This window comes from Myotis myotis, unplaced genomic scaffold (genome assembly GCF_014108235.1).
Source record: "Myotis myotis isolate mMyoMyo1 unplaced genomic scaffold, mMyoMyo1.p scaffold_m19_p_7, whole genome shotgun sequence".
In the NCBI taxonomy this organism is placed as follows: Eukaryota; Metazoa; Chordata; class Mammalia; order Chiroptera; family Vespertilionidae; genus Myotis; species Myotis myotis.
The window spans coordinates 44,454,438-44,526,526 of NW_023416379.1; the positions used below are offsets into that span (position 1 = coordinate 44,454,438).

At 39.0% G+C, this 72,089-nt stretch overlaps 1 long non-coding RNA gene across 1 annotated transcript; it reads right to left on the reverse strand.

Annotated features, from left to right (window-relative positions):
- Nucleotides 1–888: 888 nt before the first annotated feature.
- Nucleotides 889–47,806, reverse strand: LOC118659988. Its single transcript, XR_004968774.1, has 3 exons — nucleotides 47,703–47,806; nucleotides 33,863–33,945; nucleotides 889–1,002 (listed from the first exon to the last, which is right to left on the reverse strand). It is a non-coding gene; the product is annotated as an uncharacterized LOC118659988 (long non-coding RNA).
- Nucleotides 47,807–72,089: the final 24,283 nt, after the last annotated feature.

Genomic DNA, 72,089 nt, shown 5'->3' on the forward strand with positions numbered 1-72,089 from the left:
GGAATGCAAAAGGATGCAGCCACCATGAAAAAATATGGAAAGTCTTCAAAAAATTAAAAATAGAACTACCATATAATCCACCAATCCCACTTCTAATACTTATCCAAAAGATTTGAAAAGAAGCTTGAAGAGATACCTTCACACACTTGTTCACTGGAGTATTATTCACAATAGTTAAAAGGTGGAGTCAACCCCAGTGTGTATAGATGGATGAAGAAAATACAGTATAAAGTATGCAACAAAATATTATTCAGCCTTATAAAAGAAGGAAATCCTAAACCTGATACAAAAAGACAAATACTGAATGATTTCACTTACATGACTTATCTAAAGTAGTCAAACTCATAGAAACAAAAGGTAAAATGATGGTTGCCAGGGGCTGTGGGGAGGAGAAAATGGGGAGTTATTGTTTAATGGATATAGAGCAGCTGTGGGCAAACTACGGCCCGTTTGAAATGAATAAAACTAAAAAAAAAAAAACCGCACCCTTTTATGTAATGATGTTTACTTTGAATTTATATTAGTTCACACAAACACTCCATCCATGCTTTTGTTCCGGCCCTCCGGTCCAGTTTAAGAACCCATTGTGGCCCTCGAGTCAAAACGTTTGCCTACCCCTGGTATAGAGTTTCAGTTCTGTAAAATATAATATAAATTCTACAGATTTGTTGCACAACAATGTGCGTAGTTAACACTACTAGATTGTACACTTAAAATGGTTAAGGTAGTAAATTTTGTCATGTGTTTTTAATCACAATTTTAAAAATTAGACTTCAAGATTATAGTTCCATCTTTTAAGCAGGAATGGTGTACAATGCATAAATCGGAGAGTCCAGGCCTTCCTTTCCTTTGCCCCATGCTTAGTCTCTTCCCATCGCTTACCCACTGCAGCGGAGTCAGCCTCTGGATCTCGGGATTTTCTGTGAAGGATCAGAAGGTAGTGGGGTGGTAAGACAGCAAGGGGCCTAGGGAATTAAAAATGAAGTTGCTTCTCAAGAGTTTCTGAAAAGAGAAGAGAAGAGAGAGAATTGGTGTGGGAAGATCAAGTCTACCACTAGCCTATGTGGAAGCTTTGTGCGGATTGGGAAAAGAGGCCTCTCGGGGTGGATAAAGCCCACCTGCTCAGTGGCTGACATCTTTCTTTGAAGATATGGAAAACCTTCCTCCAACAAGTAGAGTCCCACTAGAGCCATCTACTGAGGTGAGAGTGCAGGCTAGATCCCGTTCCCCTGGCTGGTGTGGTTCACTTGGTTGAGTGTTGTCCTGTGCACTGACCTGTCAGGGCTCATACACAGGTTGCAGGTTCGATCTCCAGGTCAGAGCATGTGCGGGAGGCAGCTGATTGATTCTCTCCCTCCCCCTCTCCCTCTCCCTCTCCTCCCCCCTCCCTCCCTTTCCCCTCCCCTCCTCCTCCCCTCTTCCTTCCCTCCCCCCTCCCCCTCTCCCTCTCTCTCTCTCCTCTCCCTCTCCTCTCTCTCTCCTCCCCCCTCTCCCTCCCCTCCCCCTCCCCCTCCCCCTCTCCCTCTCTCTCTCCCTCTCCCTCTCTCTCTCCTCCCCCTCTCCCTCCCCTCCCCCTCCCCCTCCCCCTCTCCCTCTCCCTGTCCTATCCTCCCTTTCCCCCCTCCCTCTCCTCCCCTTCCCCACTCCCTGTCCCTGTCCCTGTCCCTGTCCCTCTCTCTCCCCTTCTCTCTGTACCTCTCTATTCTTCCCTAAAAAATAAAAATCAATAAAGATGACATAAGAGTCTCTGGTAAGGGCAGTGTATGGGAGAAAAGCGATATTAAAAATGTATAAGTAGAGCCAGAAATTATGTCCCCTTCATAAGTTTAAGTTTTTAAAAAGCATTTAAGATTTCAAATAAATTATGAAATAATGAGAAACATATAAATGTGTATAAATAATGGTATAGCAGACACCCATGCATAGAACCAAGGTTTAACATGGATCAACATATTGCTGCCACATTTTCTTCAGACACTGCAGTTGCGGATATGTTCTTACTAATGTTACAGACACAGATGAAATTCACTGTGGTCCCGTCTCATTCCTCTTCCTAGGTCTCCAGAAGTGAACCTCATTCTGAAGTTAATATTTATTCTCCTTGCATCTAAAGCTTTTCCACATATGTTTGTATACATAAATAATATATAGCATTTTTGACATATTTGAATGGTTATATAATATAATATACTTTTGAAACATATTGTGTGCATTTAAGATTATTTTTTGAGATATTTTCATTTTATTATATGTAGAATTTTAATTCCTCTATAGTACTCCATTGTATGACTACCAAAATGCTCATCCATTTCCCTACTGAAGAAGAGTGTGTTCCTGTTCTTATGAACCTATAAGGTAAGAGTGTGTCCACTCTGTTACTTCCTTCGTGCAAACAGAACTACTTATGGATTGCTCTGAAACCCCAACATTCTTGGGGTGAACATTTATCTTAGCTCCCTGTAGTCAAAGCTGATGCATTCAGAAAAAACAAAACCCATTCTTAGAAGCTTCCTGCCCTGCCTCTGGCCTTACCTTCCTAGCCCTCTCCCGCAAGCGCTCTCTCCGTCATCAGGGTCATGAAATGCTGTGGTTCTCCCAACCCACAGAAACGCTGTGCAGAGGACCATGTTCCTGAGTTTGAGTCCAGGCTGAAATTTAGCCCTAAGACTTTTGAAACTTTGATGACAAGGGTAGACGTAGAACAAAAATATTATTTAAAAGCTTTGGTTTTCTCTCTTCTCGGGAGTGGAACAGAGACTTGAATACAGGTTGGGGTCAACTGTTGCTTTGTCTAGGACAAACTTTTGAATGAGACATTGAGTTTCGCAAACTCAAAGTAGTGAGTGCAACCAAACAAGATGCTGAGATCAATGGCTCCAAGCAGCTCCTCATAAAAATACACAGCATTGTCTACGTGGTAAGAACACTCGCATCTCTGCAATACTGCCCCTTGGACTGATTTATTTTCTAAGCGGCATTGATAGTGTTTGAGTCTAAATAATGCTGTTATTACTTGTGGAAGTAGATAATTTATTTTTGTAAACAGTTATTGTAATTGGGGCTGAGACATGGGAGCTGAAGGAATTGTTTCCATGAAGTATTTTGTGCAACTCCGGTCACAAGCACGGCTACTCTGGGGCATGGTTGCCAAACAATTATTTGTTGAATTAAGTGACAGCAGGCTTGGAGTTGGGGTGCAGGTCATTCTTTCCACCTCCTCATGGACACTGGAGTCCTGTGAAGAGATCCAAGAACTGGAGCTACAGTAAGGAGTCATTGTGGCCTGTGAGCAGGAAGGCATACAACCAAAAAAAAAAAAGAAAAAAGAAAGAAGGAAGGAAAGAAAGAAAGAAAGAAAGAAAGAAAGAAAGAAAGAAAGAAAGAAAGAAAGAAAGAAAGGAAGGAAGGAAGGAAGGAAGGAAGGAAGGAAGGAAGGAAGGAAGGAAGGAAGAAAGGGCAGCAGCCGGCCTCTGGCTGCAGCAGAGGGGCCTTTGGTTAGCACATCTGATCACCTTTTTGGGGACTTCCAGAAATAATTAGGAGACATTTTATGGGGGCTCAGAAATCAGTCAGATAATACATTGGAACTTGAACGTTAAGCATTCATACAACCTTATTGATATTCACAGAGTATTGAAGAATTTGTGCTGGTAAAGAATGGAGACTGTACAGCTGTTTTCTTTTGCCTTCTGAGGAGCAGTATTGGAAATAATGGCTGTGTTTCTTCCTGTCCTAATGCACAGAAATCCTTTGGAAAGTGGTGAATTTTGCAGGGAGTATTTTAGGCTTGAAAAGGAGGCAATTATAGAATAGAAATGGGAAGATTTTTAGCTGGCAACCCCAGAGGGCATGATTTATAAATGTACTTCATATATATTTTGGATTTAATCCCTACTTTTTTTGTCTAATCTAAATGTTAAGAGTTAGAAAGGTCAAATTCAAACACCTTTCCACTATCCAAGATTGAGGTTTCACACTGATTTTTATAATATTTTAATCTAAGTATATACTTTAAAAATATCCTTGAGTAATTGTCTCCTTTAATACCTAATTATTAATTGGACGAAGATGATATATTTTACTTTGACTGTATTGGTTGGATTTCCAAATACACTTGGCATACATAGATAATGAATGGCAGCAAATCCATCCTTGAGAGCTGGGAGACACCTCACTACTTCTCTGGATCACTGTGGGACTTTAAAGCCCTAATTTTTAAAGGTATCGGTTTACTGTTGCTTTTAATTTCATTTTGAATGATAAAGCTCTCTGCGACCTTGCTGAAGAGGGCTGTATGAATTTATTATATTGTTCTTATTACTGGTCATACATTATCCATGCAGTATTAACGGGAAAACCAGGAGAGATAAGGTAAGATTTTAAAGTAAGAGACTCATTTACAAGAAGCGAAAACCTTATCGCCTTTTCCTTTTCCTCTTTCTTTTTTTTTTTCAGGTTCATCATTTTTCTGCCTCTGCCTTCTTCTGTTAGCTTGTTAACAGTATAGTTTCTATAGCAACACCTATTGGTTGTTGTAATAATGAAAGCCACAGCAAGATCTCCTGCAGAGAAATCCTTGATGCTGACAAGATCAACTCATACTGTCTTTGTCTGACGTTTCCTATTTCTTCTTGGAATAACCCTTTGAGCAGAATATAAAAATCTCTACTAATTACCTGTGAAATAAACAGCTGAAGTCAGGCAGCCCCAACAGCACATCGGATGTTAGCTTTATTCCAGCAACGGTGAGATGTGCCAAAAGGAAGCCAATTTCTTTAGCTATAAATTTCACTAGCCAGCAACGTTAACTTGAGATAAAATGAAGGTCAGTCCACTTCTTCCAATTTGAGGTAAAAGCTTTTATTAGAAAAAATTTCCCAATGTACTCAGGTTTTAGCACTTCATCAAAATAGCAAAAGTAAATGTCTCATTTTAATGTATGATTTAGAATAACAGGTCAGAAATAAAAGATTGAATGCTAATTCTGATAAGATAGGTTTGGTTAACCATTTTGACAGCCACTTACACTAAATCTTATCGTTTACTTCTATATTTTGGAGCTATTGGGGGCCATTTCTTCTATCTAATGTTCCTTTCCTGAATTATTCAGATAACTGCATTGCTTATCCATTTTGCTTTATGTGATGCATTTATCCTTATTAAATGGAAAGAATTAATAAGTTATAAGTTTTCTTTGTTGCAAATTTACCCACTGTGCATCATTAACCAAGAATAAAGTATTAATGCTGAAAATATACCTTAATATCTATTCCCAGGTCCTTGATGAGTTGATCTCTGGCCTTATTTCCTATCTCTTCTGACTTCTTTTTGAAGTCTTTCTGATTCCCATATAAACTTATCTATTTACTTTTTGTTTTAATGATCCCCTTCTTGTTTTCTCATGAACAACAACAAAAATTTAGTTGGACTCTGAAAATCTACATTAATTCTTCCCAGTCACTAGCCATCTATTCCATAAATTTAAATCGTTTTCTAAGGGTTTAAAATAGTTTACCCATCTTCTAATAATTTAAACATTTAATATCATTTGAAGTCTTAATGGCTAGGAATCAAAGCAACATTAAATGATATAAAATGTTTCAATTTCAATTATAGACATTGAGAATGTAGACAAAGTATTTAATTAAATTAAAACCCAGAAATTGACAAGGACCAAAAATCTTATTTCCTTTTCCAATGTTTTTAATATCCTTGTATTTACAAAAGGTTAAAACGTCTACCAATCAAACTGCTGCAATTTTCCAAAGCTGTTATCTTTTTAAAATACATAGATACACACATACATATAGAGCAGAGTTTTATTCATTTACTAGAGGCCTTCCCTCCCCTCGCTGCTGGCACCAGCTTCCCTCGCATCCTGGACCTCGTCTGGAAGGTCATCCAGTCTAATTAGCATATTATGCCTTTATTATTATAGATAATTAGAAAAAAAGTAAGAAAAAACTTCTTGGTAATGTTAACTATGGTAAATGCCTTCCTACTGGGTTTCATAAATTCTGGTCCTCCTCTGCTGCTATTTCATCCCAAAAATCTGTAAGTCTCATCTCCAGCACAAGTAGTAGTGATGCTAGAGATAATAAGGAAAAAGCACCAAGGACTTTGCCACCTGGATCTCAATGACAACTATCTTGACCCTTACATCCCCTTTATTTAATGTACAAAGTTCATAGATTCTGAATCCCATAGTCTAGCATGCATCTGAAAAGCACTTCACCACACCCTCTTTAGAAGAATGGTATCAGATACAACCTTAGGCTACGCCTGTTATTTTGCTTCATCAGGAAATCTCTAGAGAAATTGTTGCTTCACTTATCTGATCATAATCTTCAAATGCAGATGACGCTTAAGGCTTGCAATTACATCTGGCCTGATCATCAGCTCATGTTGGCTCCAACTTCAAAATCTTGAATTTAATACTTCTAGGACTGCAACCTTCATAGTTCCAACTCCCATAGCTATTAAACCTTTCTCCATCTACATGAAGCCTCCAGTTAGGTGATTCCTCAAACTTTACTCAACCTGTCACCAGTGTCTGCCGTGGAGCCCACTTTGTCTCTACAGTGACTTCAGTGCTTTGTTTCTTCCTCCCCTCACTTGCTCACGCACTGACCCGCTTGACGGGAATAGTACTGGGTTATTCCTAGTGTGTTTTCTGCACATCTCCTCCCCCTTCTTTCTAGTATGCACATGTCTTCATATATATCCTATATAATAAAAGGGTAATATGCAAATAGACTGAACGGCAGAACAACCAATCAAAGCATAATATGCTAATGATATGCTAAGGCTGCTCAACTGCTTGCTATGACATGCACTGACCAGCAGGGGACAGATAGTCAACTGGTCGACCAGTCGCTATGATGTGCACTGACCACGAGGAGGCAGATGCTCTGAGCAGTAGGTTAGCTTGCTGCTGGGGTCTGGCCCATTGGGACTGAGCAAGATGGGCCAGACTTGCTCTGGAGCTCTCCCTCAGTTCCTCCCCTGCTCAGTCGTGCACTGGTGGGGTCCCTCAGCCTGGCCTGCACCCTCTCACAATCCAGGACCCCTGGGGGATGTTGGAGGGCCGGTTTCAGCCTGATCCCACGGGCCACTCCGCTTGGGAGGGCGCCAGATGCAGGGCTCATGGCTGGCAAGCCTCTCCCAATCGGGACTGATTGGGCGTGAGCCCAGGCAGGCACAGTGTGGCCGGGATGAGCGGGCAGTGTTGGACTGTGGGTTTCAGCCCCATCCCTGCAGGCCACAGAGAAGGACCTCACCCATACACTGGAATATATATATATATCTCAAACCCAACAAACAAAAGAACTTTCCTGTGGACTGTCATGCTTAACCACTATCCAATTTATTTATTTCTCTTTTTTGGCGTCAAACTCTCTAAAGAATGATCCAAACCCTCTGCCTTCCACTTCGATACTATTTGATTCATTCCCTAATTCCATGTAGAAGCAAGTTTCTGTCTCCATTATTCTTTTAAAACTGGTTCCTCAAAACACACCAGCGCATTCTTTTTAACACCCATGAGCCCAGGACTCCAACACAGATTTCTACCTTAGGGCACTGTCTTTGTTTCATGTCGGCATTTCCTGTTGGATGTCACAGGCACCTTAAACTCAACTCGAAACATAATATCTACTTCCCTCACACTTGCTGCTCCTCTTGTTATCTCCACTTTGGTTAAGACACCAGAAATCTAAGAATCATTAAAAGGTTAAGCCCGAAAATCGTCCTGACCTAGACTTTCCTCATCACCCTCCCATTTCCAAATCCTGTCCTTTTTACCTCCTAAATACCTCGCCAATCTATGTCCTCCTCTTTATCCCCAGTCCCAGAATCTTAATTTGGGTCTTTCTAAGTTAAATTCCTAAAATTTGGCTCTTTAGAATGTAAAATAGTCTGTCATAGTCTGACACTTCTTTTCCTTCCCTGACGTATCTCCAGCATCTCCTCAAATGTACCCTTCTCTTCAACCTGCTGGACTAGTTTGAGTTCGCACGCCTGCCTGTGCCCTCTCATTTATGTCTCTTTCCTGCCAGAAGTTTTCCTCCCCTTCCCGACTCTTCTCTGCATTCTTGCTCTTCCTTGCTAACCTGTCTCTGTCTGTTCTCTGTTGGCTCCTTATAGATTTTCCTTGGACTTCTCTGGTGACTCTTTCTCAGCCTTCTCTAGTCTCTCTTCCTTCTCTAATTAACCCCTAAGTGTGCATGCACGTTAAAGCGTGAACCCAGACTCTTCTCTCTTAAAATTCTCTCTTTTGGAGAACTCATCCAGTTCTATGCTGATGACTCCTTCAGGGGAAGTCTTCTCTGCAGATCCCACTTGGGTGTCTCAGTCTTCTTAAATTTAACAAGTTCAAAGTGGAATGTCTGAAATTCCTCCCTTGTTCTCTCTCCTCCTCCTCTTCCTCCTCCTCCTCCTCCTCCTCCTCCTCCTCCTCCTCCTCCTCCTCCTCCTCCTCCTCCTCCTCCTCCTCCTCCTTTCTTTCCCATTTCAGTAACTGGCACCACTGACTATCCACGTTTTGAGCCAGAAATAAACCAGGTTTTGAACCATCTTTGTACTTCTAATCCATCAGTAGGTCCCTGCTATTTTATCTCCAAAGTAGCACTCAGGCCTCTAGAGTCTACAGCTCACTGCTGTCATCGTAGTTTGACCCCATCAGTTTTCATATGCTTTTTTGAAATAACCTCCTGACCTGCTTCCACTTCTGCCTCTTTACAAGTCAGTCTCCAAAGAGCAGCCAAAACAACATTTTAGAAAACTAAGTCACATCAAATTATTTTCCTGTTTTGTAACCCTAATGGCTTCTCTTTATACTTTTGATAAAGTCTGAAATTCTTGCAATGATCTTCAATGCGCCAAAGGACCTGACTCCTGCCTCCCTCCTGCAAACTCGCCTCACACCCTCTCCTACTGTGCAATACACTTCATTCACATTGCCCTTCTTTCATTTCCTAAAACGGGCCGAGTTGTTTTCAGCTACCTGCAGTTCCTTCCTGTAATCCTTTCCACTCTCTAGCACTTCATTTGAATAACCCCTCCATATCTTTCATATCATAACTCAAATATCATGTTTTTAGAGATGACTTCTCTAACCATAATTTCCAAGTAGCTCCACACCCTCCTAATATTATCTACCAGAACAGCTGATTTCCTTCTTGGCATTTATCACACAATTCATGTTTCATTTACTGACTATCACGCCTCCTAGCATATATGCTCCATGAAGAGAGGAACAATGTGTCTTGTTCAGTCCTGTGATTCCAGTGTGTAGTACAGTGCCTGCACTCAATACTTATTTGTGAAGCACATGATGAGCATGCCTTTTCGATGTCAGCTATTCTTGGAAACATTTTCTAGAAATCCCCCCCTGGTTTAAGGGTTCAGCTGAACCCTGCTGAATTAAGGGTTTTTCCTAGAGCTCCTTCCTTTTCTTCTCTATCAAAGCAGTTATTTTTCCATAGTATAATTCATGGTTTTCATATCATTTTTCCCCAGTAAACTGTGAGTCCGCGAGGTAGCCTTGTTCATCTCTGCATCTCTGACAGTCCCAGCACACTGTCTTGCCCATAGTGCAGGGGTGGGCAAACTTTTTGACTCGAGGGCCACAATGGGTTCTTAAACTGGACCGGAGGGCCGGAACAAAAGCATGGATGGAGTGTTTGTGTGAACTAATATAAATTCAAAGTAAACATCATTACATAAAAGGGTACGGTCTTTTTTTTTTTAGTTTTATTCATTTCAAACGGGCCGGATCCGGCCCGCGGGCCGTAGTTTGCCCATGGCTGCCATAGTGAATGCTCAACAGTCATTTGTTAATGGATGCGGTAGCAAATCTAAACTCCCCAGGATTCCACCAGGTGTTTCTCAGTTGGGTGGTGGGAGCAGTTGACATTTTGTATTAGACAATTATTTGATGGGTAGAACCATCTGAAGAATTGTATCTTGGATCCTGGGCTCTAAATGCCAATAGCAGTTCCAACATCAGACATTGTGTCAAACAAAATTGCCATCCCACCTTTCCAAGTGATATCTTCCTTTCTAAAGAAACTTTAAAGAGCTCAATCTTATACTGGAGGGAATGATTGTGTCTTAAACTTCCCCATTTCCCATTAAACAGCATTGTTCTTTTTGCAAACATGCTTAGAAGTTAATAAACACCCATTGAACTTTAATTCATATTGTTGGAATTCTACAAGGTCAAGATGAACCTTTTACATAAGTTTAGACATATCACCTTTCTGTAGTATATTTATTTTTAAATTATACCTTATTATCATTTCCTTAAAAAATGAGACAGTTATAAATGTATACTAACAGAAAGCAGAGAATATAAACTTTTAAGAAAAACTAAAAGGAAAGAAAGGACTTAGCTTGGTATAGTAGTTTCCAACTATAATTTGAATATGATCAGTCACTTAAAAATATTGTAGTCCAATACAAACATAATTGGGAAATATTTTCAATGGTCCTTTTAAAAATAAGGAACATCAGATAAGGCTCAAACATTTACTCAACATCATATTGAAACCCTCAGTGGCATACAATATCAGTGCCTCTATGTCCAGTGTGCAGCCTTGTTTTATTCTTTCCTAAAGCACTTTCCTACCTGTACTGCCTTATGGTACTCGCTAACCTGTTTCTAAGTGAAGCCTATTGTTTTCCTTTTGTTTTGGGATGGAAACTGCCAGAATTACATTTTTAATTTGAAATGATTTTTTTTCCCCCACCATGATTGGTCTGCCGGGCAAATTTCTTTCCTCAATGTGATTTTGTGCAATTTTCTATTTCATGGGAGTCAACATTATAAAGAATAAAAGCAAAAAGATTAGATTAACATTAGCTGCATTAGTAAAAATTGACATTCACATCTAGCTGTGGGATGTGTGAAATAATGTGTTTATCTTTTTTTTCTTTCATTCTAGTGAGTTTTATTCTAATGACTGGCTTTGAACTATAAGTTTAGTATCTGTGAAAATAGAATTGAATTCCTTTGCTGTTACTAGCTCCAAATTGAAAGCCATACCCTCTCTCCTACACACTCCCTCTACTCCCCAAAATATATCTTATATGATGTTTTAAAAATATTTAGCAACTCCTTTTTATCATTCCCACAACATGCTTTGCTAGGGCAATTGAGGACTCTATAATTATTCAAACATAAATTTTTGATAAGATTATCAGTACTGATTTTTCTTTAATACTCTTGGAAATTGAGTCAGCTTGGCAACTACTATAGATGAGGACACTTCAAACCTGTTCTCTCCCTCATTCTGTGTGACAAGGTGTGCTCTGCCTGCCCACACCTGCCTTCAGTAAACAGTCAAAAGGGAAGACAGAGGAAAAAACAATTTAAGGCTGTAATGAACTTTTAGATAATTTATAAATCATGCAATATTGTCACAAGCAGATTTTTTCAGTTTTAAATAAAACCCTTATAGTTTTTCTAAGAAAAAATATTCTTACTGTTTTCTATTTCTAGAAAAGAAGCAGTAGCATGAAGGGAGTGACAGAATAGAGAATAAAAAAGAAAAATAGATTTGAGACTTAGCTAATTAATGAAATGTTTAATCTCTATATTGAAATGATCCCATGCTGTGCATCCCACAAAATTCAAACTTGTATGCTATTTGGGCTCTATTACATATTCAAATTCATTCATATTTAACTGGGAAATCACTTACTGGTGCATGAAAACATGGACTACCCTTTTAACATTTTCAAGTGAGGTTGTCAACTCTGTTTTACCCTATGTGAAATGTATGAGCTCAAATGATTTGGATTGTAAATCATCTATATTCCTGTAATTGATTGGAGCCAAGTAAAATAGGACTTACTGTGAGCAGTCATCTGAGCTCAATAGAATTTGGTGACAGCTTTATGAAATGGAAAATGTTAAGATGGAGATATTAGCACAGATGTGAAGAAACAATAAACATAAAACAATAATTTGTTTTTCTTTAAAAGATCCAAAATTCATTTGAAGAAAATATTGGAGATATATTGTCACATCAGAAAAACAAACAAACAAACAAACAAACAAAAAAACCCCACAGAACTATGGTGCCTAAGAAAATTTTTCAAAGAAGGGACAGTATCCGCTTGAGATAGTCTTTGTAGTTTTATTTATAAGAATAACAAAATCTGGGATAAGTCTAACTGCTAAGTTTAGAGGGGACTTGAGTAGTATATCTTCATACATAAATTAGCAGAATGCTATTGAGCTGCCCAAAACGATGATACATAATAATTATTTAATATTTTGTCAAATGGGAAAGAATGAAATGCAAATTGAAGCTGTGCTCTCTGATTTCCATTGTGTTGAGTTGTATGTGATTGTAATTATGAGTAGTAAGATGATGGGAATATGGAATTTCCTGCTTTTGTTTCCATTATTGCAGTAAAACGTAATTTGTGCATTAAATAAAAATTAGGTGATAAAGATAACAGTGCCATTTCTAATACAAAAAAAAAATGTGGAACTGTTTTCTGGTTCTGCCTCTGTTGAACTTGACGCTTGTAAGAGACAGTGAATTTGACTTCAGTGATTCTGCTGTTCACCAGATAGTCCCAGGATAACTGCATTTTACTGCTGAAACACCATCTGGACTTTGTTCAAAATCCTCCTCAGCATGAATTGTGGTTGGCTAATGTCTCTCCTTGTACAAACATCATAAATTATTACTCTCACTTGGGACCTTTATCACTTTATAATTTAGGTTATTTCAACCATTCAGGACACAGCTACAGGAACTTTTCAGTACTTCACACTATTTTCTTGGTGACAATTAGTATGTTTTTAAAGAGACTTTATACTGAGTTTTTGTGTGTGTGTGTGTGTATGTGTTAACATGCTCAGATTCTGGTGTTATATACTTATATCCCAAGTTGTTCCCATCTTCAAAAGCTGGAAGTTTAAAAGGAAACAATCAAACAAAAACAAAATGTCAACAAGCTCTGTCATAACAAGAGTGGCAAGGAAGGATTTCAGCACTTTCTCCTTTAACTGATAGAGCTGTGCAAGTGATTATAATTTTCTCATCCACCAAGTCACATTCCTTTCCTGTGATGGTCTTGCTCCTTCTCATCCCTGGAGGTTCCTGCTCCTTAAGTAGCAAGCAGCTGTCTAGGTGATAAGAATGTGATAATAATCGCCTTGAGGTGATTCTTTGTATTTACTAAAGGCAAACACTCCAGCCCCAAGAGACCAGCAAGAGAGATTGACCTCCTGGCCCCCAATTGTAGAAACTAGAAAGGAGGCTTCACTTGGAATCTTCAGAAACACAAATGCTGACTCTATTTCTTTTGGGCTGATAGGCCAGCCTTTGCCTTTCTTCAGCTACCACATTTTTGGTCCCAGAAACACAACAAATCACCTCACAGGTGCTCAGTAAGTCCATTGTTCACTTGGCATCAGAAGAGCATCAAACCCATCCCTTCTGTCCTTTCTGTTAGTGCCAGTGACCCAGTAGCCCATTAGATTTGGGCATTACCACTTTGGGAGGAGAGCTGAGAGGCCAAAGTAGCCGACATACAACAGGCCAAACCTGAGCTGAAAATAGAGATATGTGATTTTTATGAAGTGACTAGAGGCCCAGTGCACAAAATCGTGCATGGGTAGCGTCCCTAGGCCTAGCCTGTGATCAGGGCCATCTTCTGCCCTCTCGCCAGTCCCCAGTCCCGCACCACTGACGCCACCCACCCTGGTTCCCCGTTTGCTACCTGGACAATCAGAGTCTGTGGTCCGGGGTGGGGGAGGAGGGACTGAGAGGTGGTCAATGCACCTCACAGCAACTGGTCGAGTGGTCATTCTGGTCATTACACTGTTATGGTCACTAAACCTTTATTATATAGGATTACTTACTTCTCAAATAATTACCCCAGAGTTAGAGCACATAAGGGGGCCTGATTGATATCTAGTCTTTGTAGCCAGCATCCCATGACACCAGTCACTAACCCATGGGGCAACATAGTGGACAGAGAGCAGTGCATTGATGAAAGGGGTCATTGAGACACTGAGATGCCCATTGAGGTGAACCATCCAGCTCTGTTTTCTTCAAAATAGAGTCTTCTAGAGTGAGTCCTTCAGGAAGAACCTAGTAACCCAATTGTTAAGATCAAGTAAAGGAAAGTGGAAATGGGGAAAAACAAATATTGAATACTTACTATGTACCATGCACTGGGCTAGGTGTTTTACATATGCTAATCCTCAGAGTAACCCTGTGAGTAACATATTATCATTCTTGTTTGCTAGATGAGGAAACCACTAGTCATAATTGTAAGTTGTAGAGATAATATTTGAACTCTGTCTGTGTCCATGGGTATCTTTCTACCACATGCTGTCACTCATAAAATGTCCAAGTCTAAAATAACTTTTTGAGCTTTGGGGCCTCTTACACGGAGACTTGATTGTAAAGAGGCAGAATGGGAGGAGATCAGATGGAGTGGCAGTCAGAAGATTTCAGGTTGGCAATGGGAAGGAGTGGCGATTGTGCTGTTTTTAGGTACTGGATTTTTACTAGAGAAATCCAGTGTACCTTTATGTTTAAAACCTTTCAAAGAGCTTTCCCTTCCATTTTATCTGCCAAACTTTACCATTTATAGTGAGGTCAGGGTTGACCAGAATAGACATTTATTGAACTGCAAGGAATACTTGCATTCAGTAGGGATGAACTTAGAGTAGGGATTTTACACCCAGGGTAGAATAAGCCCATGAGAGTAGGGAATATGAATAAAATCAAAGTCCATCAAAAGAAGACAAAGGTCACAAGCAGGGAGACCATGTATAAACATCAAGTCCACAGTGCCAAAGGTAAGGTTGAGGGCATGGTCAGAAGTCAAGGATTTGAGACCAGATGAGGATGAGATTAGAGCAAAGGCCAGCCAGATGCAAGAGGGTTAAGACCAAGAGCTGGAGGTCAGGCTTAGGACAGGTTCTTAGAACTGTAACAGAAGTCTATACTTGTCTTTCTGGATGTGGGTTTATAGTGAGTGGATAGGTAAGCCTGGCTTAAAGCTGAAAACAGTGTCAGCATTAACATTTGATTTTTAGGATGTTGGGGAAATAATGCTATTTATATTTTTCAAATAAGAAAATTTGGTGACTGACACCAAGAGAGATTGACTCTAGGTGTCAGTCACACCACATGTGAGTGACAGTGATAGGTTGAATTTACAGGAAGGACAAAGAAAGAGACGAACACATCAGCATTTTTCGTGAGAATGAGATAGAAGTACGTAGAACCCAGGAACATCAACTCCAGTTGTCCTGTTGACAAGTTATCAGTTTAAACAGATGTGTAAGGAAAAACCTCATTTCATAATCCCAAATGTATGTGAAAGGTAACTTTATTATTTTTTATAAATAATAGTTTTAAAAATTTTATGATGATCCCTTGCCCCATGGCAAAACATCTCAGTCAATTGGGGTAAATATCCCTTTCTCTTAAGTTGTTTTAAGTTCCAGGTAGTGTGACAGTACCTGGATCAAGGTAAGGAGAAGGGTGGAAGTAGGAATCTGATATGGCCCTGTTTTTTTTTTCACAGTGTCATCTGCTGAGTTATTCTCAGCTCAGTCTTTCTTCAGAGTAGGTTCCTTGATTTTGCTGAACTGCCTTTTGTTCCCAGGCACAAGTTTCCTACAGCTCCCACCAACACCCTTGGGGGCATGAGCTCATTTGCTGCCATACTGGATGCCATGAAACCTGGTGTTGGTGGGGATCTCTGTTTCAGTTACAATAGAATTGTTCTCTTATTGGAAAACTCACCCCTGCTCCTTTCATTATTTCCACAGTCTTGGTCCCCATCTACCCCTTCTCTGATTGGATAATTGATACTTCCTCAATCTAATGTGAAATGTAGGCAAATGATAATGCAGTAGATCAAGATCCCTCTTTCTCCTAACCCCTTCACCCCCCATGAATATTCTGAAGCTTCTCTGGTTGGTTCCCCTGATAAATCCAGAAAGACTCTATAGGCAATGTAGTGAATTTCTCTGAAGTATCCTGCCCAATGTTCATCTAGCTGCTTTGAGTTTCCTTATTGACTATCCAGGATCGCCAAGTATCTAAATGACTGGGTATGATTCTGGCTCCTTCATCAGGAATTACAGCTATGGCCAGGTCAGCTTGACATGAAGAGAAGTCAATTGCTGAAGGCTGGCCTCATCTCTGACTGATATTCTTTTGTATAATATGTATAAATTTACATGTTTTAGAAGCATTTGATGAATGCTAATAGAATAGTCACCTATTAAAGATAGTTTTCTTTTTATTAGAATACTTATGTGAATATTTTTACAATTGAATGATTAAGAATAATTTTTCTCTAATTTGCACTGTTTTTTGTTGATATCTTCATGTTGTATTACAATGTAATGATGTGAAAGATGAATGTTATAAAATTTCTTACATGAGACTGTGAGTCATTTTAGCTAATTATGTTGTTATAAAATTTAACTTATTCCAGGCAGAATTCTATCACATAATAAGTGTAGCTTATATGTCTTTCTCTTCATCCACAAATAGAGAGGCTCCAGGTACCATGAGATGGAATTGGATTAGACAGATTGGGTTCAAATCTGGCTCGCTAGTAAGTGTCACCTAAGTTAGTAACTTCAATTCTCTGAGTTTTCACTTCTTCCTCCGTAAAATGAATCAAAATGCTTTGTACCTTACACGAACACCTGTTACAATGTACCCTATCACACCCTCTACCGCTACTTAGCAGTGATTTACAGATATACTACGTTTACTAAAAACTGAGAACACAATAATAAGGTCAAGATTTTAAAGCAGAGGTACTCAGAGAGGTTATTTTTATTTCTTTAGCTGAGGCTAGAGTTGTCCTAAGAAGAGTGCAGGTATGAAAAGGTCTGCTCTCAAATCTTGTCTCTATTATGGATCTTAGCTACTGGAAAATAATTTTTCTGAGCCTCAGTTGTATAAAAAGGGAAAGAGTGGATTGTGCTGAGGGAAATTTTGAGACAGTTTGTTTTCAATGTTATCCTACCCCTTTCTCTTCCAGTCCCGTATGTAGTTCTCCTTTTTTTCCCACAATTAGGCTAATTAGCATAATTGTGCTAAAGGTTAAATTAAATATCCAGCGTTTAAACTTGATAAAACATATGTGGCAGATTCAATGTTCACCAAACATTCCATTTTCTCCCCTAAGTTTCTCAGCCTTCCTCAGCATTTAGGGCCAGATAATTTGAGTAGGACTGACCAATGGACTATGAATGGAGGTGACACATATGACTCCTGGGCCACAGCAGCTAAGAGCCAGTGTGCTTCCTTTAGGGCTTTCTTCCCTTGCTCCAGCGACCTGGGAAACCATGTGTTAAGAGGGTAGCATCCAAGATGGAGAGAGCCTGAACCTCTGAGTGGCAGGGTCAATGAGAGCCCTTGGCCCTGCATTAGACTTTGTGTGATGGAGAAATAAACTTATTATGCTAGTGCACTACAACTTCAGGGATCATCAGTTACAGCACCTATATTAATAACTCCAGCGGAGAACAAGATATCCCCTTGCACTTTTATAATTACGTATTTACCTTCCTTTTGCAATGTGAACCGTAGCTTAGTTTTGTCTTTTCTAAAATTTCATATACATGGAACCATATAGAACGAATCTCTTGTGTCTGGTTTCTTTTGCTCAGCATAATGTTAATGAGCCATTCAGGTTTTTGCATGTTTATTCTTTTTGATTGCTAAGTATAATCCCACTGTATGGATATATCACATTTTTTTATCCCCTTTACCAATTGTTGTACATTTGGGTTGTTTCTAGTTTGTTTGAAAAATTTGAGTGTCCTGTGTGTATAAATATATTTTTGTAAAGCCCTAAAGGAAGCACACTGGCTCTTGAGTAAATACCTAGGAGTGAAATAGCTAGCTAGCAAGGTAAGTGTATGTTTTACTTTATAAGAAATACCAAATTGTTTCCCAGAGTAGCCATATCATTTTCTATTCTCACCAGTAATTGAGTTCTAGTAGCTGTGCATCCTCAGTAGATCTTGTAGTTGTTTGTGTGTGTGTGTGTGTGTGTGTGTGTGTGTGTGTGTGTTTTAATTTTTCTTTTTCTTTTTAAAATTTAGTTACTCTAATAGGTATTTAGTAGTATCTTATTCTGGTTTAATTTGCATTTCCCTAATGACTAATGATGTTGGGCATCTTTTCCCATGTGTGTTTGCCATCCATATATCTTCTTTGGTGAAGTGTCTGTTCAAATAGTTTGCCCACTTAAAAAAAATCAGATTGTTTGCTTTTTTGTTGAGTTGAAAAGTGTTTCTATAAAATCTGAATAGAAATCCTTTATGAAACATGATTTGCAAATATTTTCTCCTGGTCTATGGCTTGTCTTTTTATTTTCTTCCCAGTGCCTTTTTGAAGGGCAGAACCATTTAGCATTAATAAAATCCAATTTATTACTTTTTTCCTTGTTTTGATTCATATTTTTTTGTTGTTCTAAAAACCCTTTGCCTAATCCAAAGTCACGAAGATTTTATTTTGTATTTTCTTCTACAACTCTTACAGTTTTGCTGACATTTTTTAAAGTAATTTTTATTTATGGTGTGAGTTATATTTATTTTTGCATGTAGATAGCCAATTGTTCCAGCACCAAGTTTTGAAAATTTAAACCTATTTATTGGTCTGGGTTTATTTTTGAATTTTCTAGTCCATTGATCTATATGTTTATATTTATGCCAGTGTCACATTAATTTGCTTACTGAAGTATTTCTTAAAATCAGATGATAGGAGTTCTTCAACTTTGTCCTCCCACCCCATCCCAAAGTTATTTAAGCTAGCCTAAGTCTTTTGGATTTCCACATAAATTGTAGAATTAGATTGTCACTTTTTACCAAAAAACTGATACAGATTTTGATTGGAAATGCATTAAATCTGTACACCAATATAGAAAGAAATGACATCTTAACAATATTGAGCTTCCAACACATGAACACAGTATGCCTCCCCATTTATTTAGTTGTTATCTAATGTCTAGTAGCAATGTTTGTAATTTTTGGTGTATATATCTTATACATATTTAAAAAAAATATTTCCTAAGTGATTCATGTTTTCCAATGTTATCACTAACAGTATGGTTACTTTGCTCCAATTTTTCTTTTTTAATATTTGGAAATATAATTGATTTTTAAAAAAATATATTTTATTGATTTTTTTACAGAGAGGAAGGGAGACGGATAGAGAGTTAGAAACATTGATGAGAGAGAAACATCGATCAGCTGCCTCCTGCACCCCCCCCACTGGGGACGTGCTCACAACCAAGGCACATGCCCCTGACCGGAATCGAACCCGGGACCCTTCAGTCCGCAGGCCAACACTCCATCCACTGAGCCAAACCGGTCAGGGCAATATAACTGATTTTTATATTGGCCCTGCATTGTATGAACTTGCTAAATTCCCTTATTAGTTTTAGTGGATTTTTGGTAGATTTTTAAGAATTTTCTACGTAGTCAACCAAGTCATCTGCAAAAACAGAGAAAACAAGTTTTAATGATGGAATTTCAGAGACAAAAGAAGTCCCAGGAGAGACCTCGGGAAGGTGCCCTACAGCCATGATTTGTTGCCGGGGTCCAACCCCAGCAGGTCCAGGGGTCCCCAAAGGTGTGGACGGAGTCGGCGAAGGAGGAATGACACGGAGACAGTGTTCAGTTGATCAGCAGCCTAGCCAGGATCTCCAGCCAGGATCTCCAGCCAAGTTCTGGTCTGGATCTCCAGCGAAGTTCTGGTTAGGATCTCCAGCCAGGTTCTGTGTCCATGTTCTCTTGCTAGGTTCTCCAGGTTCTCCAGCCAGGTTCTGTCCAGGTTCTCCAGCCAGGTTCAGTTACCAGGTTCTAGTCAGGTTCTCTTGCCAATTTCTGTAGTCAGGTTCAGTCCAGGATCTTTTGCCATGTTCTCTCGCTAGGTTCTGTCTCTAGGTTCTGAGGCCAGTTTCTGTCCAGGAACTTTTGCCATTTTCTCTCCAGTGAAGTTCTTCTGTCTCTAGAGAACGTTCTGTGTAGGTTCTGTGCCTAGGTTCTGTCTCTCTTGGTTCCGTATTCTAAGTTCTGTGTCTTGCTGTCTTATTATATCTGTATTTATACCAGTTGATTCAATCCTATCAATCTCTATTACAAAGGTTAGGGCGTTTCTTATCTCCATTCCAGGGAGTAAAGATTATGTAGCTTAAGCATGATTGTTCGTAGTTAAAGTGATTAATTACCCGCGTGGCACTTAGTTAAGAGGTTTTATTCCCGCCCTAACTTCAGGGGAAAATCCCTACCTGGGGAAACAACCTTTCTCAGAGACCTTGGTTAAAACACATAGTGCCAAGAAAGTGAGCAAACATATTAAGAACAGTATGCCATATATGCCAGGTCCCTTGAAACAGCAAGCATGGACCGGCTCCCGGCAAATTCCCCCTTTTTTATTTTTTAAAAGCGGGCATTAAAAAGAAAAAACCCCAAAATGCTCTCTTGTAATTTGCCGGGAGCCGGTCCATCCTTGCTGTTTCAAGGGACCTGGCATATATGGCATACTGTTCTTAATATGTTTGCTCACCTTCTTGGCACTATGTGTTTTAACCAAGGTCTCTGAGAAAGGGTGATTCCCCAGGTAGGGATTTTCCCCTGAAGTTAGGGAGGGAATAAAACCTCTTAACTAGTGCCAGGTGGGTAATTAATCACTTTAACTACGAACAATCATGCTTAAGCTACATAATCTTTACTCCCTGGAATGGAGATAAGAAACGCCCTAACCTTTGTAATAGAGATTGATAGGATTGAATCAACTGGTATAAATACAGATGTAATAAGACAGTAAGACACAGAACTTAGAATACAGAGCTTAGAACACAGAACCTACACAGACAGAAGAACTTCGCTGGAGAGAACATGGCAAAAGATCCTGGACTGAACCTGACTACAGAAATTGGCAAGAGAACCTGACTAGAACCTGGTGACTGAACCTGGCTGGAGAACCTGGACAGAACCTGGCTGAAGAACCTAGCGAGGGAACATGGCTACAGAACCTGGCTGGAGAACCTGGAGAACCTGGAGAACCTAGCAAGAGAACATGGACACAGAACCTGGCTGGAGATCCTAACCAGAACTTCGCTGGAGATCCAGACCAGAACTTCACTGGAGATCCAGACCAGAACTTGGCTGGAGATCCTGGCTGGAGATCCTGGCTAGGCTGCTGATCAACTGAACGCTGCCTCCATGTCATTCCTTCTTTGCCGACTCCGTCCACACCTTTGGGGACCCCTGGACCCGCTGGGGTTGGACCCCGGCATCTGGCGCCCGAACAGGGACCCCTAGGTAAGCCCCACTCTCGGGATGGATAGGACTCCACCATAGGAGAGGGTGGATAGTTTTTGCCGACTCCGTCCACACCTTTGGGAAGCCCTGGAACAGGATTCCCCTAGGTAAGCCCCCCCCTCATTGAGAACCCCCACACTCGGGATGGATAGGACTCCACCAGGGTACTGCAGACCCCCCTACAGAGGATAAGTAGGGTAAGAAGGTGGATAGTACAGAACTTAGATTGAGAAGATGTGCCATACTGAGTCAAAAGAAAGAAGACTCTGTATTGATTCTTAGATTGAGAAGATGTGCCATACTGAGTCCAAAGAAAAAAGACTCTGTATTGATCTTTTAACATATATGCTTGCTAGCAGAGGAATTAAGGTTACTCCCAGTCAGACAGAACGTTTTATACAAGAAATATGTCCATGCTTTTCTGAGGAAGGAAAGGTAAGTGTAATGGCATGGGAGAAGGTAGGCCCAAGGAGCCTTATCCTTAACCCCACTGCAGCCTTTCCACCCCGGGAAAGTGCAGGATTGGCAAGCTCTCCCTGGGGTGATAGATCAGGACTCAGGTAATAGTGGAAAGCGCCAATCCTACTCTTAAAATGGATACAAGAGAGCATTTGAGGTTTTTCTTTTTAATGCATGCTTTTAAAAAATAAAAAAGGGGGAATTTGCCGGGAGCCGGTCCATGCTTGCTGTTTCAAGGGACCTGGCATATATGGCATACGGTTCTTAATATGTTTGCTCACCTTCTTGGCACTGTGTTTTAACCAAGGTCTCCTCTCTGAGAAAGGTTGTGTCCCCAGGTAGGGATTTTCCCCTGAAGTTAGGGAGGGAATAAAACCTCTTAACTAGTGCCAGGTGGGTAATTAATCACTTTAACTACGAACAATCATGCTTAAGCTACATAATCTTTACTCCCTGGAATGAAGATAAGAAACGCCCTAACCTTTGTAATAGAGATTGATAGGATTGAATCAACTGGTATAAATACAGATGTAACAAGACAGCAAGACACAGAACTTAGAACTCAGAACTTAGAACACAGAACTAAGAAGACAGAACCTACACAGAACCTACAGACAGAAGAACTTCGCTGGAGAGAACATGGCAAAAGATCTTGGACTGAACCTGACTACAGAAATGGGCAAGAGAACCTGACTAGAACCTGGTGACTGAACCTGGCTGGAGAACCTGGACAGAACCTGGCTGGAGAACCTAGCGAGGGAACTTGGCTACAGAACCTGGCTGGAGAACCTGGAGAACCTGGCTGGAGAACCTAGCAAGACAACATGGACACCGAACCTGGCTGGAGATCCTGGCTGGAGATCCTGGCTAGGCTGCTGAACAACTGAACGCTGTCTCCGTGTCATTCCTTCCTCGCCGACTCCATCCACACCTTTGGGGACCCCTGGACCTGCTGGGGTTGGACCCCGCCTTCAGTGGAGATCTGAAGCAGAACTTCGCTGGAGATCCAGACCAGAACTTGGCTGGAGATCCTGGTTAGGCTGCTGATCAACTGAACGCTGTCTCTGTGTCCTTCCTTCTTCGCCAACTCCGTCTACACCTTTGGGGACCCCTGGACACGCTGGGGTTGGACCCCGGCATCTGGCGCCCGAACAGGGACCCCTAGGTAAGCGCCCCGCACTCGGGACGGATAGGACTCCACCGTAGGAAGAGGGTGGATAGTCTTTGCCCCACAATCGGGATGGATCAGACTCCACCATAGGAAGAGGGTGGATAGTCTTCGCCGACTCCGTCCACACCTTTGGGAACCCCTGGAACAGGATTCCCCTAGGTAAGCCCCCCCCATTGAGAACCCCCACACTCGGGACGGATAGGACTCCACCAGGGTGCTACAGACCCCCCTATAGAAGATAAGTAGGGTAAGAAGGTGGATAGTACAGAACTTAGATTGAGAAGATGTGCCATACTGAGTCCAAAGAAAGAAGACTCAGTATTGATCTTTAGATTAAGAAGATGTGCCATACTGAGTCTAAAGAAAAAAGACTCTGTATTGATCTTTTAACATATATGCTTGCTAGCAGAGGAATTAAGGTTACTCCCAGTCAGACAGAACGTTTTATACAAGAAATATGTCCATGCTTTTCTGAGGAAGGAAAGGTAAATGTAATGGCATGGGAGAAGGTAGGCCCAAGGAGCCTTATCCTTAACCCCACTGCAGCCTTTCCACCCTGGGAAAGTGCAGGATTGGCAAGCTCTCCCTGGGGTGATAGATCAGGACTCAGGTAATAGCGGAAAGCGTCAATCCTACTCTTAAAATGGAAACAAGAGAGCATTTGGTTTTTTTTTTTCTTTTTAATGCCTCCTTTTAAAAAATAAAAAAGGGGGAATTTGTCGGGAGCCGGTCCATCCTTGCTGTTTCAAGGGACCTGGCATATATGGCATACTGTTCTTAATATGTTTGCTCACCTTCTTGGCACTATGTGTTTTAACCAAGGTCTCTGAGAAAGGGTGATTCCCCAGGTAGGGATTTTCCCCTGAAGTTAGGGAGGGAATAAAACCTCTTAACTAGTGCCAGGTGGGTAATTAATCACTTTAACTACGAACAATCATGCTTAAGCTACATAATCTTTACTCCCTGGAATGGAGATAAGAAACGCCCTAACCTTTGTAATAGAGATTGATAGGATTGAATCAACTGGTATAAATACAGATGTAATAAGACAGTAAGACACAGAACTTAGAATACAGAGCTTAGAACACAGAACCTACACAGACAGAAGAACTTCGCTGGAGAGAACATGGCAAAAGATCCTGGACTGAACCTGACTACAGAAATTGGCAAGAGAACCTGACTAGAACCTGGTGACTGAACCTGGCTGGAGAACCTGGACAGAACCTGGCTGAAGAACCTAGTGAGGGAACATGGCTACAGAACCTGGCTGGAGAACCTGGAGAACCTGGAGAACCTAGCAAGAGAACATGGACACAGAACCTGGCTGGAGATCCTAACCAGAACTTCGCTGGAGATCCAGACCAGAACTTCACTGGAGATCCAGACCAGAACTTGGCTGGAGATCCTGGCTGGAGATCCTGGCTAGGCTGCTGATCAACTGAACACTGTCTCCGTGTCCTTCCTTCTTCGCCGACTCCATCCACACCTTTGGGGACCCCTAGACCTGCTGGGGTTGGACTCCGGCAATTTGTGAAAGTAGATACTAAATTAATCTGTGCATGAAGCTGACTTCAGACCTTGTGGGGGAAAAACCTCAAACATTCAAGTCATTTCCTCCCACAGATCTGTGTCCTAAATATTAATTGTAGTGCTTCTCTGGACTTATGTTTAAGGCTAATTAGCATAATTGTGCTAAAGGTTAAATTAAATACAGCTATTTAATGACTTCTCAAGGGGAATGAAAGAATTAGGTTTTGAATTAAACTTTTAAGCAAAGTGGCTACAGTCATTTTTTGAAGAGGTGCAAGAAACTCAGTGTTACATTCATTCTTCCAAGTCAATCAGAATAAGCCTAAATAATTCTGATTAACAAGGAGCAGATCTACAAATATTTTTATTGATCATACTTGCCTCTTTCAAGGTTACAATAAAAATAAATTTATGGTTAAATATTTGTTGATAAAGGGTCACCATATTTTATTCATTTAATTTCTAATATCATCCAGCTCTCTCCTATTTTTGCCAACTCTGGCCATTTCATTGTGTCTGTGGTTAATTTATTTCTACTGAAGGAATATCTTCCAGAAGAATATGCTTGTCTGGTTAAGAGCTATAGCATATGAAAGACCATAAGTCTTTCAAAATTTCAGAAGGCTTAGAACCAAGTTTTTAATCAAAGAATATACTCATAATGTTTTTATGAATAGTTCATTTTGAAATAATGCTCATCTTATATTGATGCTGGCTTCTCTGAAATGCATATAGAGCATTAAAATGTACATTACTTTTTAAAATGGTCAGTTTTATTCCCCCCAAATGTTGATTTACTCAAAATAGATTTTTTTTTCTCCCTCTGAGACTGCATTCCAGTCTATATGTAAATTGCAACACACTCAGATTAAATTAAAATAACCGTGAATTATGGGGCAGTTCCCTCACATAAAGTCTTTTCTTACTTAACCTTTCCACATGAAAGAGAGAATCTGTATTTGGTGTCTACTGAACCTGTTTGACATTCCAGAGATGTCAGAATCCTGAAGCATACATCTTAGCTGCTCTGGGTAATGCTTTTGTTGCATAAAAGAGCTAAGCTGAAGAGGGATTTGTGATATTTCAATTCTAGAAATAGTATGATGAAAAAACTAATGATTCCACACAGACTTTAGTGTTTGTGCAATGTTTATTCAGCCAAACAGAGAGCCGTTTCTCTCTGCTATTAATCCTCAGCTTTTCTTAGATGTTGGCATAAAGTATTGGTGGAAAGCAATGTTTAATGTAGCATATAACATTTCATGAAACAAATGCGGGCATATGAGTGACTCACACAACTCATTTTGAAGTCAAGTACATTTCCTAAACTAAAGATTTCAGCTCTTTGATTCATATTCATTTTCACACGATAGAAAATGATATTTTTCTCCCCTCTCCCTTTTATCTTGCAAATTAATCCTATATAATAAAGAGCTAATATGCTAATTAGGCCAAACAGCAGAACAACTGTCCCGATGACCTTCCAGACAAAGCCAGGGCTGCGAGGGCCGAGCCCCCTGTATGAATTTCGTGCACTGGGCCTCTAGTAAGCAATAACTTAATGTAAAATCCCAAGATCTTTTCATGGGATTGTTTTAATTATCTCAAAACAAAAAGATTTTTTGCAAGTGGCACATAGTAAGCATTACCCTAACTTGCTTAAATTTGTCTTTACTTTTTTCCAAGTCATTATGAACATATCATATGAAAACATTTGGAAGGCTTGATACACTAAGAATTCAAATTCTATTGCATGTTTTCCTCAAATCTCTTATCTATTAGTCTGTATTTTCCTGGAGAATAGGTCAGTTCTGATGAGATTGCCATTTTAGCTTCCAAGAATCACTTACACAACCTTTTTTGAAGAATTTTGGAATCAGTGTCGTTAAATCCTAAATATGGTGGCAAAAAGTAGAGCTGGAGTAGATAAGAGAGACAGAGAGGAAAGAGAGAGGGGTGGGAGAGAGAGGAATTTTTGGAATCTTAGTGGAGTTCTATCAAATTGCAAATAGTTTTTGTTTGTTTTTCTTTTTTTGTCTTCACCCGAGGATATGATTTTTAATGATTCTTTTAGAGGGAAAGAGGGAGAGAGACATCCCAAAACCTGGTATGTACACCACCTTTTGGTGTACAGGACGATGCTCCAACCAACTGAGCCACCTGACCAGGGCCCAAATGGCAAATCTTATAAAAAATTACAGCACAATATTTGGCATTTATTGAACACCTACTGCAGAAAGTGCCTTCTTTAATTTGTCTCACTTAGTTGTCCCTTTTCTATGAGGTAAGTAGTCTCATGTCCATTGTAAAGTGGGGAAACTAAGGAATACAGCTATCAAGTGGCTTCTCCATGTTATACAACTAAGAAGTAGCAGAAATGTGTCATGAACTCAGGTTTGTCTGGCTCCTGTGCATGCTGCAAATCCACCTTGCCAGTACCACAACCAGCGCCATTAAGAGCATACATTTCTGAAAGGGCTTGTTTTCTTCTGAAATTACTCTGAATGAGGCCAAGTCTTATGTTTTTTGGTTTTATATTCCTCTGACAACTTGTTGCCAAACCCTCATCCACCCCAAAAAAACGTTGAAATCTTATTCTGGGTCTTTTGTACAAGTCTTTTTGTAAATATAAAAAAAAAATTGCAATAGAAACAGAGAGGTATTAGCTTCAAGCCAGCATGAAATCTGCCCTATGTTAGTCAGCCAAACCATGCTGACAGCCCCAGAGGGGCTTGCTCGACCAGGGTAGCAGTGTGAGAAGGATTTCAGAACTGCACTGGGCTCTCCCGGCCAAGCCCCATTTCCATGCCTGCAAACACCCTGCTTTGACTGTGGCTGCATTTCATTAGTGAACAAGGATCAACTTTCCAACACTTTTTGTCTTTTACAGACTGCAATAGCTGTGGTTAAAGATGTAGAAATTTTACTTAAAATAATGAAAATCTATACTACTGTGATCCCATTCTTGTTTTCTCATTCCCCCCTCTTATTCCCATCCCTTGATTTATAAACACCCTTGTTCTTTTGTCTCAGAAAGGACAAACTGTGTTGTGCCCTGATTTCAATGAACTGCATCTGATTTCATAAATAATGACTTCTATGTAACAGAAGATATGATAAGGGGCTGTCTCAGTGGTCCCCTCTTTCTAAAGCTGGTGTAGAACCAATGGCTCTACACAGCGCTGAAGGATGCCAGCAGTACTTTCTTCCACCCGTAGTCATCAACACTTGTATTTGCAAAGCATTCTGTCCTATTTTATGCAGGGGAATGCTATGTGGCAGTTAAATTTTAGCTAAGGTAATTATACTTCATCTGCTGAAACTTTTCACTTACCACTTTGAACGTATTCCTTTTTCCCTATTGTTCTATTGATGTCCTAAGCAACAAAATCTTTTTTTTACATTTGTCACCTTTTTATTTTCCCCCTTGAACTTCCCCAGCCTCCCCTACCCTCCAGTGTCTTGTGTCCATTGGTTATGCTTATATGCATCCATACAAGTCCTTTGTTTGATCTCTTACCCCCCCTCCCCGGCCTTCCTGCTGTAGTTTGACAGTCTGTTTGATGCTGCTCTGCCTCTGTATCTATTTTTGTTCATCACTTTATAATGGTCTTTATTATCCATAAATGAGTGAGATCATGTGGTATTTTTCTTTCATTGACTGGCTTATTTCACTTAGCATAATGCTCTCCAGTTCCATCCATGCTGTTGCAAATGGTAAGAGTTCCTTCTTTTTTACAGCAGCATAGTATTCCATGCAACAAAATCTTTGAGGAAAGATTGAGGAAATGGTTGAGGAAAGGACCTTCTGATTAAGCCAATATTCTGATTAATTTAGAGTTAATGTGAAAGTCTTTTTGGTTAAGTCTTGAAACAGTCTTTTAAATAATGATTTGTAAACATAGCATATGGAATGTAACACAATTGTGGATGGCTAAGGTGCACTCAAGGGTCTGAATTCATTTTCTAAATGCAGTTCCCGGAGAGAACTGTGCAAAGTGGCAGCCGGTGGACCGCCACTCATCCTCTCCAATTCCTTTCTTACTTGGATTCAAATTCCAGCTTCTTTAGGTACTATTTTATCTTGGGAAAGTTCTTTCTTTTCTCTGAGCCTCAGTTTTATCATCTGTAAAAATAATAATAACTACCTCGAAGCGATGTTGTGAAGATGAAATAAGTCAATTCACTTTAATCCCTAGCGCAATGTCTGGCCGAGGACGAGTGCTGAGTAAGTCTAGGCTATCATTAATATGCCTTCTCTAACTTTCAGTGTTTGCTGACCTCAACACATACTTTGAAAATTGCTTTCTTTGGGTAAATACCACATAAATCAAATTGTTTTCTTGCCATTTGCCTTTCACTTTGGACAAGAGAGTTTGGTTGTAGTGCAGGAAAAATGACTGTAGCCAGCTGGCTCTGGATTTGGGGGTACATAAAATGTTTTGTGTAATTTAACAGATGCAATGGTTTATGGAGAGTAAAAATAACTTGGTTAGGTTTGATGAATACATGTGTAAACACAAGACAGATTCGTTGGCTGACTCAAGAATGTGAATTTCAAAGTCTTATTTTGGATTCACAAATATCTTTAATAATCTGCATTGTTACTTTAATGGTTTCTACAGTGAAGTGGCTCATGACTGAAGTTTGTACCTAATTCAACAATCTGCCAGTTCTTCGTTCTGTCTGTCTTTCCTCTCTTCCCCGCCCTAGATGGGCATGACAAAGGGAAGTCTGAAAAGGCTTATTTGTTCACTCGCTGGTCCCTTTCTTTGGCCATCCTCTCCATGGTGGAAGGTCGATGTACAAAGGTCAGCTTCCAGGGCCCCTACCATAAACACTCTGACCTCACAGCCAAATCACTTTTCCAGAGAGGGCCACCAGATCATGTGTCACTTTTATGAACTTTTGGTCTGGCAAACCTGATGTTGTGTGTCACCTCCCTCTTCCGTAAAATGTGTGCTCTTTAAGAGCGAACACTGTAGATGGACAGAAGTATGTTTCCAGCCTGATTTCAAAAACCTTCCTTAAAAATTGAGCAGATATTTAAAGTACCACACCACAGCAGGATCCCAGAATGTACTGGTTAGCTCCTTGTTAGCGTACTGTAGCATATGTTAGCTATTTTAAATAATGCACTAAAACAGGTTACAATTCATGAACCATTCACTGTAATGAACTCATTTAGGAAGTATATTTGAATTTCATTGAGTGGAATAAGTCTGCAATTTGATCAAGGAGTTGACTGCTTAAGTTTATGGTTTTGCTCACTTAAAAGCCAGTTTTTATTGCTTTAAATGTATTTGCTTTAATCTTATTAAATACAAAATGGTATATTGCTTACAACTTTGGCTTTACTAAAATGAATACACATGTTTTATATTTAACTTTTGAAGTATTTTAATGTTTATTCTTCATATTTTAATTAATAGTTTAAAATACTCTTTCATCCTTTAACCTCCAAAGCAATTTCATTAATAATAAAACAAAAATAAACCCTCTTCCCAAAATCAAACCAGGTATTAAAGCATTCTGTAGTTTTTAATATATATATATCACATCATTTACTTTTCATTTACATTTATGAAGAAAGACATTCACACTCAATTTTTTAATGATTAAAGTTATTTGATAACTGGTGTTTATGTGTATTGTGTAAACTTTTCTAATCATGATTTTGTTCAATGCCACAATTAGCCTTAATAAGCTAAATATACATGCTTCACATCTGCAAATTATGTTATTGTAAGAGAAATACACTAAGTATGATAATTTTTGGCTTTGGGGTTACAAATATTTATCCATATTTTAAAAAATGTATACTCTACTCAAGTCTATTGATTTCTCAGTATATTTAGGTGACTGCCTAAATTTGTATCTAACAAAATTAATTCAAAATTCTTTAGTAGTAAAATTCCCCCCAAAATTCTAACTCTGATTTGGAAATGACAACTAAAACACTGTAGATGTATTTTATGTTCAATAAAACAGTTGAGAATCCACAATATATTTGACTTTACAAATCGGAGAAACAGATTTCCACATGCTACTAGCTCTGATAGATTCAGTAAATTTTACTGAAATTTTTATACATAACTAGCAGTTCTGATATTCTAGAAGCTTGTGGCCTATGGGAATATTATGTAGATGTGAAGGAAATAATATGTAATTTACCAAATATGCAATTTCCAGTGGTAGGCAGGCTGTCATTATCTTACAAGATGAAATACCTTATAAATTTACTTATGGCTAGTGACAGGTGATTAAATGTTGTAAATAGTTGTAAAAAAAATAGTGTGCTTTTTTTTTTCTAGCTTGAATTCACCAGTGAAGTGAATGAAAAAATGGGAAAACCAAAGCGTGAAATGACAGAAGCCTACATTTAGAGCACAGGGGGGAAAACTCCAGAAACTGGACTTTCAGGCATGTTGTAGTTGTGCAATGCTCACAGAGGTAGTGCTCTGTCCTATTTCCACAGACCCCCACAGAAGGATATGAATCACTCATCCCCTTTAGTTACGTTGATTAAAATTAGAAAGCTAATAAGACTGATAATTATATCTGCCTTGCTTATGTCCATTTTTATTTCAATGTGGAAGAAACTTGGTACAAAACCATCCTGGCTCATGTAATGAGTGGCAAGCTCAACACTGGCAAGCTCATGAGATGATCTTTTTTATGTGATTGCCCCGTCTGAGCAAAGTACAGCATCTTCCCATGGACTCGTTTTGGAGGGGTGAAAATCTGTCACTTCTTACATTGAATAGTTTTTCTTCCCTCCCAGCAGCATTTCCAGTGGCTGGCCATCTTTCATGGGAGTACAGCATTCAGATGAGGGAGGCCATCCAGTCTGCTGAGTTCACTTACTAGCTCTCTCACACCAGGTCCCCCAGTGCTCTCATGTCAAATTTGAGGCTTGACAATGGTCAGATTTGAGAGCAGGCACTGAATAGTTGGCTCTATAAATGTTAAATTTGGGAATGAAAAGGGACTTCACTATTGCCTCTGAGTAGTTTATTCTTAAATGCAAATAACGCTGGGAGGACACATTGAGTTGTTATAGGTCGCCTCTTCCTTACCGCAAAGGTATAAATTAGGCTCTTCTGTGGCTGACTACTTTAGGTGGAGTCTCTGAGATAAACTGTCAGATCATTTGAAACACAGTTTGTGGTACTAGGTGAGGATGATCAACTTTGAGGGGCTAAAGAGATATTAGGAAAGGGTCATTTTTAGGCAGTTGATAATGGCCAGAATAGCTAGCATTTATAGAATGCTAACCACGTGCCAGACCTTACCATAAGGTTCTTTACATACACTGACCCTTCACAAAAACCTTATGTAGTCGATTCTATTACTATCCCTTTCTACAGGTGATGAACTAAAGTAAGAGAGGTTAAATAAACCCAAGGTCACGGTAAATGACAGTGGGGATTTGAACCCAGGTAGCCTGTCTCTAGAGCAGCAGTTCTCAATCTGTGGGTCGCGACCCCTTTGGCGGTCGAATGACCCTTTCACAGGGGTCGCCTAAGACCATCCTGCATATCAGATATTTACATTACGATTCATAACAGAAGGAACATTACAGTTATGAAGTAGCAACAAAAATTATTTTATGGTTGGGTCACAACATGAGGAACTGTATTTAAAGGGCCAGAAGGTTGAGAACCACTGCTCTAAGGCTTAAGCAATACTGTCTATTCACCTGGTTCCTTGTGAAGAACAGTGAAAACCTGGTGTGAAAACTAATAATGGTAAAAGAGCCCAGAAAAAAGAGTGTAAGAGGCCCACCAGCTAAATCACATAGTTCAATTTTGCTTCAGATCAGTTTTACAATCATTTCTGGGAAGGAGATGGTCTTGCTCTCAATTTCTCCCAGAATTAGAAATCTGTGTCTTATTTCAGCTCTGTTAAGACATGCCATGTTGGACAAGTTTAACTTTTTACTATATCTCAGATTGATTTACAAATAAACAAATTGGTTCTATGAAAAAATAAATCTATTTACTTTTAAATGTGAAGTACTCATTCTATCTGATGGTGTCTACCATTGGTTTTGATAACTTATTTTTGTTTAATATTTTGCTTAATATTTGGAAACAACCAAAAAAGCCAAGTAGCCCAAATAAAACTACCCTTTAAAAAAGCCTGTGGAGAAGGATATTTAAAACAGGTAAACTTTTAAATAATCATTTTTATTTCATTATATGTCTTATCTTCAAGGTAAGGTGGAAAGTTGGTGAGATTGTCTAGATAATTCTTAAGGAAAGATTGACTATTTGTGTCCATATGCCCTGATAAATAAGAACAAGAATGGCTAGTCTGCCCTAACATATGTGGGTTTCTTTGATTCATTGACTGATTGATTGACTACTTTTTGGCATTAAATCTATTTTTCTCCTAAATCCTCAGGAAAATTTACAATGAGCATATAAGTCAACTGTGGTTTCTAAAAATTTGCTTTTGTTTTTAAATTGAAAGACATTTGGCAAATTCTCTGTTCTAAAAATGGCAATTTAGGAAGGAACATTCTGGGATTGATTTTAGGGTCATGCTTCAGTTCTAAATTTCACTTTGCCAAGAGATATTGGTCACATTCCATCAGCTTGTGCTGTGCTTTGGAACTTGGAACTTCCCATCACTGAAAGTCATTACCATATATTGCTCTGGGAAATAACTGTGTAGCTGTCAGTAGTTTCCAGGAAAATTATTCTACTCACTTTCCTGTTCTGAATCAACAAACAGGTTTGTTATTACTCAAGGGGTTACTTATACAAATCAGGCCCCTGGATAAATGTCTCTATGATGAGGTCCAGCCTGGGGAGTAGGAAGAGTGGGAATAGGGTTGGATCCATGAGAGTAGATACTTCTTTAAAGTTATGTGACAAGACTCAGCCAAAGCATCTCAAATACTGCTTTCAGAAGGGTTAGACTCTAATGTTCAAGGTAGCATAAATTGTTTCAGAGGGGTCAGACTTTTTGATGCAAATGTAAAGTTGTTTTTAGCCTAATATCCTTTGGAGGGACTGGTCTTCTGGATGATGGCACGTAGGTGCATGACCAAATTAATAGTAGTAGGTGGATAGCAGAAAGCCAGAGTCAGTTCATTCAGATGAGTCAAGACCTAATCAAGTGCCATAATCAAGTGCCTAATCAAGTGCCATATCAGCAAGGTAAAGTTGAAGAGCATTTGGAAAGAACCACCAATGCCAAGGTTTCTCTGCATGAAATATAGCACAAGTTCAGGCTTCTAAACTCTACATACCCCTGACCTTTGGCTCTTTTATGTCTCTATTTTTCTAGACTGACAGACCACATGCCAATGTGCAACCCAGAATCCCTCACCCTTGTGATTTATGGCTTACAGCTGCTTCAGGGTCTCAGACATGGCAGCTGCTTTTCAGATGTCTTCAAACCGGAGGGAGAGTGTTAATGTGAACTTGAGTGGCTGCAGAAGAGAGAAAGAAAAGTTGATGAAAAAAAATCATCTGAATGCAGCACCAAAGCTTTCCATTGATCTTTTCCTCCAGGGCCAAGCAAAATGTTTGGTTTATTTCCTAAGCTAATTAGGTGTGTGAAAGGCTACTTGGCATCTGCTATTGACTGAACCCAACAAAAGTGATCACCAGATTGGTTAATCAATAAGAGATCAATAGCAAGCATGTGATTGGATTAGTCATTTGATCAATGCTGTGTGCTAATATATTAACAAGCAAATTACTGAGCAACCCTTAAGAGCAGAATGCTGACTCTGATTGCATTACAAACTCATGCGATCTAATGACCCGCCAAGAGCAAGGGGTTACTTATACAAATCGAGATCTGACAGTATTTTTTTCTTGAAGATTTCCTCCCTCCTAAAGAAAATGCTTTCTTAAGGGAGATTCAAATTAAATTACAATTAGCAAGCAATTGCACTGGGACACCTAATTTCCAAGCAGGTATCATTCATAAGGAGGAGGGCGGGCTTGGGAAGTCCAGATAAAATAACCTAAAGAACTTTTAACAAAACCCAGGTAAATATCAAAAACGGCAAACACAAAGAATGCCAAAATAGTCGCTAATATTTTTTTCAACAACATTTTGGTAAATGAAGTCCCAGTTTGGATATACAGAGCTCTTTCATGATGGATCTAACAGTACTTGATCTTTATCAAAATCATATATGTCCTCCCAGCTCCCAATCTTGTTTTAACCTTTTACCTTAACTTTTTCAATCTCAAAATGGGTAAACAATGAGATACATCTCTCTCTCTGTGTGTGTGTGTGTGTGTGTGTGTGTGTGTGTGTGTGTGTCCACACACAGAGTGAAGGATTGTGTCTAACATGGAAAAGTGCACTTTCAAAAGAAAAAAGAGAAACTTATAAGCAATAGGATGTGAAGGAGTAAAGAGAATGTTCTCACTTTTTGACTCTTTGGAACTTGTTTCTATTATATGATTCTATAAGTGACTTTACAAGAGCCAAAAGCCACAACACTGAGCTTTTCCCCTGCCCTGCCTTCCCTCACCATTAGGTGAGCCATTTATTCAATTGACTGTGCTCCTTCTGATTCCCTCAGTGGAGACACCAGGCAAGCCTTTGCTCACTTCCCCTCTTAATCCTTTTCTTTTTAAGAAACGTTTTCTTCCCTTTGCCTCAGGGAACGCTGAATGGATTAGTTTGAATTCTCCAGTGTTATTTGCAGATTGGAAAGGTCTCCCCAGGCCTGGAGGCAGAGTGGCAGCCTGAGCAAGGCGGGGCGGGCTCCTGTGGTGTGAAGCCTCCAGTCCTGACAGGCTGGCCGCCAGGCCCAGGCAGGGAGCAGCTGACAAAACAGCCAGCCAGGCCGCTGGAGCTGAGGAGCAAGAGGGTAGAGGCTGTCAATCAGTATCACAGAAGTACAGTCAGGGAATATAATATCTGATGGAGCCTGTCAGTTTCAAGGCTTTAAGGTGAACCAAGGTTGGTTTCCTGAGGCTGAAATGCCTAGTAATTCAGGGGTATGTATTAGGGGCCACTTAACAGACAAATTCCATGGCTTTTAATTTTTTATACCTTCATACTGTGGAACCCAAGTAGCTACTTTTACTCCATCAAGAACACCTAATGGCCGAAACCGGTTTGGCTCAGTGGATAGAGCGTCGGCCTGCGGACTGAAAGGTCCCAGGTTCGATTCCGGTCAAGGGCATGTACCTGGGTTGCGAGCACATCCCCAGTAGGAGATGTGCAGGAGGCAGCTGATTGATGTTTCTCTCTCATCGATGTTTCTAACTCTCTATCCCTCTCCCTTCCTCTCTGTAAAAAACCAATAAAATATATTAAAAAAAAAAAAAGAACACCTAATGATGTACTTAATGAGAACTATTTTTTCTATTTGAATGGAACTGCTGCTATACAATTATCACAGTGATGGCAGTCCTCTCAGACTCATTCCTTCATGGTGTCGCCTTGTGTAGAAAGCCCTGTTCTATGTTTTTAAACACTTGTTGGGCCTACCAAAGCATAAGTACAGGGAGCTAGCCATATTCAGTTAAAGAGCTTACTTTCTTTAAATATGTCAGCACATGGGAGTATGAAGTCATCACATTTATTCTTGATGGAATCCAACCCAACACTTGCCCAGAGTGAGATTTTGCAGATAAATGACAAAACTTGGGATCTGACAAAGCCTCCATTACATTAACATATGGTGTAATGAGTTAATAATCTATGCTACAAAATTAATTCTTTCAACTTATCAGTTATTACATTCATGGTAAGGAGCACATACTCTGAGCAAGCAATAAAAGTCCATCTAATTAAATGCCATGATCATCAAAAACATTTCAACAGAGCAGTTAAAGAATATCCCACATCTCATAAATGCCAGACAGGTGACTATAATGCTATAAACCCCTTATTGCAGTGTTGCTGGTTAATGTCTCTGACATTATTCTACTCTTCCCTTCTGTGGTGTTATTAATTTGAAGCTTTAAGTGCTAGCATCCTAAGTATTTCTCCAGAAAGAACCAGCTGCATGGCTCTGGGTGATAATGATTATTATTATTGTTTATGATAGAAAGCACTGGAGGACAAGCTTCTTGCTCATCTCTGTGTATGATTTTGTAATATGCTGGTTTTCAGGGAGAATTGAGAAAAGTGCATGATAACCGGCAAAAAAAAAAAATTGCCAATATACAGTAATTCATTCAATGTTTGTAGCTATTTTACTTGGGAAAGATAATAAAATCTTAACTGACTTGATAAACATAATCATTAGACTCTAATACACCCTGAACATCACCTAAAGTATATGCATCTTCTAATCAACAGTTTCTTTTTTAAAAAATATGTGTGGTTTCTAAACTGTCTCACTTTACCTACTTCTGTGTTGAGTTTAATGACAGCTCATATTAAAGTTTTAATGTGATGTTTTCGTTGAGAAGGCTATGACTTGTTCCAGTAGGTAGCTCATGTGTTATCCTGTGAAGGGCTAATGATTAATCAAGATGAAAAGACAGGGATGGGGGTTAACTGAAGCATACATGCATGATTGATGTGGCTTACAGGAAGGGAGACAGTTCTGATAGGGAAACGCTACAAAATACTAGTTAGTGATCTTCACACTCATTAGGATGACTAATTAGAGTGACTACTAAAAACATACCAGAAAATGGCAAGTGCTAATTAGCAAGGACTGGAGAAATTGGAGCCCATGTACAATATTGGTGGGAGTGTAAAAAAAAAAAGCCACTATGAAAAACAGTATGATCGCTCCACAAAAAATTAAAAATAGAATTACCATAGCATCCATCAATTCCACTTTTAGGTATATACCCAAAATAGTTGAAAGCAGGGACTCAGACATTTACCCTAATATACATCCATGTTCATAGCAGCATTATTCACAATAGCCAAAAGGTTTAGGCAACCCAAGTGTCCATCAGTGGGTGAATGGATAAACAAAATGCGGCATATACATACAATAGAATATTATTCAGTCTTAAAAATGAAGGAATTCTGACACATGCTGCAACATGGATGAATCTTGAGGACATTAAGCCAGTCACAAAAGGACAAATATTGTATAATTTTATTTATGAGGTATCTAGAATAGTCAGACTCATAGAGGTAGAGAGTAGAATGGTGATGCCAGGTGCTGGGAGGAGGAGGAAATGGGGAATCACTGCTTAATGGGTACAGAGGTTCAGTCTGGGAATATGAAAAAAGTTCCAAAATGAATAATGGTAACAGCACTCAGTAGTTAAAGTGGTAAATTTTATGTTACACATAGTATACCACCGTTAAAAAATACTAGTTAGGTTCTGGCTGGACCAGCATCCTGTACACTCAAAGGTCGCAGGGTCAATTCCTTGTCTGGGCACATACCCCACCCCGTCACCACACTGTTGTCCATGACCATGAGTTCTCTTTTTTTCTTTTTTGCTCATTTCCTCCACCCCCATCAACACCCACCACCACCACCACCACCACCACCACCACCACCACCACCAGAGCTGTCTGCCTGCTTCCTATCTATGAATCTGTCTCTATTTTGCTTGGTAGTTCAGTTTGTTCATTAAATGCCACATATGCGTGAAATCATACAGCACTTCTCTTTCCCTGGCTGGTTTATTTCACTTAGCATAATGTTCTCCAGGTCCATCCATGCTGTCACAAAGGGTAAAATTTTCTTCCTTTTTATGGCAGAGTATACTAACCTAATTTTAAAAATCAGACTCTTCCTTTTCTCCTGCATATGTATACATATATAAACAATGCATTATTTTTCTTTTGATTTGAATATTTAAAATGTTACTGTGTCACATATATTCCTGAAACTTGCTTTTCTCACTCATTATGTTTCTGAAATTAACCCTATTTGACAACAGTAGCTATAGTTCCATTCATTTTACAGATGTGTGATATTCCATTGTTTGAATATACCACAATAAGTTTATCCATTCTCCTGTTGAAAATTCAGGTTGTTTTCAGTATTTTTTGTTTTGTTTTGTTACTCTGAACATGGATGTTGTGAACAGTCTGTGCTTGCCTTCTGGTGCACTGTGGAAAAGTTTTTCTAAGATGCAGGTGGGAGAAGAAATGCTGGCTTATAGGCCAAGTTAGTGTCAATTATCAATTTTTTTTTAAAGAAAAAACAAGTGGAAACTGACTTCTAATCCTGATCACACATGCACCATTTCTAATCTGTTTCCCTAGTTTTTTTGTTAACAGTCTCTCTAATTTACCTTTTATAAACTATGGTGCCTCCTTTTACTCCAAAGAAATGCCTTTTCTATCCTAGTATTTGAATATTTTCCCCAGAGAAGAGCTCTGCTTCCCTATATTGTACATTTCCAGTTGATCTTCAAGCCCAAGTGAAGGTAATTCCCATCCTCTACTTCCAACTCCCAACAATCCCAAAGCTTTTTAACTGAATGTTTCTAGTTTATTTAGAAATTAATTCCAACCATTAAGCACCACTTTAGTATTTATATTGAATAATTAATTTCTGTAAAAAGTAGCAATTAAGAAATATACAAGCATATTTAATGCAACCTGCAAATACTCTAGCCATGAGTTTAAAGCATCAGTATTTCAATTAGGTTTTTCATTCATTTAATCAATTTATATTAATTAAGTGCTCAATATGGAATGGACACTGCAGTAACTACTGGGGACATAGCAACGAACAAAACAGGCAAGATCTAGGCCAGTGATGGCGAACCTTTTGAGCTCGGCGTGTCAGCATTTTGAAAAACCCTAACTTAACACTGGTGCCGTGTCACATATAGAAATTATAGAAATTTTTTGATATTTGCAACCATAGTAAAACAAAGACTGATATTTTTGATATTTATTTTATATATTTAAATGCCATTTAACAAAGAAAAATCAACCAAAAAAATGAGTTTGCGTGTCACCTCTGACACGCGTGTCATAGGTTCGCCATCACTGATCTAGGTAATAACTAACTGTGATTAGCTTCACGAGAAAGGAAGCAGTGCTATGTTATTTTAGACAGTGTGATGGGGGCCACCCAAATCTATCGGTACAGGGAGTGGAGGCCAAGGAAGCCTTCCTGAGAGAAAGGACACTCAGATGAGACCTGCAGGATGCAGGCTGGGGGTCCAGGTTAGAGAGGCCCAAGGTAGAAGGAACATTCTCAGCTGAGGAAATTACCCAAAGCCCTAAGAGCTGTGGGAGTGAGGGGTGAGAGGATTTTGAGAAGGTAGCCTAAAAAGGTAGGCAGGAGTTAGACCAGGTAGAATTTAAAAAACAAATGAAATATTTTGGCTTCCCCCCAGCCCCCCCCCACCACCACCACCAAGATCAGCAGAATGACTTGATCAAATTAATGTTTTAAATCTATTATCTGGTAGCTCTATGGAGACTAAATTAAAGGGGTGCAATTGTTAGGAGTGGGGAGGCCTCTGAAGAGTTATATTACGCTGAGAGAGGAAGGGACTTGGCCTGGGTGGTGAATGAGGGTAATGAAGAAAACCGGGTAAATTTGAGAAAGTTATAGAAGCTGAAATCAGCAGGACATGGTGATTGATCATATGCGGGTGATTGATCAAAGATGAGGAACGTGTTAAGGAGACATTCTGGCTTCTGGCTTGAGTATTCATCTATTGCCCTGTAACCAAGCACAGAGTAGGTTCTACTCTGGTACTAGAAGAAGAGAAACAGGGCTGTTAGACTGGTACAACCAGGAAAAAGGAAACCGCCAACATGTTTCACAATGGAGATAATACTAGAAGCCAATGTCTGTCTGTCTGTGAACAACTTGCTTCTCCTTTTTCTCATATTCCTTTCCTGTTCATGCTCCTCTCCACCCACCGCACAGTCCTCAGCTCTTTCATTCTGAACCCTTCCCTCCACCAGAACGTGCCTCTAACACCGTCTCCTCAGCAAAGTGGGTCCTGTTCTCTGCACAAGCAAATCATTTCTCCTGCTGAGCGTCCCTGGCATATGCTGCCTGCTTCTGCTGACACAGCTCATCATACTCATCTGTTTCATTCACCCAACCTGATTGCAAGCCCTTGGAGGCAGGAACCGTGTTTTACAAGCGTTTTACAGTCGTAATCTCTGCTTCCTCCCACCTCTCGCCCCTCAGCAGCAGCACTGGAACACCCTGGCTCCCGCGGATGTGCTATCTACATAGGTGGTTAATCCAGAGGCCCAGGATTTACTATTTTGTAATCTACTTGGTCAACTCACAAAGAGATTTTGACTGTAAAGTTAGCAATGTAATATCTCTCAGGAATATGTTCATGTTTATTGCTATTTGTAAAATAGAACAATCAAGTTTCACAGTATCTACATGACCAAACACAAAGCAGGTAAAAAACTTGGTGTTTACTTTTGGCTCAGAATAAAATATATAGCAAATATTCATATCTGTTGGATTCTGGGCAAAATTTTCTGGAGAAATTTAAACATGGTATATTCCAAAATAGTGCACGTGAACTCCATAGATTTCTAAAAGCTATTTTGTAAATGTGATTTATGTCTCAATGGAGAATTATATCTCAATAGCCTTGATTAATATTTTTCTTTATTTAAAATAAAATTATATACACATATATATTCACACATATATGAATACATATATATGCATACAAAAATGTTTTGTGCAAAGATAAAAGGCAAGAGCTAATTTGAAGTAGTGATGTGTAATTTAAAAATTTAGGCCTATAATCTAAATTTTAAAGTTTAAATCTACTAATTTAAGTTCTTTTTCTCCACTTATAGAAGAAACGGTATACTCACAATTTTATAGTGTATATTTGTATAAATTCTTAACTTATGCACAGCCTATATTTAATGATGTGAAATAATAGATCACCATTTGTTTATTACGCAGACTCTCTTTCTAAAATTTATCTTTACTATTGAAAGTATTACAGCCTGGCTGGTGTGGCTCAGCAGTTGAGCGTAGATCTATGAACCAAGAGGTCATAGTTTGATTCCTGGTCAGGGCACATGCCAGGATTGCGGGCTCGATCCCCAGTACCCATGGCGTGCAGGAAGCAGCTAATCAATGATTCTCTCTCATCATTGATGTTTCTATTTTTCTCTCCCTCTCCTTCCTCTCTGAAATCAATAAAAATATTTTTTTAAAAAGAAAGTATTACAGATGTCTCCTTCCTTTCCATCCATCCCCCTCAGGCCTTCACCACACTATTGTTTGTGTCCATGGGTTATGCATATATGCACATAAATTTTTTGGTTAATCTCTTTCTGCTTCCCCCTCCCATCTTCCCTCTGAGATTCCTCAGTCTGTTCCATGCTTCTGTGTCTCTGGATCAATTTTGTTTATCAGTTTATTTTGTTCATTAGATTCCACATTTGAGTGAGATCATATCATACTCATCTTTCTCTGACTGGCTTATTTTGCTTAGCATAATACTCTCCAGGTCCCTCCATGCTGTCTCAAAGTGTAAGAGATCTTTCTTTTTCACAGCTGCATGGAATTCCATTGTGTAAAGGTACCACTTCTTCTTTATCCACTCATCTACTAATGGACACTTGGGCTGTTTCCAGATCTTAGCTATTATAAATAGCACTCTATAAACATAGGGGTGCATACATTCTTTCTGATGTATTATTACACAGACTCTTGATGGAGAAATAGTCTAAGTTGTTTAAAGATACCAATGCTTTCATAATTATATAGTATTTTATTTAAATGTTGGCATAAACTTTTGAAGAAAGATTCTACTTTTAACAGGTTTATATAAGGCCAACCAAGACTCTGGAAGTTTAATATCTGTCCAAAGTCACGTTCTTAAATAAACTTGGAGAAGCATCATGATGTCTTGCCTCTCGGGTTAGCAGTGCTTTTATCTACTTCATGTCACTACTGCCTCCCTAATGTGTCTTAGTCACATCTCTGTGGAATCCAAAAGAACCTAGTGATGACCCATCGAATCATTTTGTTTGTGTGTGTGTGTGTGTGTGTGTGTGTGTGTGTGTGTGTAAAGCATTCCAAATTTTGGTCTAGTTCCAGATTTAATTGGCTAACATAAATGTTGGACTTGGTTTTTCAAAATGTAAAAAACCTTTAAGATATCACATTATCTTCTTTTGAAACAATAGCATGAAATCCAGTAGGATTTTAAAGTTTGAAAACGAAGAAAGACTTCTAATTTAGCTAAAGAGAAATTATAAAATATTTTCATTATCCTGAAAGTGAATATTAATTATTGTTTCACTTTTAAATAAATGATTCCTGTTATTTATATTAATACATTATTGATAATTACAGTTTCTTAGTACATACAAATTTTTATGAAATTTATTATATTTGAACTATAGGATAATAGTGCTTATAAACAAAGTTAAAAAAAAACCCACACACAAAACAACCCAAATGATACCTCAAGAAACAGCATGTACTTGCATTTGGTTTTAATTAATTAGGGAGTAGGAAGGGCTATACATTTCTTTTATACCTTTCATGAATTATTGAGATTCTTTGATAATGTGCCAGGAAAATGCATATGTACTTCATATATAAAGTGTTATCTACCTATAAAACCTCATGTCATTCTAGCTGAGGTATGGAATGTTCTATTGGAAATGTTATTGTTACTGTTTAATATTTCCATGCATTAGGAGGAAGAAGTGATTTTTCACACATGCATGTATTTTATGATGATAGTGCAAAAATGTGCCCTTGGATGTGCTTTCAAACCACCTAAAGCAGACTTTTCAGCAAAGTTAGGGGTGCTTAGCATCTGCCTCTAACTGCAGTCTACATGCCATCATGCACTCTGGCCATGACATTCCAAACCAGCAGTTGCCAAGGGCAAACAAGATAAATGGGCCCAATGTGAATGGCAGAGATCCAAATGACATCTGAGTGGCGTTGTCCTCCCTGGCTGGATTCTGTTCTCACAACCAAAAGGCTGTTAGTGAAATCTGGTCACCAGTGGCTTTATCCAGGCATAAAAAAAAATCTACTCATAAAATTTTGTAAGCATAAATTAGATATAAATTTATGGAAGCAAAAGATCTAAATAAGAGGTAAGACTGATAGCCATTAATAGATAAACCTATTGATATTAGTAAATACATATTTTTGCTCAAATGTATCCACTTTTAGTAATTATGCCAATGTGATTTCAATAGCTCAGTTACATATACTCCAGTCAATATGAAAGATAGAGTGTTGTACCAACAACCTATTTTTTCTTTGACTTAGCTTTTATTTATCTTCCTTTTTAGTATATAAAATATATACATTTTAATATTTATATAATGCCAGCTATAAAATACTGTTGTTTTTTCCTTCACTCCTGGGTATGAATACTCTGACTCATTTAAGGATATGAATTATACAAGCCACAGACTCTTCCTTCCCTATTACATAGGATGCAGGCTTGCCTTTTTGTATTTGCAATCTGTATGCTGAATAAATTGGTGTATTTCTTTCCCTTGAAGAGGCTACATATTTCATACATATGTGGCAGTTGTAGGTACATATGTCTGCTGTAGGTAGAACTCACATTCATCGCAAGTAATTACATAGGGTTATAGTGAGCAAAATGAGTTGATAAAAATGATAATGCAAGGCTCTATATGTATTCATTTGCAATGATTTCCACATCAACTTCACTCAGTTTATAAATCTAAACATTAGTTCCCTTGCTGTCAGCACTTCAAACTCCACCTGGGATCAGTCAGCCAAGCTGTGCTTTCTGCCTCCTAGAATCATCATGCAAAATAAAGATTCTGCATTTGGAATGTGGCTGACAGGTTGGTTGATGCTGCACCAGACAAAAAGGAATGCACTTTTCCTCCTCAGCTGCATAAGCTCCTCTGTTTCACAGGCGTATTGCTTTTAGTAAGAAAAGCAGATGTGACTTACGGAGCAGGGACCAGGAGGTGGGAGGGAAAGAGCTATTGTTTCATAAGCACATTTTTTATTGCAACACATTCTTTTTCAGCTTGTCTCATGAAGTATTAAGATTTTTCTGGTAATCAATAGCTAACTAGGTCTGATATTTTTATTCCTGACAGAAAAAATATGCAAGTTTTGCAATTTAAATGAAGAATGTGATAAAAAATTTGCCAAATAATCAATTTTGTTCATTTTATAATTATTTCACTTTTCTTCCTTCCTTTCTCTCTCTCTCTCTCTCTCTCTCTCTCTCTCTCTCTCTCTCTCTCTCTCTCTCTTTCTTTCCATTCTCACTTTTTTCTTTTTTTCCCCTGTAGCACTGACTGGTGGGATTTATCAACCTTTTTTCTTTTTTATTAATTTTTCTTTATTGTTGAACATATTACAGATGTCCCCTTTTTTCACCCATTAACCCACTCCACCCTGCTTCCGCTCCCTCCCCAAACCATTCACCAAACCATTGTCTGTGTCCATGGGTTATACATATATGTATATAAGTTCTTTGATTAATCTCTTCCCGCCCCCACCCCATCTTCCCTCTGAGAGTCATGAGTTCAGTCTGTTCCATGCTTCTATTCTCTGTACCTATTTTGTTCATCAGTTTATTTTGTTCATTAGATTCCACATATGAGAGAGATCATGTGATACTTGTCCTTCTCTGACTGGCTATTTTGCTTAGCTTAATACTTTCCTGGTCCCTCCATGCTGTCTCAAAGGGTAAGAGTCCACCTTTTTTCTTAAACATGCTAGTCATGTGTTACTTATCTCTACATCTAAAATATTAAATTCATGAATTCTTTTCTACTTGAGGCTTTGACTATCATTCATTCATACATTTCTGTTTTCTCTTGAATGTTCATATTTCACAAAAAATTACCATTATATAATGGCATTTATCTTTCACTAATAAAACCTGATACCTTGAAAATATAAGGACTTCAAAGAAACACCATTCAGAATTAGGTTGCTAGTTGTCTATAACGAAGAGATTGAGTTTGTTAACTAGAAACCCAGCCTACAGTGGGTTCAGCTGGGCATCTAGAATTATTGTTAAAGGTACAACAAAGCAGTGAGTTGATCACATACACAGCAGTTAGAAACTTATTGTATTGGACTCTAGGTACCTGTAACAAGGCTCCAAAAGGAAATGTTTCATAAAGGAACTGTCCCATTTGTATATTGAAAGCTTACTTTTGAATCATCCTCTCTACTATTTCCCCTTCTCCTCTTCTCTGAAATACAAGTTAATCTGTTTATTTAGATTAGATAGCAGATCAAATAAAGAACTATATAAGAGTCTGAGCAGCTGAGGAGGTTAACCTGCTGTCGAAGATGGAAAAATAAATTAATAAAAGTGATACCTTAGCAATATATAAATATATTTCTTTTTGTTTCTTACCTGCTACATCAAAGATAAAAGCATCCTGGATAAGTTACTTTTTAACTTAGTAAATGTATTATTAAATTAGTATGTACCTATATAATTTTTACCTTACTAGTGAGAATATTTTTATAAGATTTCATTACATCTTAAAAATACCCCCTCACCCAAGAAAGTGTCCATTTTAAAATGAAATGAAATGCATATCTCTTAATGTGTCTTTTAGGGCCTACTGCTCTTGTACTGACCCTTTGGAAAGTTAGTTTAGTAAACAGTTATCCTGGACTAAGTTCTGCACTTTGCACAGAGCGAATTCAAAGAATCAAAAGCAAAGATAATCGAGCACAGAGTCAATGAGCTGTACACTGGGAGGGGTTCCTTGGCTATGATTTGTCTTGGGTTACCCCCACTCCTGTTTTCTCATGCCTTTGGGGATCACGTGATAACACCTTGGGGAGACACTTCTTCATTTTTTTCTCTTTCCTTTTGAGCAGTCAAGATTAGAAATGCATTTGTGGCTGTTTCTAACAAATTCGCACTGACCAGACCGACAAACTGATCTCTCCATGGAATCACAGCATGAATGAAAAGCAAAACAAAATAAAAACCAATTCTAATGGCTTTGGTAAAAGAATTAGGAATTGGTGATGGTGGGGTGGCCTGGTACAAACTGGTACTCACTAAATATATATGGAATGAATAGAGGAATAAATACTTAACTATTAATAACTTAAACAACTTGTGGGAAAGGCCCTGTGGCTCATATTTTATCCACAAAGGTGTTATTTAGTCATTCAATAATTTTTTACTAGGCACCTATCCCATGCAAAGCTGTAATACCACTATAGGGAACACTAAAATAGAAAAATCTATACTAATAATAGCCTAGGTGGTAGTCATGCCCTCACGCTGTGATGCCCTCATGCCATCACAATCCTACAATCCATCACCAGGAGGCTGCGTGCTCAGTGGGTACATTTGAGTTGACAGGGACTTGATGCTGTGTGCATGGCACGAAGGCAGGGCCTGGTGGCCGCTTTGCACAGCAAGACCTGGGGGTCCCTGTGGCCGCTCCATGCGGCCAGGCTTGGGGGTCCCACTGTGGGACCCCCAGCTCTGGCCTACCTCTTTGGGGCAATCCATTGAGGAGCCCCAGATGGGTGGGTGGGGCCTACCTCTTAGGGGTGATGGATCACAGAGCTCCCGCACTGTGAGAGGGCACAGACCAAGCTGCCCCCCCCTCCGCCCCCCAGTGCACAAATTTTATGTATCAGGCCTCTAGTTAGAATAAAATAGACACTAATAATGGAATTATAATATTTGCATGATTACTAGTATAAAGTGGAATGAAAATACTACAAAACAGATGCAAATAAAAGAAGTGTGAAGATAATTGTTAGTTATTCTCTGTGATGGCTAATGCAAGTCTCCCACAGAATCAATCACACTCTTAATAAAAGCTACCACAGTTGACCCTTGAACAACATAAGAGTTAGGGAATGCCAACCCCCTGCACAAAATTCCACGTATAACTTTCAACTCCCTCAAAACTTTCGTAATAGCCTACCAATAATATAAACAGTTGATTAACACATATTTTGTTTATGTACTTTATACTGTATTCTTATAATAAAGTAAGCTAAGAGAAGAAAATGTTACTAAGAAAATCATAAGAAAGAGAAAACATATTTATAATATTCATTGAAAAAATCCACATGTAAGTGGATCTACGATATTCAAACCCATGTTGTTCAAGGGCCAACTGTACTTATTAACTACCACCACGAAGTGCCTGCATGCACACAACAATCCAACAAGGAAAGCATCATTGTTCCCATTTTATAGGTGAGGAAATGGAGGCTCAGTGAGATGATTAGGAAACTTTCTCCAAGTCACATATTTAATCAACTCTAGATTCATTGTCTCACACTGTTGCAAGAGAGGCACCTACCAAGCTCCTGCCTTTGCCTCTCTCCTCTTTCTGCAGCCCGGGCCTCTTCACCTGACTTGAAAGATGGGTGATGTCCCCTCTGACTCCACCCAATTCTTCTCTCTAGAAAGGGGAGAAATAAGAAACTGTAATGCAACACTTTGAAACTCAGCTCCAAGTTACTTCCAATGCTTGTCCAAGAGAAACAAAAGAGCTCTGAGTTTCTTCCTTGTCCCTATACCCAGTATCCACATAATTTTTACCCACTTGTTCCCAGTGACCCAGTTCTGCCTAGGACTGGTGCCCTGGTTACCTTGGGCATCTCTTTCTTTGGACTGGAATGCTTCCCTTGAACTCCAACCAGGAGTCTGAGGCACTGCCACCTGACCACAAAGTTCACTGTGAGTCTCCTAGCATTGCCTGCTTGGATCCCTTGGGCCTCTAGATTCCCTAACATGGAACACGAAGCCTTTCTAGTGGTTGTGTATGTAATCAACTTACTGATTTATTGGTTCCTGCTCGTCTCTCCAGCCTCACCCTCACACCCCCGTACCCCAGTCATACTGAGCTACTTGCAAATCTCTGAATTTGGCCTGTCCTCTTTTTCCCATAGGACTTGGAAGCATTTCTCCCTTTATCTGAATACTTTTCTTCACTCTTCCCTGATTGTCTGGGCCTGCCCTTATTTAGAGATCAACTTAGATATCACCTCCTCCAGGAAGTTGGCCTGTGCTTTCCCAAGGCACCCTGGGTTGACTCCTCAGTCTTTCTACTAAAAGAAAGTAGAGGCCATCATATTGTACTTCCAGAAACTCAGCCAGGACCTGGCACATAACAGACACTTAAATATTTTTTCATTGATGTAAACAACTTATAAGGCAATTTACAAGGATCATAAAAATCAATCAAGCAGTGCGTGAGTGACACTGGCCTCCAGGGCCCTGTTCTTTGAGACACTAATTTCCTCCTTGACGCAGTCAGTATTCTAATATACTAGCTGGTTCTCCTGAACCTTTCAGGCAACCCTGAGATTTTAGTTTCAGTATGTGAAATTCTCCAATGCAGGAGAATGATTCCAACTCCTAGCTGTTACAAGGACTTAACAGGGTACATTAGTATGATCTGCAGATGAGGAAACTGGAATCTAGACAAGTGTCAGATGCTGTTAAGATGAGCCTCAGCTAATGAAAGATTTGAATTTATGTTCGAGTCATATTTCTACTGAGTTAGAATGTCAGCATTTGGGATATGTTGCTAATTAAGATGATGAAGTCTTACGACTGGTAAAGCCTGTGAGTCTTACACATGACAAAGCATTTCTTAGAAATTAAAAAATGATTTAAATAGATATATCCCTAGGAAAAAAATCTGTCTTCCACAAATGGAAATAATAAAAACCACTAAATTACACTGTTGCATAACCTGGAAGGTAGCAGATTTATAGCTTCCACTGTTGACAGGTCACCTGTCACCCCTCCGTGTCCACAGTATGGGCTATCAGTTTGCTGTGTCTCTGAGCAATGCTATTCTGAGAAGGAAGAGAATCTCTGTCTGGGAGTGGTGATGGCAAACCCAGAAGATGTAATGAGTATCGCGTGTGGAATGGAGCCATAACAAAAGGCCTAGAACGCTGAAACATGGCAGGAGTTCTCTGGCCACATTCTCAAACGATTAGGAACGTTCTGTCCTTTTACACTGGTGGAAATCTATCAGTCTCTTTTTAATGGAAGGAAAAGATTCCTGTGTTGTATGTTGAATTTGTGTTCCTCGAGGCTGAATTTGCATACGCAGGAAGCTTTTTTTAAATAAACAACTCCTGGCTATTATTGGATGAAAACAAAGTTTTGAAGGTCTCTGGTACACACAGGCTGGCACTAACATTCATTCCTCATTCATTCATTCAGCAAGGTTGTAGAAACCTAGATTATGCAGGCACTGTGCTGGGCACTGGAGATCCTGGAGATCCTGTAGTGTGCAGTGAGCAAGGCACCCCTGCTGCTTTCCAAGGGCCTTAGAGCCCTGGGAGTGGGGGTGGGGGCAGTGGAGGGGATTGCTTGGCATTAACCAAGGGGAGTTCTTCCTTTTGACCCAAGTCTTCCTTTCTGGATTCAGAAGGTAAAATGGTCCCTCAAAAATAATACAAGAAAGAAAAAGAAAACCCCTTCTTTTACTTAGCTCTATGATTTTCTTCTTCAATAAATTGAGAATTCTCAGCTGGAACCGGTAGCTTTCTGACCACCAGCGAGGGGAGATTCATAGTGCACCCTGTCAGGGAACTTGGGCACATGTGGCACCTCCCACGCTGCTTGCATTCCCCACGAGGGCCCTGTGCTTGTATGAATTCATGTGCAGAGCAGGGAGACATTTCAGGCTTGGATGAACTCAAGAGAGTGTTTAGATATTTGAGTTATTCTTTAGTCTTCTTTAAAGTGTAAAGGGAAATACATTTCATCCCATGAAATACATATTCAACCTCTTTTATTTAATTGAGTTCATGAGTCAGTTTCCTGTTTTTATTTACTTATTTGGTAGTTTTGAGGAAATGTCTCTATTTTACTAACCACTTTAAAATCCTCCTCCAGATTAAGATCAACATCTGAGGCTATAATTTAAATCCCAGAAAAGGTAGCAAGTAAAGAATCTTTAATTTATGAAACTGAACAAGTTGGCTGATCCAAACATCTCTAGGGCTTTAGTGGGGGATATCTGTAATTCCCTGAATTGTATTCCTTTCACAGTGATATTTTGTAATTCCATTCTATTACCCTTGCTTAACATTAATGAGATAAAAAGCTCACATTATGGCGATTGATGTTCTTCAAATTGAATGCACGTTTCCATGTGCAAAGCTGTCTGCTAATTTAAAAAACATAGCATGTAACATAGAATCATGACCATGGTCATCACTCAGCTGGGACCAGATAGCGTTTTTTTTAATCTATTCATTGGATTTAACAAGGCGGGAGATGGACGCAGAATACAAAGTGTGGGCAGATTACCCCTTATCCCTCCTTTTGGCCAATTCTTGGCAATCTCAGCAAGGAAACTGAGGCTTCATGTTTCCATGGAAATAAACCTCAAGGTCAAAGGGGCATATGGAAGGTCAGACAATGACAAAGGGACATCTGAGAGGCCATCTGGATGAGTGACCTGACATAATTAGCCATTAATCCCACTCTGGGGAACAATAGAACTGGCAGAGAGTGTGTTTGGGCTTTGATCGTGGTCTGGGTGATCTCATAGGGAAGAGAGAAGAAAGCCCCACTTGGTAACTAAGCAGATTACCCTGGCATGCTGTTAACTAAAGGCGGGGTGGCCGAGGAGGCCAGTGGGAGACGCATTTTACATATTAGACTACATTTCCCTTTACTTGCCACAGGCTCCTCTAGGGCCATGTGGCTTTCGGATTAGCTTCTTGGGTAGCATTTTTTACAGTTTACAATGGAAAGAGAGCAAGAGTCCCAAAATACGTTGCTTAAAATTCTCAGGCAACAGATGGGAAGATAGCTGGAGAGCCAAAGGCATTAGCCAGCTTGGTTTACAGGTGTCAATATTTACTTAGTAAAGTTTGCCTGGGTGCCTTTTGGGAAAAAGCATAGAGAATCGTTAATCAGTAAAACAATAGCAATCAGTCCATTGTCTGTTTTTAGCAGACTGGTTAGAGTTATAAGCTGTCTTAAATGGTAAGAAGTACTTATCGGCATCTGTCTTTCTCTCTGGCTCCGCTTTTTTCATGTTTATTAGTCTTAGCTGACTTTGATCTGTTACCCCTCACATGTAGTTAGAATCCTTCTATTTGAAGGGCTGGTGATGTTTTGAGATTGATTGTGTGCATTTTTGTAGGATGCGAACATGCTAGCAGTCTTTATAAATGCATGTATTTCAGCAACTGCTGAAATCTCCCTCTTCCCCCCAGAGACAACTGATTATACTTGCTGTGCAAAGAATGGTGGCCAGATGAGCTAGTAAATATATTGGACCAAAGTCTCTTTATTAGAACAGCTTTGTGAATAATGAAATTTAAAAATTATTGTGAGTTTTTTAAATTCTGTCATTTGGGTGGTATTTTCTGGCAGATGACATGTGGGGCAGCAGAAAGAGCTGAGAGTGGGGAGATGAGTCGTATTGTTGTCCTAACTCTGCCACTAATTTGCTATGGAATCATCTTGCAAACATTTCTTTATCTGTAAAAGGATGGGTTATATTATGTTAGGGATAGCTAATATGCCTTTGTTCTTGTCATGCTAACTATGATATACACATCCACTGAAAGTGAAAAAGACTCTGAGAGGGATCTACGCTTAGTGAGAAAGAGTGATTAGTAACGTCTGCTGTTGGTGTGAGAAGAGAAGTGGCAGCAGGGACAGTAAATCTCTAGACTTGATCATCTTATATACCACTTTTTCTATTTTGGAGAATTGTGGGGGTGGATTATTTACAAAAATATTTTGAACACATTATTGGTAATAGTAGTAGTAGTAGTAGTAGTAGTAGTAGTAGTAGTAGCAGTAGCAGCAACCCAGGCCTCCTGCATTAGGTATGGTCTAGAAGTTATGGTGATGGGAAAATCAAATTATCTTGGTTGCCAGTATTTAACTATGTTTACTCAAGTAGAATATGGGCACCTAAGTCATAGGCTCTACTGACAAAATCAAGATGTCAAATCAAGGCTGAAGTTATTTTTTTATATCTTGCTTAGGATTTGTCTCCCTTATTCTGTTTTGACTTGTGATCATTTTTTTCTCTCTAATCAGTGAAAGAAAATCTCTTAAATGGTGCCATAAACAACTATTACTTGGTCTTGCTTCTTCTCTCCATGACCAAGGTGAATTTTGAAAGTATGTCTTGAAAAATTTAACTGTAAATTCAGATGCATTTTGAGTTGGCTAATAATCCTCTATGGCTGTTTGGAGTGGCTAGACAGAGATTACACAGTTACATGCCCATGAAAGGTTTAAGTCCCAATGAGAAGTGTGCACATAGAGCTTTCTGGATTTCTTCCTGGATGCCTTTCACTGGGAATGCCTTGTCCCTTCATCCCGTTATATCAAGGGTCTGTGTCTCTACTGTGACTTATGAATTCCCGTGAGTAATTTACTCAAGCATTCTCACTGATACAAAAAATTTTCTAAATTGCTGCTCTGATTAAAAGTTATCTAAAATTAGCATGAAATATAACTTGAGTGATATCATCATAATAACTTGAGTTATTCAAGGGAGTATCCTTAACATCTTTAATTTATGGAATGTCTAAAGGTGAGAATTTTACAAAGGGAGTTTCAAGTGCTATTAAATGTTTTAATACTCAATTTCCATTAAAACCCTACTTATTATTATGAATTTACCTAATCGCTCTTGCCCCTGAGTATGGTTCTCAGTAGGAGTTGTCTGCAAAAGCCCACATTAGGGGAAGTGCTGAATTTTGCTTCTTTGGCCCACACTTCCTCATACACAGCTGATTCCACTCTTTCATAGAGAATTTTGAGTAAGTCATAATGTGCCTCACATTATTTTTTTTTTATTTTTCAATTTCATTGAGATAAAATTGATGAATAAAATTGTAAGATGTTTAAAGTATACATTGTGGTGATTTGATATGCATGTATATGATGAAAGGATTTCCAACTAGTTAATTAACCCATCCATCACTTCACATGTTTATCTTTTTTGTGTGTGAGAACATTCAAGTTCCACTCTTGTAACAACTTCAATTACAGGTTTATCAGTTCTAGTCACTATGTCTTGCATTAGATCCTCAGGCTTTAATTATCTTATAGTTAAAAGTTTCTACCTTTTTACCAACCTCTCCCTGTGTACTCCACCTCTGACAACCACTTTTCTACTCTTTGTTTCTATGAGTTTGAATTTTTTTTTAATTCCACATATAAGTGGTACCATGTAGTATTTGTCTTTCTTTGTCTGGGTTATTACTCTTAGCATAATTCCCTCCAGGTCCATCCATGTTGTTGAAAATGGTAAGATTTCCTTCTTCCTCATGGCTGAATATTGTGTGTGTGTGTGTGTGTGTGTGTGTGTGTATAACACATCTTCTTTACCCATTTATCTATTGATGAACACTTAAGCGTTTGATCAGAGTCTCACTTCTTCTGCAAACATCTATGAAATTATTGCAGGCTAATTTGTTGGCTTGTTATTATTGTCTGTTTCAACTCTTCACTCTATGATAGTCCCTGGCCCAGAGTAGGCGCTCAGAAACAGTTATGGAATAATTATAAATCTGGAGGCCAAAAATGTGGGAAACTAAATGATGCAAACTATAGGTGCTAACAATGTTTCCTCAGGTTAACAAAATTCCTTAGGAAGATAAAGATACAAGGGAGGTATATGAAGGAAGATTACAGAGCTGGGAATGTGCTGTCAGGATCTGTACTTATGACCTCTGCGTTTTGGTTCTTGCCTTCACCTACTAAGGCAGGATTCCTTAGAACAATCTGTGATATCCCAGGCAGTGTCAACATGACATTTTTTGCTTCAGCTCCAGGCCCTGCAATCCAATCTCCACCACCAATGCGTCTTTGCCAGGCTCTGCCACTTTCCCAGGCACAGCCAGTGCAGAGGGGCTCTGGAGAGCTAGAAATGTACTGTGTGTGTGTGTGTGTGTGTGTGTGTGTGTGTGTGTGTGTTGAAAAAATGTTTTTACCTCTTATTTAGAACTTGTCACCCTTATTCTGCTTTGACAAATGATCATTTCTTTTTTGTTTGTTGAAAGTATTACATATGTCTCCTTTTTTCCCGATTGACCCCCCCCCCTGCTCCCCAGGACAAGCTCCCACCACCGCAGTGTCCATGTCCATTGGTTATGCTAATATGCTGCATACAAGTCCTTTGGTTGATCTCTTACCCCTCTCCCCCTGCCTCCTCTGAGGTTGGACAGTCTGTTCAGTGTTTCTTAGTCTTTGGATCGATTTTTGTTCATCAATTTATGTTGTTCATTATATCCCACATGAGTGAGATCATGTGATATTTATCTTTCTCCAACTGGCTTATTTCACTTAGCATAATGTTCTCCAGGTCCATCCATGTTGTTGCAAATGGTAAGAGTTCCTTATTTTTTATAGTAGCATAGTATTCCATTGTGTAGATGTGCCACAGTTTTCTAATCCACTCATCTGCTGATGGGCACTTAGGCTGTTTCCAAATCTTAGCTATGGTGAGTTGTGCTGCTATGAATATAGGGATGCATATATCCTTTCTGATTTGTGTTTCTGGTTTCTTGGCATATATTCCCAGAAGTGGGATTACTGGGTTGAATGGGAGTTCCACTTTTAACTTTTTGAGGAAACTCCATACTGTTCTCCACAGTGGCCACACCAGTCTGCATTCCCACCAGCCAGTGCACAAGGGTTCATTTTTCTCCGCATCCTCACCAGCACTTGTCGTTTGTTGATTTGTTGATGATAACCATTCTGACAGGTGTGAGGTGGTACCTCATTGTTGTTTTGATTTGCATCTCTCAGATGATTAGTGACTTTGAGCATGTTTTCATATGTCTTTTGGCCTTCTGTATGTCCTCTTTCGAAAAGTGTCTATTTAGGTCCTTTGCCCATTTTTTGATTGGGTTCTTTATCTTCCTTTTGTTAAGTTGTATGAGTTTCCTGTACATTTTGGAGATTAAACCCTTATCTGAGATAGCATTGGCAAATATGTTCTCCCATGCAGTGGGCTTTCTTGTTTTGTTTTGTTTTTTAAATATATTTTATTGACTTTTTACAGAGAGAAAGGGAGAGGAATAGAGAGTTAGAAACATCGATGAGAGAGAAACATGGATCAGCTGTGTCCTGCACACCCCCTACTGGGGATTTGCCCATAACCAAGGTACATGCCCTTGACCAGAATCGAACCTGGGACCTTTCAGTCCACAGGCCAACGCTCTATCCACTGAACCAAACCGGTTAGGGCTCTTGTTGTTTTGTTGATGGTTTCTGAATGATCATTTCTTATTCCTCTCTCATTAAACACATTTAATATTTTGCTAAAAGTTGAACCTATATTTTTAAATATATTTCTATTGATGAGAGAGAGAGAGAGAGAGAGATGAATGATGAGAGAGAATCATTGATTGGCTGCATCCTGCACACCCCCTACAGGGTACCAGGGGGAAAACTGGGCATGTGCCCTGACCAGAAATCAAACCATGACCTCCTGGTTCATAGAACACGAAGCTCAACTCAGGCTGATTCTATGTGTTTAGTATATCTTGCATATGAGTGTCCATGATCTGAGTCTTTCTATGGTCCCAATTCTCACCTCTTACAACTATATCATGTTTTTGATCTGGGACCTCAAACTGCATAATTCAGTAGACATGTTTCATCTAGTCCTGAAAACTGTTTTAAAAATTGGGAAATTTCAGTTATCTGTGAATTTCCAATTTCTATTGAAAAATCAGAGTTGACAATATTTGGCCTGCTTTAGCACAGACAGCAGTCAGCCAAAAGCCTGCCATTGCCATGACACAGGGAGACCATGCTCCACTTCGCCTGCCCTTCTGCTCTGCCCCAGCTTGTGTTGATCATCTAGTGCACTGTCTAGATCAAAAGGCATTGGGGCAAGAATGCGACGAAGATGTGTCAGGCCACATTTCCATTTACCTTACTACTCATATCTGCTCATTTTTAAAAAACCAACAGGAAGAACCTCCTACTCTATGACATTGCCCCACTCTCCTCCATGCAGAGTATATTGATTCATTCTCAAGCATTTACTGAGGGCCTCCAAGGTGCCAGACAATGGAGAGTCAGCAATTAAAAGCTACTGGGGAAGATAGAACTAGGGACATAAACTTGGCAGTCTTCAGCATCAGATGGTATTTAAGCCACAGAATGGTGTACTGCCCCCAAGCGACAGAGTATGCCTGGACCAAAAAGAGAGAAGGGTTTGTGTTCCCGTTTCTTGTGACTCCACTATTCATTACTATTGCCTTCTCATGGCACATTTTTTTTCTTTTTGTAATCATTAAAAAAAATTCCAATTTTTTATTTCAAAATAATTAAGACCTATGGAAAAGTTGCCAAATGGTATAATGGATAGCTATCTACCCCTTCCCTAGGTTCATGGATTGTTAGAACTTTGCCATATTTGCTTTGTCTCCCCCCACCTCCTCCCTCCCACTCTCTACCTCCCCCCGACTTGAATTATTTGCAAACATCAATATGTTTCATCCCTAGATACTTCAACATTCATCTCATAATGAAAAGGACTTTCTCCTTCACAACCACAATCAGAAAATTTACTGTTGACACTGTTACGGCATATGCTAATCCCTTTCAAATATTCCCCCACTGCCTAAAGATATCTAAAAGAAATTATACCTTTTGTGTATTTTTATTTGATTCAGGGTCCAATCAACAGTCATTTGTTGTATCTAGTTATTATATCTCTTTTGTCTCCTTTATCCTAGAACAGTTTCCTAATCTTTTCTGGGGGGAAGGGGAACATAGAGAGGGGCTTTTTGTGTTGTCATTTTCTTTCAGAACCTGGATGGTTGTTTTCAGAATGTCCCCTCATTTTAATTTGTCTGACTTAAATGTTTCTTTATGATTAATTTAGGTTAAATGTTTTGGCAAGAATATTACATAGGTGATGTTGTGTGTCTCTTATTGAATCACATAAAAGGCACATGGTGTTAGTTTTCCCTATTATTGTTGTTAAATTTAATAATCTAGTAAGATAGTATCTCTCAACTTAATTTCTCTATAAACTGCTCCCAACAAGAATTCATCCAATAATTACTTCTAGCATCCAAGGATGATGCTAGCTGAATAAATAGTTTTTATAATGCTAGTAAAATGATCACTTTCTATCATTTTTTTCTATACTTGTTAGTTGGCTTTGTAAAAATTTAATAAAGAGAGCTTTTTCCTTTCTCCCCCTCTCTCTAAAAAAAAGCTTAAAAAATATTAAAGTATCAGTTTGGACTGGAGAACTTTAAAGATCATTTAATGTGTTATTTTCCGTTCTTCATGTTGACACCCGTAAGTAATTGTTTACAAGCTGTGTCCCATTAGACTGTGAGTCTTTTGAATATAAGAGTTGCAGAATCGTGTCTTGCGGGTTTTTCCACTGTCTAACACACATATGTAACCCTACCCATATTTATTAAATGAATGAATTATAACTATCAAATTACCTGTCAAATTTGTTCGTAGTTTTTCGTAATTAAAGCAATGAGGTACTATTTGTTATTTATCAATTTGACAAATATTAAAACATATTAATACCTATATTTTATATTAACATGCTTGAGGGTTTTTAAAGGATATTCATCATATGCTTTTGGGGGATAATTTAGTAACATGTATTAAAGGTCTTTAAGGAATAATGGCTAATATTAGTATGGAAGTGATTAGAGCTAAAATGCCTGCAAGCTTATAAGAAATAGATAAAACACATTTCCCTTGACTCAACAAATTCACTTCTAGTGATATCAGGGATCCATTTTTGAGACATCAAACTAATGTGTTATGTGGCAATTCCCTTTTTAGAGTTACTTAGCAGCTGCCTCACCCAATAGATAGGTGGAATAATGTTGCTATGTGGAAGTGGGGCTGGGAACTGCCAAGAACAAGGGAATCATTGCTTGACTTAAATTTCAAAACAGAGGCTATTTAATCCCTTGTGAATTGATAGCCTATAAACAAGTACTTTTGATTCTCAAAAGCCAGACTTTAATGATAAATGAGAAAAGTTTGTACATTGCAATGAGTCACAGCTTAAAGTTCTGACCACAGAACAGATGATCAAGCAGGAAAAAATTCTAGAGTATAATCTAATTCTTTCCTGGGGCTACAGAGAAGAAGCCCTAGAGAACGGGAGGAAAGGGAAGGAGTCCAATGTGAATGTGCTTGTTTCCACCCTTCAGGCCAAACGGCACAGAAAGGGGGAGTTTTGAATAGAAGCCAAAGCATGTGCTCTTTTTTTATGTGCTACTTTTCAGGAGACTCGCAGAGTGTCCTGCGCCAACAGGAGAGTAGAAATGGCAACATAGCTACCTTAAAACAGAGAGGGGTCAAGTCTCCATGGGCTGCACATAGCTGGCAATGTGCCCGAGGTTGTCACAGGCACAAGGAAGAATATGGGCATAACTGAGACTTAAAGGCATGCATCTTCCAAGGCAGCATGGTAGCAGCTGGCTAAAGGACAACCCCAAGGTGAACTCAGAAGGTGCGCACTAGCGTGCTGACGGTGGAGTGTAGACAAACTCCCAAACCTGTCACTGGGAATGACCCATGTGAAAGAGGCGATCGAGGGTTTTATCCGCTGCAGACTCTGCGGGTGGGGATGCACAACTGCGGGCTGGTGCCCAGATGCCAGTTGGAGGAAGACCTTGCCCCATGGAGTTATCACAAGCCATGCTGTGCCCCGATGCCACCTTGGGAAGGAGGAGGGCAAGTTTAAAAACCTCAAGAGAATAGATATTGCTTATATAGCCGGTTTGATTTTTAAATTAATGTATTTATGCTTGAAAAGGACTGAGTTAAATTAGTTACTAGGTAATCCTTAATTCATTAATTTAAGATTTTTCAACTGTTGAGTGGGAGTAGAGATTCTAAAAAAGCTATGAAAATTAACATAAGTGAGAAAGAAAAAAGTTAATTTTATTTTGTACACTTAATTTATAGTAAGACAACATTGATGCTGTAGCATAAGTAATTTGCCTTAATGATAGGATGAGACAAGCACACAAAATTTGTTTACAAAGATGAACCAGTCAGGGATATCTTAATACTAGATAATGTACAATTTTACAAGTTACTAGGCAACATTAAGAATGGTATTGTAAAATTATGAAAATTGATATGGAAATATGTTTACAATATGGTCTCACCCACAGTTCTGTTAACCTGATTACCTCTTTTTACATAAAGATCTCTTCATCATTTTCACCCTACCCCTGCATTTCCCATATGAGTTCTTTGTTGAGTCTTTAAAACTAGTTAGTTCAATATGTGATTAGTGCATTGATTTTTCCATGTATGAGTGTGATGGTGTGTGTGTGTGTGTGTGTGTGTGGCAGTCGCTAAGCAACAACAGTATACTTATTACATCTATTTTATTTACTCTTCTCTGCCTGATTCTCCAACATATTACCTGGCTTATAATAGATATCACCCATTAATATTTGTTGAAAGACTATAGAATGAATAAAAAAAATTTACAACATTTAAGTAGCATCTTATTGTTGCAAGAAAACCTACATTTATAAATGTGCATGGAAAAGAGCCTACGCATATATATGTTTATATACATATATTAGTAATGATTACCATAAGGAAGTAGTTAAACTAGTGACTAGGTTATTATCTGAATTTATTTCTAAATAAGATGATTTGAATTTATTTAAATTTACTTGTATCTTCTAATTTTTCTACAGTGAATAAGAATTAGAACAAATTTTATTCAAATAACACTTTTTGAAAGTAGTATTTTGAGATTTCTAAGGAATTGCAAATACTTTCAGTATATGAAGTAAAAACTTTGGTGTTAAAACATCTCTTTGTATACATTATTTTTTAAATATAGGGACATTTAGTGTTAAGTTTAACATTTACTTTTTACCAAAATGGATTCTAAATGTTGAGTCATAAAATCTTTGGCAGTCATAGTCTGTATATTGGAAAGCTTCAGCTGGCGTGTATAATTATATGCCTGTGTTTGTTTCTTTGCCCAGGCTCACTTATGGGACAAACTATAAGGTGTTCTTTCCACTTATAAGCTGCTTGTACAGGAAGATTATGACATTTTAGAGTGAGTTAGGCCTATTGACTGTGAAGTCTCATGCTTAGTGAAGTTAATGCTTCCTACTTTGTTTCATGTAGTTTAAAGAAAAGATGAACTCTATTTTTTTCTACATAACTGTGGGGGAAATTTTAAATTTAGCTCTCTGTCTGAAATTTTAATTTTATTCCTATGGTCTAAGGTCATAGCACGGTCTGAGGAGAAGAGTACTATATTTGTTTGGGGTGAGTCAGTCATAGCAGCTGTCTGCATTTAACAGTTTAGCTTTTGTTTCAAATCAAATATGAGTGGATAAGATATGATTGGCCAGTGAGCCATACCTGGGCCAAAACTTAGAGAATTGTCAATATGCACAGTTCTTACATGGCATGCTGTCTCCTTTGGAAGTGCTCTGCACAATTTGAGAGAGTTCAATAGTGAAACATTTTCATCATGCTATTGAATGGCTTTTGCCTTTTTTTTAAATATATTTTATTGATTTTTTACAGAGAGGAAGGGAGAGAGATAGAGAGTTAGAAACATTGATCAGCTGCTTCCTGCACACCCCCTACTGGGGATGTGCCCGCAACCAAGGTACATGCCCTTGACTGGAATCGAACCTGGGACCTTTCAGTCCGCAGGTCAACGCTCTATCCACTGAGCCAAACCGGTTTCGGTGGCTTTTGCCTTTTTTGCCTTGGTTTCTGTTCATTTGTGGTGTGTGTGTGTATGTGTGTGTGTGTGTGTGTGTGTGTGTTTTCTGTTAAAGTAGATATGCCCTTAAGTTTTGTTTACTCTTTACAATAATAGATCGTTTAGCTTCAAAGAAACAATGCTTATAAAAATCTTACAAGACATTTTGGATATTAAATGGCACTTATAAATGATTATCTAACTGTCAGTTAATCAAGGCATGTGGATTAAATTTCTCCTTCTAAATACCCATTGGTTTGATAGTGTAAGGAAACTCTCAGTGTGCCTGGGAAATTTGTTGTTAGACATCGACTTTCTAAGTAGCAGTGAAGTCTTTGAGGAAATGTTAATTAAAAATTTAAGTCCAGTATCACATTTTAAAATTATATATTCTCCTCTCATTATTTTAAAACATTTCAAAAACAAAGTGCCCATTTTTGTGTGTGTGACTGCCCCTCCTTATGTCCCTAAGAGAATTAAAGATGAGAAGCAAAAATAATATAGCTCATGCTTCTAATTTTCACAAAATTCTTTTTTTGAACTTATAATTACAAGATTTTCAGATTCTATGGATTATGGAGTTTTCTTTTGTTCCTACTAATGTCTATTTGAGAGAATAAATGTATTTGTGTGATATGAAGTCTTTTTCTTTGGAAATAATAAAATTAATAATAAACTAATAAAGTTTTTTTTGCCCCTCAAATAATGGGCCAAAGAATGCATTTTCCCTCTTTGTCTTTCTCTTGGTCAGAAAATAAATAGATTAAAGATGGCAACAATAAGTAAAAGACCATTTGCAATTCCTCATTCACTTCAGTTTAAAACAAATCAACAAACATTTGTTAAAAAGATACGAGTTAGCCAAGTTAAGATTTGGATCTTTGAGAGCTTGCCTGTGAAAATAAGTATGCTGGTTTTCATGACCATATAACATAATTTGGCGATTGACTATGACCTTATTTGGTGGGCAAGAAGTTCTAGTCCAACATCAGACCAGGGAAGAATCCAATTATAGAATAAAGGCAATTGAGAAAAATCACTTTTCTTTGGGTTAGGTATTCTAATTGGTAGCATTTCCATTATATTGAAGGGAAAGTTCAATGAAAGTGGGAGACTGTAGTATTGTTCCAAATGTTTTATTTCTTGAATTGGAGGACTATATAAAAGAGGGCAAAAGAGAAAGATCAACAGATGGCAGAGGGGAGCAGAGGTCATGAAAATGAATCATTTCAAGAAAGGAGCTAGAGAAAATCCCTCACCTGCATTGACTAAGGTAGGGGCTATTATCTAAACCAACCCTCCTTTCCTCAGCCCCCAATTGCTTTTCATTTCCAAAATGCCAGGGAAGTCAGCACAGGTGGCATCAGTTCCAACAGGGCACAGCCTGGCACTGCCAGAACCCAGGTCAGTCGCAGCTGCAATCTTCCTGAAGCTCTGGGGACCCCATTAATTGGTGGCTTTTCTGAGCTCAGTGGAGCAGCTAATCAACAGCATGATCAGTGCCAGGGCAAGCAGCTTTCCTTAGGCCACCTTCACAGATCTGCAAGACGCATTATGTATTTTTAAACAGTAGCATAGCCATGGTGTGCACACACTGCCTAATTCTGAGATGTGTCATGTGTCAACTGCATTTAAAGCAACCTATTAGGTTATCAAATTATTTTATGTCAAAATTGAATTTTATTTCAAAATAGATTTTTGAACTCCAGACAATGGCACACTAGTTTTAAATAATGTTTCCCTACTGTATTTCTACAGAAAGGCTTTGGACACTAACTTGGAGTTTGCTGCAATGAGGTTTGCTTTATCCACAAATTCCCCATGCAGCTGATAGGAAGGTACTCGCTGGAAAATATTGCTATGGATTGAGTAGCAAAAAATAATAGTGTTTGCACCTTCTAATTTTTATCAGAATAATTCTTTGAACTTATAATTAGAAGAAGATCTAATAATCAGAGGAGTACTAAGAGTTACATGTAAACTGGCAAAGTCATTATATTTATATATATATATATATCTGTTATCTTTTAAATAGGAGGAACATAGGGTGTCCCAAAAAATGCATGCACACACTTTGAATCACGATAAAGGCAGTGTTTATTAAAACTTATTTCATTTTCAAAATTGAGCTATCAGCCGTGAAAGTGCATGCACATTTTGGGGAACACCCTGTATATGTTTACAATGAGGAACATTTCTCCTATACTCATTTTAGACCTGTTTTGCATATTAACTCTAGCTTTCTTCTCTTTTTAAGGGAAATAAAAGAAACCCGAAGGCCCAAAAGCAAATACTGAGGATTTGTTGGTTCTTTTTTAACAGAAATAAAGAAGGTTAGCATTAAAGGAGGCTTTATAGGCAAGGAAAGTTTGGTCAAGTGACACAAAGGGCCCCGAGGCCTCTCTACCGGTAAGTATGATAGGAAGATGGATCCAGGCCCCAGTGTCTACAGGAAAGTGCTGGTCAATTCCAGGGGCGGGGGAAGGGGAGGGGCGCTCACTCACTCAGGGCCAGTTTTGGTGTTTATGTCCTTCCTGCAGTGCATCTTTGTTCTGACACCATAAATGCACTGCCTTTACCTCCACCTGACACAGCAGAGGCCCAAACACAGAATGCAGTCTGTTTCCTTGTCTACACACACACACACACACACACACACCTTCTTCTGACAAAAGACCTTTTTGGAAGCAGCAGACTTTAGGGTGATTTATATAATAGAAATTCAAACCACTTAACCTTAACTATTAGTCATAAATCCTTGGTCACACATCCCCAATTTACTCACCTGCCCCTTATTTATATTTTCCCTTCTCCTCCTCCTACTTTTTTGTTGTTTTTTTGGTCTTTCCATTGCTCCAAATTTCAAATGCAGAGCAGTTTCGTCCCTTTTGTTGTTTCTCTTCTGCCAACTCTTGCTGCCATGCCACACATTTTTTACTAAACAAGTTTATAAAGCGTTTTTCAAAAACAGTTATGTCCTTCACAGGAATTCCAACACCAGTCATTTTAAGAAATTAGTTTTCCCACTCTCCTACAGTTAAAAATAAATGAACTTTTTAAAATATTAAAATGATTAAATGTAAAACATTAAATGTAAATGAGGTATGTACAGAAGAGCCCTAAAAATAGACATGCACTCATTTACTCATTCATTCACCCAAGAATATTGAGGTGTGATGATGTGAGCCATGCCAATATCTGGGAGAAGGTTCTGGGAAGTGGAAATGGCAAATACAAAGACCTTGAAGCAGAAACATAATGGTGTTTTGTTTTTGAAGAATTTTATGGAGATCAGAGTACCCAAGGCAGAGTGACAATAAAAGTGCCCAATGCCAATCATGTAGGGCCTTGTAGTAAAGAATTTTATATTTGTTTGTTTGTTTGTTTTTTAATCCTTACCTGAGGATATTTTTTCATTGATTTTTAGAGAGAGTGGAAGAGAGAGGGAAAGAAAGAGAGAAATATCGATGTGAGAGAAACACATTGATTGGTTGCCTCCTGCACACAGCCAGGGAGTAGCCTACAACCCAGGTACATGCCCTTGACCATAATTGAACCTGGGACCTTTCGGTCCACATGTGGACACTCTATCCACTGAGCCAGCAGTGGTTCTCAACCTTCTGGCCCTTTAAATACAGTTCCTCATGTTGTGACTCCCAACCATAAAATTATTTTCGTTGCTACTTCATAACTGTAATGTTGCTACTGTTATGAATCATAATGTAAATATCTGATATGCAGGATGGTCTTATAGGCGACCCCTGTGAAAGGGTCGTTCAGCCCCCAAAGGGGTCGCGACCAACAGGTTGAGAAGGATTTTAGATTTTACTTCAAGTGTCATAAGAAGCAAGTGAAAGATTTTGAGCAGGGGAATGTTATCATATAAATTTTGTTTTGATATGGCTGCTGTATGGACATTAAATTGAAGGAGGTGGAGGCAAGAGCAGAAACAGAGAGACCAGTTAAAAGATCATTGCCATAGTGTAGCAAGAGATAAAGATGGTAGCTTGAACCAGGTCAGTAGTGATGACATCATGAGAAATGATAAAAAATGAGGCTGAAATTTTTGCCTAGATCAACTAGAAGAACAGAGTTGCCATGTATTGCAAGAGAAGCAGGTTTAGGGAAGAAAATCAAGAGTTCTGTTTTGGACATGTTAAGTTTCAGAAGTCTACGTAGTGGGAAACTGAATAGATACTTCAATAATGCAAGAGGGAGGGTGGATGTATAAACTTGGGAATCATCACCATTTAGATGCTGTTTAAAGCCATGGAGCTAGAGTAGACCACACAAGGTATGGTTCCAAGAATTGGCCACACAAGAGGCTGCTTTTGAACTCAATCACCTATCATCGCACTGAATGAAACAGAGAAGTAGACTCTTCGAGATCCCTTTCAGCTTTAATTTTTTATTTACCTTACTAGTTAGTATTTTACAAGTAAAATTTATGGTTGAGAGTCTGAGATTACTTTCTTAAAGGAGTCCCTGACTCCTGCAGGCTTCTTTTTCTAGGTCACTTGGAACCATAGATGGTAATGGGAAAACAGACTATGAGAGTGAAGTACCTTCACTAAGATCAGCTGGGAAGGGGATATGAGGTAGCAGGTAGCTAGAGGAGACTTCAGGGCAGAGAGAGGCTATATTTAGGGTGGTAAGACAAGGTATTTAAATGCCAATGGAAGGATCCATCTGAGAGGAAGTAGTTAATTTATGACAGAGAGTGTAATTGGTAACATAAGGTTTCTGAGGGATTGGAAAAGATCAACACCAAAGCACAAGTAGAAGGGCTGGCTTTAGGGGCCAGAACAGCTCCTCTGCTGTTAGATTTAAATGACAGAGTAATACTTCATTAGATAGATGCACCATCCTTTCCTATTTTTAAACAAACTTTCCTTCTCCCTTCTCTTCCTCCATTCTCTCTCTCTCTCTCTCTCTTACTTATTTTACTCTTCTAGGCAATTCTAGTGTGAATATTTCTGATTATAACTAGAAGATAAACATTTACCACCATGCTTTCTCTAAACACTGATAACATTGATGCTTAATGCCAATATCCATACAATTGAATTTCGAGCTCCATTTGTTCAAGATGCTGATATTTTGGACTTTGTAATAGTACCATCCTAACTGATAACTGGTATCTACTTCAGCATTGTTCACAGTATATTATATTATCATCATATACTGGCTCACTTGTCTATCTCCTCCATTCTCAATGGAGGACTGACTTCTATCTCCCCACTAGAAATATTTTTAAGAATATTTATAACTATTAAATCTTATAAGAAATTGGAAATAGGGAAATATGACATGAAACAGTTGACTTGGGTCTAAGCTTCTATAGCACCAAATTATAGAACTGTTAGGAAAATTAAATAGCAGAAAACAAAAAATATTAGCATGCTGAGAAATTATATTTATTATGAATACAAAGTTGTAGATTTTCTTAAAATGCCTCATTTGTTTATTCTTGATTTTTTAAAATGATTTTTAATTCATTCAATTACTTAATCCCCTCTGAGCCAGGCATTGTCCTCAGAGCTGTGCACACATGAATGAATGGTCTCTGCTCTCAAGGGGGGGTCACATCTCAGAGACTTGAAATGCAAGCTATGAAGATAATAGTAAAGTAATATATTGTGATAATTCTATAGTAGAGATAGGCATATATTAATTAGAATGTGTCCATTAGGATATTGATGTAACAAAGGCCAGAATTACAGTAGCTTAAACAAATGGAAGTTTATTCTCTCTTACTCAGTACTCTGAGCACTGAAAGCCTGGGGCTACTACTGCAGCTCCAAGAGTTGGGTGACTCGGGATCCTTCTGTCCTTTTGCTTTGCCAGCCTCACCTGGTGCATCTATTTTTGTGATCTGAGATGATTATCCAGCTCCCTCTATGATGACTACAATCCAGCAAGCAAGAGGAGAGAAGGGGGAGGGGAGAACATGAGCCACCCTTTAAATGAACTGAAGATGTGGTCCATAGCGCTGTGGTCAAACACCATTGGTGAGAACTTTGTTACACAGGCACAGTAGGGAGGCTAGAGATGTAGCCCTCAGCCGAGTGGTTATGTGCCCAGCTGCATTCAGCATGGTGCTACCAAAGGGGGAAAGAGCCTCTGCCAGCCTGGGTGAAAGAAGAGGGCCAAGAAGGATTTACAAGACAGTGAGGTTTGAGCTGAGAATGTATTTTAAAAATAGGATCTTGGTTTAAACAGCATTTGACTAATGACAAGTGATTTCCCGCACATTATTCAATACAATACCCACAATGTCCCCTTAGGTAATCAGGACAAATGTGATTATTCTTATATTACAAATGAGAAGACAGACACTTGAGTTAAATGACTTGATCAAGGTCATATGTCTAATACATGATCCTAAAAATACACCTGTGTTTTCTGACTTCTCAAAATCCCATGCTACCACAGAGAACACAGTAAAATGTGACTACTATAGAAATGAATTGGTACTTATTCCCAGAGGCATTCACTATTTGGAGACTCCTAGTTGCTTCAGGATAGTGGCATTCAAAGACAATAGTCTATAAGAGGAAGTGGAATGAAAGGAGAAATATAAATAAAATTACTAGTTTTATGAGTTTAATTCTTACTGAGAAAACACCCCGATTTCTAAATGGCTTACCTTAGGTGGCGGGAAAGTTGATCAGGGCACTCAAGAAGTAATGATGACAATCCATCAGCTCCCTGGCCTGGCTTGCTATTTCTGTTCGGTGTGAGTCACTTCATTTGCACAGATGACTCTTGCTGGCCACTGCTGCCCTTCAGGGAGGCTGTGGCTCTGGGAACTAACTTGTGAGCTTTGTTTTCACACCTTCCACAGGCAGAGACACGGTGGCAGCTGCTCTGTGCAATATAACACTGGCTGTGACCGCCTTTCTTAAACTCTTCGTCTCAGTAGTATCTTGGGTCCTAAAAACCTTGCAGTCAGAGTTTATTAGCAGCATCATTTATGCTTTTAGTTTCTACCTTGTGGTGGGATCCTAATTCATAGTGCACATCAGTGCATGGGTGACCTCTGTCACCACACTCAGCCTGCTTTCTGAATATTATTGCTTCCAAAGTAAAAAAAGAATTTTTATGCAGTTTCATGATTAACTTTGTTACAATAATCGAAAAGAATGAAACCCAAATCTACCTTGTGATATGTCTGCCTCAGCTTATTTTGAAAGAACACATAGTAATAGCGTTAGTCCTACAACCCAAATATTTTGCGTGCCTTTCTTCATCTCGTGCTTAAAGTCTTACATTTGTAGGGTGCCCTTTTTTGCATGATATATGTCAGAAATATTTATTCAAATGGATCAATAGATCCACTAAAATTAATTCAAGCCACAGTAAAGTGTGGTCAATGCTATAATTAATTCATGATTGAGGAATGATGCAGAAGATAAAGAAGAAAGAGAGTGAAGGGTTTAATAACACCTAGAACATGTGTTTCCTCTGACACCTTGTAGAGTTATGAAACGGCATACTTCTAGAGTGGACTTTACTTTTGCTCAGGATAATTTTTGGCGTTATGGTAGTAACCTTTGCCTAAACCCTCTTCTTCCCTCCACTGCTTTTCCTTTTTAATAAGAGAGGAAAATGACCTTTTCGCAGCAGGACGAGAATAGCTGCCAGGGCATGGGTGCCCCCCACTCTCAATATAACGAACCCTGAAGAAAATCCTATGGGCATTGCCAAACTTTTGTTCTACCCATGGGATGTGATGAGTAGGGAGGCAATGCCAACCTGGGAGAGGCATGGGTTTCCTGTCAACAGACTATGAGATCAAATGAAGGCTTTCCATCTCCTGCAACATGCTCCTCATTTCCGTGAGGGGATGTTTTTCCTCCACTTCTCTTTGGTGTCACACTCTAGGGACTGCTTTGGTCATTATCACCGTCATCATCATTGCGGGACATGCAAGACTTCACAGAAGCCTTGATCTTTATACCTTGTCCCCAAGGGAGGATTTAGTTTTCCTTTATTCCAGTCGTTGGCCAGCTCTCCTGCCTGAGTAATAAATAAGGTCACCAGCCTGGTCAGCAGCAGCCCTCCCTCTATTTGTCACAAGTAGTTGGGTTCTTTCTTCTTCCATTTGGCTTGAGACCTTCACTCACCCCTCACTTCCTTTCTTATCCTAGTTCACTGCTTCAAAATAATCTTGGCCATTATTGAAATTCCCCCAGAATCTACAGTATTTTATTTTTTCTAACTCAGAGCTTAGAGAAAAATATATGACTTTTTTTAAAAAAAATTTCTGAAGATAGTAACAATGGAAGTATTTTTCAGAAAAGTAAAAACTTTTTTGGAAAGTTTATTTTTTTTCATCATCTATCCATTTGCTAGTGATTTTTAATAAACCATCAAGTTTAAATTTTAGAGCAATTAACAAGTCTTGCACCTGGAAATGGGAATATTTAGTTTGCTTACCAGATGCCCCCATGTAGATCATTTTAGTTAGCACTTATAATGGGAATTATAGAAACTATCAATTCATGAATTTGTATTATTATCCAGATATAGCCCTCAAGAGTTCTCCTTAGTTAACAGAACTGTGATAGCTTATAACCTCTATGTGTTTACATATATGGGCCTAGTGATTATAAATCAAAATATTTTTTCTATTTAATACTAGAAACCTGTTGCACGAAGATTCGAGCAATAGGCCTTCCTTCCCCTGGCTGCCGGCACCTGGGACCAGGCCTTTGGTCTGGCCGCAACAGAGAAGCCAAGCCTCTTCAGTCTTCAGTCTTCAGTCTTCAGTCTGGCTTCACTCTGGCCAGAGCCTTTAGTCTTCGCTCTGCACCTGCGTATGCAAATTAACCACCATCTTTGTTGGGTTAATTTGCATACTCATCCTGATTGGTGGGTGTAGCAGGGTGACACTAACTTGCATGTTTCTCTTTTATTAGTGTAGATAGAAATAGAGTTTTTATCAAATAAGGTTATTTTAACTCTGTTACAATCTTGAATTCACTTGTACATTTTCCTTAAATTTAACTTACCTGTTTAAATGTTGGCATCTCAGAAGTATTTTTCACCAACTCATAGGTATACAGATTTATTTATATGCAGATTTATATATAGATAGATGTAGATATAGATATAAACAGAGAATTGCAAAATTCTTTGCTTGGAAAATAGTCAACAAGACAATATCCTCCAGCATCTTATTTGTGGGGAAATGGCTGTTCTGCAGGAGTAGTAACTTGATGTTCTTTGCAGCCTGTGTGTCAGCACTCTCAGATACCATCCTCTCATGGATGCTCTTCCTTCTCACCTAGGATCCAGCTCCTATGCTACATGCGCAAAGAAGCCCTCTGCCTGCACCCCTCTACAGGAGACTCTGGTTCTCTGCCCCTGTATGCTCTTTGCTATTATTCTGATTTATTTTCTTCATGATCCCAATTTCTTTCTGATAGTATCTTACTTATTTTTCAATTATTTACTTTGACTGGTCCCAACTACAAGTTTAACTTCAATTCGTGATTTGTTTTGTCATCCCTATGTCCTCTGTGCCTAAAATGGTGCCTGGCACTAAGGAAGTGCTCAATAAAGAAATATTTAATAAATATGTGTTCTAAGTTGCCATTGCTGCCAAGGTCAGAGAAAAGATACAGAAGTGGTACAGAGTTGGAGGGGAAGGGATGTCTCCTGGACAAATGACACTGCAAAGTTGTTTACAAGCCACACTATTTTGTACCACAAGGGTAAAACAGTTTCAGCTGTCCCATTTGCAGCCACTGCTTTTTAAAGAAAAATGGCAGGTGCACAATTTCAAAACACATCATCAGTACACTGTATTGTGTGTTCATATCCCCAAATCAAATCCCTTCCATCACGATTTATCTCCCCAACATCCTCTTTCACCTCCCCCCAAGCACCTTCCCTCAGCAATCATCACACTGTTGTCCATGTTAACCAGTGTCACCCCAATAAATTCAACAAAAAGGAAAAAGTTAAAAATTTTTAAATTTAAAAATTCTTAAATTGTTATGTCTAAAAAGACAAAAAAAATGATTTTAAAAATACAAATTTTAAAGAGAGAAGGAGAAATGTAGGGGAAAGGAGACAGTATTACTGAAATTGTTAGAGTTAAAAGGTATATTTTAAGGAGACTTTTAATACTTTTTTAGTAAAAATTATTTTTATTTTTTGAGCTGGGATAAGTGACTTTCACTGGTGAAAATTTCATTTTGAAGCTGATTTTCACAAATCATATTTTAAACCCTAAACGCAGAACCTTTCTCTTTCCTTGTCAAGTTTACACAACTCTTTGGAGGGTTGGGGAGACCTTCACGCTTGGGCAAGAAAGGTCAGGGTCCTCTTCTTGGGCCAACAGATGGTCATGATGAGCAGGGAAACAGCAAATGGAAAGAGGGAAAATGGCACTGAGCTGAACCTGCTCCAAGTAAAAAGGAAGAAGGAGAGTTAGAAACCAAAGTAAGCAGTTATGAGACTATGCCTTATCTAATCTACTAAAAGACAAATAGGGTAATTAACCATACCTCCAACACGCTTCCCATTGGCTAATCAGGGTGATATGCAAATTAACCACCAACCAAGATGGCGGTTAATTTGCATATGTAGGCGCCAAGCCACAGACTGGCTTAGGCCTGCTCCCCAGGGGATTGAGCCTAAGATGGCAATCAGACATCCCTCTGGCAGCCCGGCAGCCCTCGGGGATGTCCACTTGCCAGTGGGGAGCAGACCTAAACTGCAGTCAGACATCCTTAGCACTGCTGAGGAGGCAGGAGAGGCTCCCACCATCACTACTGTACTGGCAGCAATCAGTCTGGCTTGTGCCAGAGCAGAGCTCCTCCCATGTGAGAGCGCCCTGACCACCAGAGGGCAGCTCCTGCATTGAGCGTCTGCCCCCTGGTGGTCAGTGTGTGTCATAGTGACCAGTCATTCCCAGTCCTTCTGCTGTTAGGGTCAGTTTGCATATTACCCTTTTACTATATA